We start from the raw sequence: 72,089 nt of genomic DNA, 5'->3' as shown, positions 1-72,089 counted from the left end.
ACCTTTCGGTTAACAGCTGAACGCGCTAACCATTGCGCCGCGGAAGCCCAAAAACTAAATGTTGGTCAGGTATTGTGGAAAAACTTTGACTTTTTACGTCACATCAGAGACCTCACAACACCGCTCCCGGGTGGGTTCGAACCACCAACCTATTGGTTAACAGCCGAACGCGCTAACCATTGAGCCACGGAAACTCAGAAATTAAATGTTTTTCAGGTATTGTGGAAAAGTTATGACTTTTCACGCTACATCTGAGACCCCACAATACCTCTCCCGGGTGGGCTCGAACCACCAACCTATTGGTTAACAGCCGAACGCGCTAACCATTGAGCCACGGAAACTCAGAAATTAAATGTTTTTCAGGTATTGTGGAAAAGTTATGACTTTTCACGCTACATCTGAGACCCCACAACACCTTTCCCGGGTGGGCTCGAACCACCAACCTATTGGTTAACAGACGAACGCGCTAACCATTGAGCCACGGAAACTCAGAAATTAAATGTTTTTCAGGTATTGTGGAAAAGTTATGACTTTTCACGGTAGATCTGAGACCCCACAACACCTATCCCGGGTGGGCTCGAACCACGAACCTTACGGTTAACAGCTGAACGCGCAAACCATTGCGCCACGGAAGCCCAAAAATTATATGGTCGTCAGGTATTGTGGAAAAACTTTGACTTTTTACGTCACATCAGAGACCTCACAACACCGCTCCCGGGTGGGTTCGAACCACCAACCTATTGGTTAACAGCCGAACGCGCTAACCATTGAGCCACGGAAACTCAGAAATTAAATGTTTTTCAGGTATTGTGGAAAAGTTATGACTTTTCACGCTACATCTGAGACCCCACAATACCTCTCCCGGGTGGGCTCGAACCACCAACCTATTGGTTAACAGCCGAACGCGCTAACCATTGAGCCACGGAAACTCAGAAATTAAATGTTTTTCAGGTATTGTGGAAAAGTTATGACTTTTCACGCTACATCTGAGACCCCACAACACCTTTCCCGGGTGGGCTCGAACCACCAACCTATTGGTTAACAGACGAACGCGCTAACCATTGAGCCACGGAAACTCAGAAATTAAATGTTTTTCAGGTATTGTGGAAAAGTTATGACTTTTCACGGTAGATCTGAGACCCCACAACACCTATCCCGGGTGGGCTCGAACCACGAACCTTACGGTTAACAGCTGAACGCGCAAACCATTGCGCCACGGAAGCCCAAAAATTATATGGTCGTCAGGTATTGTGGAAAAACTTTGACTTTTTACGTCACATCAGAGACCTCACAACACCGCTCCCGGGTGGGTTCGAACCACCAACCTTTTGGTTAACAGCCGAACGCGCTAACCATTGAGCCACGGAAACTCAGAAATTAAATGGTTGTCACGTATTGTGTAAATGTTATGACTTTTCACGCTACATCTGAGACCCCACAACACCTCTCCCGGGTGGGCTCGAACCACCAACCTGTTGGTTAAGAGCCGAACGCGCTAACCATTGAGCCACGGAAGCTCAGAAATTAAATGGTTGTCAGTTATTGTGGAAAAGTTATGACTTTTCACGTTACATCAGAGACCTCACAACACCGCTCCCGGATGTGCTCGTACCACCAACCTTTCGGTTAACAGCCGAACGCGCTAACCATTGCGCCACGGAAGCCCAAAAATTAAATGGTCGACAGGTATTGTGGAAAAACTTTGGCTTTTTACGTTACATTTGAGATCCCAAAACACCGCTCCCGGGTGGGCTCGAACCACCAACCTGTTGGTTTACAGCCGAACGCGCTAACCATTGCGCCACGGAAGCTCAGAAATTAAATGGTTGTCAGGTATTTTGGAAAACTTATGACTTTTCACGGTAGATCTGAGACCCCACAACACCTATCCCGGGTGGGCTCGAACCACCAACCTTTCGGTTAACAGCTGAACGCGCTAACCATTGCGCCGCGGAAGCCCAAAAATTAAATGTTGGTCAGGTATTGTGGAAAAACTTTGACTTTTTACGTCACATCAGAGACCTCACAACACCGCTCCCGGGTGGGTTCGAACCACCAACCTATTGGTTAACAGCCGAACGCGCTAACCATTGAGCCACGGAAACTCAGAAATTAAATGTTTTTCAGGTATTGTGGAAAAGTTATGACTTTTCACGCTACATCTGAGACCCCACAATACCTCTCCCGGGTGGGCTCGAACCACCAACCTATTGGTTAACAGCCGAACGCGCTAACCATTGAGCCACGGAAACTCAGAAATTAAATGTTTTTCAGGTATTGTGGAAAAGTTATGACTTTTCACGCTACATCTGAGACCCCACAACACCTTTCCCGGGTGGGCTCGAACCACCAACCTATTGGTTAACAGACGAACGCGCTAACCATTGAGCCACGGAAACTCAGAAATTAAATGTTTTTCAGGTATTGTGGAAAAGTTATGACTTTTCACGGTAGATCTGAGACCCCACAACACCTATCCCGGGTGGGCTCGAACCACGAACCTTACGGTTAACAGCTGAACGCGCAAACCATTGCGCCACGGAAGCCCAAAAATTATATGGTCGTCAGGTATTGTGGAAAAACTTTGACTTTTTACGTCACATCAGAGACCTCACAACACCGCTCCCGGGTGGGTTCGAACCACCAACCTTTTGGTTAACAGCCGAACGCGCTAACCATTGAGCCACGGAAACTCAGAAATTAAATGGTTGTCACGTATTGTGTAAATGTTATGACTTTTCACGCTACATCTGAGACCCCACAACACCTCTCCCGGGTGGGCTCGAACCACCAACCTATTGGTTAACAGCCGAACGCGCTAACCATTGAGCCACGGAAACTCAGAAATTAAATGTTTTTCAGGTATTGTGGAAAAGTTATGACTTTTCACGCTACATCTGAGACCCCACAACACCTTTCCCGGGTGGGCTCGAACCACCAACCTATTGGTTAACAGACGAACGCGCTAACCATTGAGCCACGGAAACTCAGAAATTAAATGTTTTTCAGGTATTGTGGAAAAGTTATGACTTTTCACGGTAGATCTGAGACCCCACAACACCTATCCCGGGTGGGCTCGAACCACGAACCTTACGGTTAACAGCTGAACGCGCAAACCATTGCGCCACGGAAGCCCAAAAATTATATGGTCGTCAGGTATTGTGGAAAAACTTTGACTTTTTACGTCACATCAGAGACCTCACAACACCGCTCCCGGGTGGGTTCGAACCACCAACCTTTTGGTTAACAGCCGAACGCGCTAACCATTGAGCCACGGAAACTCAGAAATTAAATGGTTGTCACGTATTGTGTAAATGTTATGACTTTTCACGCTACATCTGAGACCCCACAACACCTCTCCCGGGTGGGCTCGAACCACCAACCTGTTGGTTAAGAGCCGAACGCGCTAACCATTGAGCCACGGAAGCTCAGAAATTAAATGGTTGTCAGTTATTGTGGAAAAGTTATGACTTTTCACGTTACATCAGAGACCTCACAACACCGCTCCCGGGTGGGTTCGAACCACCAACCTATTGGTTAACAGCCGAACGCGCTAACCATTGAGCCACGGAAACTCAGAAATTAAATGTTTTTCAGGTATTGTGGAAAAGTTATGACTTTTCACGCTACATCTGAGACCCCACAACACCTTTCCCGGGTGGGCTCGAACCACCAACCTATTGGTTAACAGACGAACGCGCTAACCATTGAGCCACGGAAGCTCAGAAATTAAATGGTTGTCAGGTATTTTGGAAAACTTATGACTTTTCACGGTAGATCTGAGACCCCACAACACCTATCCCGGGTGGGCTCGAACCACCAACCTTTCGGTTAACAGCTGAACGCGCTAACCATTGCGCCGCGGAAGCCCAAAAATTAAATGTTGGTCAGGTATTGTGGAAAAACTCAGACTTTTTACGTTACATCTGAGACCTCACAACACCGCTCCCAGGTGTGCTCGAACCACAAACCTATTGGTTAACAGCCGAACGCGCAAACCATTGCGCAACGGAAGCCCAAAAATTAAATGTTCGTCAGGTATTGTGGAAAAACACTGACTTTTTACGTAGCATCTGAGACCCCACAACACCTCTCCCGGGTGGGCTCGAACCACCAACCTTTCGGTTAACAGCTGAACGCGCTAACCATTGCGCCACGGAAGCTCAGAAATTAAATGGTTGTCACGTATTGTGGAAATGTTTTGACTTTTTACGCTACATCTGAGACCCCACAACACCTCTCCCGGATGGGCTCGAACCACCAACCTATTGGTCAACAGCCGAACGCGCCAACCATTGCGCCACGGAAGCTCAGAAATTAAATGGTTGTCACGTATTGTGGAAAAGTTTTGACTTTTCACGCTACATCTGAGACCCCACAACACCTCTCCCGGGTGGGCTCGAACCACCAACCTTTCGGTTAACAGCTGAACGCGCTAACCATTGCGCCACGGAAGCCCAAAAATTAAATGTTCGTCAGGTATTGTGGAAAAACACTGACTTTTTACGTAACATCTGAGACCTCACAGCACCGCTCCCGGGTGTGCTCGAACCACCAACCTTTCTGTTAACTGCCGAACGCGCAAACCATTGCGCAACGGAAGCCCAAAAATTAAGTGGTCTTCAGGTATTGTGGAATAACATTTATATTTTGCGTTACATCTGACAACTCACAACACCGCTCCCGGATGGGCTCGTACTACCAACCTTTCGGTTAACAGCCGAACGCGCTAACCATTGCGCCACGGAAGCCCAAAAATTAAATGTTCGTCAGGTATTGTGGAAAAACACTGACTTTTTACGTAACATCTGAGACCTCACAGCACCGCTCCCGGGAGTGCTCGAACCACCAACCTTTCTGTTAACAGCCGAACGCGCAAACCATTGCGCAACGGAAGCCCAAAAATTAAGTGGTCTTCAGGTATTGTGGAATAACATTTATATTTTGCGTTACATCTGACAACTCACAACACCGCTCCCGGATGGGCTCGTACTACCAACCTTTCTGTTAACAGCCGAACGCGCAAACCATTGCGCAACGGAAGCCCAAAAATTAAGTGGTCTTCAGGTATTGTGGAATAACATTTATATTTTGGGTTACATCTGACACCTCACAACACCGCTCCCGGATGGGCTCGTACCACCAACCTTTCGGTTAACAGCCGAACGCGCTAACCTTTGAGCCACGGAAGCTCAGAAATTAAATGGTTGTCAGTTATTGTAGAAAAATTATGACTTTTCACGCTACATCTGAGACCCCACAACACCTCTCCCGGGTGGGCTCGAACCACCAACCTTTCGGTTAACAGCTGAACGCGCTAACCATTGCGCCGCGGAAGCCCAAAAATTAAATGTTGGTCAGGTATTGTGGAAAAACTCAGACTTTTTACGTTACATCTGAGACCTCACAACACCGCTCCCAGGTGTGCTCGAACCACAAACCTATTGGTTAACAGCCGAACGCGCAAACCATTGCGCAACGGAAGCCCAAAAATTAAATGTTCGTCAGGTATTGTGGAAAACACTGACTTTTTACGTAACATCTGAGACCCCACAACACCTCTCCCGGGTGGGCTCGAACCACCAACCTTTCGGTTAACAGCTGAACGCGCTAACCATTGCGCCACGGAAGCTCAGAAATTAAATGGTTGTCACGTATTGTGGAAATATTTTGACTTTTTACGCTACATCTGAGACCCCACAACACCTCTCCCGGATGGGCTCGAACCACCAACCTATTGGTCAACAGCCGAACGCGCCAACCATTGCGCCACGGAAGCTCAGAAATTAAATGGTTGTCACGTATTGTGGAAAAGTTTTGACTTTTCACGCTACATCTGAGACCCCACAACACCTCTCCCGGGTGGGCTCGAACCACCAACCTTTCGGTTAACAGCTGAACGCGCTAACCATTGCGCCACGGAAGCCCAAAAATTAAATGTTCGACAGGTATTGTGGAAAAACACTGACTTTTTACGTAACATCTGAGACCTCACAGCACCGCTCCCGGGTGTGCTCGAACCACCAACCTTTCTGTTAACAGCCGAACGCGCAATACCATTGCGCAACGGAAGCCCAAAAATTAAGTGGTCTTCAGGTATTGTGGAATAACATTTATATTTTGCGTTATATCTGACAACTCACAGCACCGCTCCCGGATGGGCTCGAACCACCAACCTTTCGGTTAACAGCCGAACGCACTAAGCATTGCGCCACGGAAGCTTAAAATTTAAAATGTTGTCAGGTATTGTGGAAAACTTATGACTTTTTACGCCACATCTGAGACCCCACAACACCTCTCCCGGGTGGGCTGGAACCACCAACCTTTCGATTAACAGCCGAACGCGCTAACCATTGCGCCACGGAAGCCCAAAAATTAAATGGCCGTAAGGTATTGTGGAAAAACTTTGACTTTTTACGTCACATCTGAGAATCCACAACACCGCTCCGGGATGGGCTCGAACCACCAACCTTTTGGTTAACAGATGAACGCGATAACCGTTGCGCAACGGAAGCCCAAAAATTGTATCGTCATCAGGTATTGTGGAAAAACTTTCACTTTTTGCGTCACATCTGAGACCTCACAACACCGCTCCCGGATGGGCTCGAACCTCCAACCTTTCAGTTGACAGCCGAACGCGCTAACCATTGAGCCACGGAAGCTCAGAAATTAAATGGTTGTCAGGTATTGCGGAAAAACTTTGACTTTTTACGTCACATCTGAGACCTCAAAACACCGCTCCCGGATGGGCTCGAACCACCAACCTTTCGGTTAACAGCCGAACACACTAAGCATTGCATCACGGAAAATTAGAATTTAAAATGTTGTCATGTATTGTGGAAAAATTATGACATTGTACGCTACATCTGAGACCCCACAACACCTCTCCCGGGTGGGCTGGAACCACCAATCTTTCGGTTAACAGATGCACGCGATAACCATTGCGCAACGGAAGCCCAAAAATTAAACGTTCGTCAGGTATTGTGGAAAAACTTTGACTTTTTACGTTACATTTGAGATCTCACAACACCGCTCCCGGGTGGGCTCGAACGACCAACCGTTCGGTTAACAGATGAACGCGATAAACATTGCGCAAAGGAAACCCAAAAATTAAATGGTCTTCAGGTATTGTGGAAAAACTTTTATATTCTGGGTTACAGCTGACACCTCACAACACCGCTCCCAGATGGGCTCGAACCACCACCCTTTTGGTTAACAGCCGAACGCACTAAGCATTGCGCCACGGAAGCTTAAAATTTAAAATGTTGTCAGGTATTGTGGAAAACTTATGACTTTTTACGCCACATCTGAGACCCCACAACACCTCTCCCGGGTGGGCTGGAACCACCAACCTTTCAGTTAACAGCCGAACGCACTAAGCATTGCGCCACGGAAGCTTAAAATTTAAAATGTTGTCAGGTATTGTGGAAAACTTATGACTTTTTACGCCACATCTGAGACCCCACAACACCTCTCCCGGGTGGGCTGGAACCACCAACCTTTCGATTAACAGCCGAACGCGCTAACCATTGCGCCACGGAAGCCCAAAAATTAAATGGCCGTAAGGTATTGTGGAAAAACACTGACTTTTTACGTAACATCTGAGACCTCACAGCACCGCTCCCGGGAGTGCTCGAACCACCAACCTTTCTGTTAACAGCCGAACGCGCAAACCATTGCGCAACGGAAGCCCAAAAATTAAGTGGTCTTCAGGTATTGTGGAATAACATTTATATTTTGCGTTACATCTGACAACTCACAACACCGCTCCCGGATGGGCTCGTACTACCAACCTTTCTGTTAACAGCCGAACGCGCAAACCATTGCGCAACGGAAGCCCAAAAATTAAGTGGTCTTCAGGTATTGTGGAATAACATTTATATTTTGGGTTACATCTGACACCTCACAACACCGCTCCCGGATGGGCTCGTACCACCAACCTTTCGGTTAACAGCCGAACGCGCTAACCTTTGAGCCACGGAAGCTCAGAAATTAAATGGTTGTCAGTTATTGTAGAAAAATTATGACTTTTCACGCTACATCTGAGACCCCACAACACCTCTCCCGGGTGGGCTCGAACCACCAACCTTTCGGTTAACAGCTGAACGCGCTAACCATTGCGCCGCGGAAGCCCAAAAATTAAATGTTGGTCAGGTATTGTGGAAAAACTCAGACTTTTTACGTTACATCTGAGACCTCACAACACCGCTCCCAGGTGTGCTCGAACCACAAACCTATTGGTTAACAGCCGAACGCGCAAACCATTGCGCAACGGAAGCCCAAAAATTAAATGTTCGTCAGGTATTGTGGAAAACACTGACTTTTTACGTAACATCTGAGACCCCACAACACCTCTCCCGGGTGGGCTCGAACCACCAACCTTTCGGTTAACAGCTGAACGCGCTAACCATTGCGCCACGGAAGCTCAGAAATTAAATGGTTGTCACGTATTGTGGAAATATTTTGACTTTTTACGCTACATCTGAGACCCCACAACACCTCTCCCGGATGGGCTCGAACCACCAACCTATTGGTCAACAGCCGAACGCGCCAACCATTGCGCCACGGAAGCTCAGAAATTAAATGGTTGTCACGTATTGTGGAAAAGTTTTGACTTTTCACGCTACATCTGAGACCCCACAACACCTCTCCCGGGTGGGCTCGAACCACCAACCTTTCGGTTAACAGCTGAACGCGCTAACCATTGCGCCACGGAAGCCCAAAAATTAAATGTTCGACAGGTATTGTGGAAAAACACTGACTTTTTACGTAACATCTGAGACCTCACAGCACCGCTCCCGGGTGTGCTCGAACCACCAACCTTTCTGTTAACAGCCGAACGCGCAATACCATTGCGCAACGGAAGCCCAAAAATTAAGTGGTCTTCAGGTATTGTGGAATAACATTTATATTTTGCGTTACATCTGACAACTCACAGCACCGCTCCCGGATGGGCTCGAACCACCAACCTTTCGGTTAACAGCCGAACGCACTAAGCATTGCGCCACGGAAGCTTAAAATTTAAAATGTTGTCAGGTATTGTGGAAAACTTATGACTTTTTACGCCACATCTGAGACCCCACAACACCTCTCCCGGGTGGGCTGGAACCACCAACCTTTCGATTAACAGCCGAACGCGCTAACCATTGCGCCACGGAAGCCCAAAAATTAAATGGCCGTAAGGTATTGTGGAAAAACTTTGACTTTTTACGTCACATCTGAGAATCCACAACACCGCTCCGGGATGGGCTCGAACCACCAACCTTTTGGTTAACAGATGAACGCGATAACCGTTGCGCAACGGAAGCCCAAAAATTGTATCGTCATCAGGTATTGTGGAAAAACTTTCACTTTTTGCGTCACATCTGAGACCTCACAACACCGCTCCCGGATGGGCTCGAACCTCCAACCTTTCAGTTGACAGCCGAACGCGCTAACCATTGAGCCACGGAAGCTCAGAAATTAAATGGTTGTCAGGTATTGCGGAAAAACTTTGACTTTTTACGTCACATCTGAGACCTCAAAACACCGCTCCCGGATGGGCTCGAACCACCAACCTTTCGGTTAACAGCCGAACACACTAAGCATTGCATCACGGAAAATTAGAATTTAAAATGTTGTCATGTATTGTGGAAAAATTATGACATTGTACGCTACATCTGAGACCCCACAACACCTCTCCCGGGTGGGCTGGAACCACCAATCTTTCGGTTAACAGATGCACGCGATAACCATTGCGCAACGGAAGCCCAAAAATTAAACGTTCGTCAGGTATTGTGGAAAAACTTTGACTTTTTACGTTACATTTGAGATCTCACAACACCGCTCCCGGGTGGGCTCGAACGACCAACCGTTCGGTTAACAGATGAACGCGATAAACATTGCGCAAAGGAAACCCAAAAATTAAATGGTCTTCAGGTATTGTGGAAAAACTTTTATATTCTGGGTTACAGCTGACACCTCACAACACCGCTCCCAGATGGGCTCGAACCACCACCCTTTTGGTTAACAGCCGAACGCACTAAGCATTGCGCCACGGAAGCTTAAAATTTAAAATGTTGTCAGGTATTGTGGAAAACTTATGACTTTTTACGCCACATCTGAGACCCCACAACACCTCTCCCGGGTGGGCTGGAACCACCAACCTTTCAGTTAACAGCCGAACGCACTAAGCATTGCGCCACGGAAGCTTAAAATTTAAAATGTTGTCAGGTATTGTGGAAAACTTATGACTTTTTACGCCACATCTGAGACCCCACAACACCTCTTACGGGTGGGCTGGAACCACCAACCTTTCGATTAACAGCCGAACGCGCTAACCATTGCGCCACGGAAGCCCAAAAATTAAATGGCCGTAAGGTATTGTGGAAAAACTTTGACTTTTTACGTCACATCTGAGAATCCACAACACCCCTCCGGGATGGGCTCGAACCACCAACCTTTTGGTTAACAGATGAACGCGATAACCGTTGCGCAACGGAAGCCCAAAAATTATATCGTCATCAGGTATTGTGGAAAAATTTTCACTTTTTGCGTCACATCTGAGACCTCACAACACCGCTCCCGGATGGGCTCGAACCTCCAACCTTTCAGTTAACAGCCGAACGCGCTAACCATTGAGCCACGGAAGCTCAGAAATTAAATGGTTGTCAGGTATTGCGGAAAAACTTTGACTTTTTACGTCACATCTGAGACCTCAAAACACCGCTCCCGGATGGGCTCGAACCACCAACCTTTCGGTTAACAGCCGAACTCACTAAGCATTGCATCACGGAAAATTAGAATTTAAAATGTTGTCATGTATTGTGGAAAAATTATGACATTGTACGCTACATCTGAGACCCCACAACACCTCTCCCGGGTGGGCTGGAACCACCAATCTTTCGGTTAACAGATGCACGCGATAACCATTGCGCAACGGAAGCCCAAAAATTAAACGTTCGTCAGGTATTGTGGAAAAACTTTGACTTTTTACGTTACATTTGAGATCTCACAACACCGCTCCCAGGTGGGCTCGAACGACCAACCGTTCGGTTAACAGATGAACGCGATAAACATTGCGCAAAGGAAACCCAAAAATTATATGGTCTTCAGGTATTGTGGAAAAACTTTTATATTCTGGGTTACAGCTGACACCTCACAACACCGCTCCCAGATGGGCTCGAACCACCACCCTTTTGGTTAACAGCCGAACGCACTAAGCATTGCGCCACGGAAGCTTAAAATTTAAAATGTTGTCAGGTATTGTGGAAAACTTATGACTTTTTACGCCACATCTGAGACCCCACAACACCTCTCCCGGGTGGGCTGGAACCACCAACCTTTCAGTTAACAGCCGAACGCACTAAGCATTGCGCCACGGAAGCTTAAAATTTAAAATGTTGTCAGGTATTGTGGAAAACTTATGACTTTTTACGCCACATCTGAGACCCCACAACACCTCTCCCGGGTGGGCTGGAACCACCAACCTTTCGATTAACAGCCGAACGCGCTAACCATTGCGCCACGGAAGCCCAAAAATTAAATGGCCGTAAGGTATTGTGGAAAAACTTTGACTTTTTACGTCACATCTGAGAATCCACAACACCGCTCCGGGATGGGCTCGAACCACCAACCTTTTGGTTAACAGATGAACGCGATAACCGTTGCGCAACGGAAGCCCAAAAATTATATCGTCATCAGGTATTGTGGAAAAACTTTGACTTTTTGCGTCACATCTGAGACCTCACAACACCGCTCCCGGATGGGTTCGAACCTCCAACCTTTCAGTTAACAGCCGAACGCACTAAGCATTGCGCCACGGAAGCTTAAAATTTAAAATGTTGTCAGGTATTGTGGAAAACTTATGACTTTTTACGCCACATCTGAGACCCCACAACACCTCTCCCGGGTGGGCTGGAACCACCAACCTTTCGGTTAACAGCCGAACGCGCTAACCATTGCGCCACGGGAAGCCCAAAAATTAAATGGCCGTCAGGTATTGTGGAAAAACTTTGACTTTTTACGTCACATCTGAGACTCCACAACACCGCTCCGGGATGGGCTCGATCCACCAACCTTTCGGTTAACAGCCGAATGCGCTAACCATTGCGCCACGGAAGCCCAAAAAATAAATGTTCGTCAGGTATTGTGGGAAAACTTTGACTTTTTACGTCACATCTGAGGGCTCACAACACCGCTCCCGGGTGGGCTCGAACCACCGACCTTTCGGTTAACAGCCGAACGCACTAAGCATTGCGCCATGGAAGCTTAGAATTTAAAATGTTGTCAGGTATTGTGGAAAAACTTTGGCTTTTTACGTTCCTTCTGAGATCTCAAAACACCGCTCCCGGGTGGCCCGAACCACCAACCTTTCGGTTAACAGATGAACGCGATAACCGTTGCGCAACGGAAGCCCAAAAATTATATCGTCATCAGGTATTGTGGAAAAACTTTGACTTTTTGCGTCACATCTGAGACCTCACAACACCGCTCCCGGATGGGCTCGAACCTTCAACCTTTCAGTTAACAGCCGAACGCGCTAACCATTGAGCCACGGAAGCTCAGAAATTCAATGGTTGTCAGGTATTGTGGAAAAACTTTGACTTTTTACGTCACATCTGAGACCTCACAACACCGCTCCCGGATGGGCTCGAACCACCAACCTTTCGGTTAACAGCCGAACGCGCTAACCATTGCGCCACGGGAAGCCCAAAAATTAAATGGCCGTGAGGTATTGTGGAAAAACTTTGACTTTTTACGTCACATCTGAGACTCCACAACACCGCTCCCGGATGGGCTCGAACCACCACCCTTTCGGTTAACAGCCGAACGCACTAAGAATTGCGCCACGGAAGCTTAAAATTTAAAATGTTGTCAGGTATTGTGGAAAAATTATGACTTATTACGCCACATCTGAGACCCCACAACACCTCTCCCGGGTGGGCTGGAACCACCAACCTTTCAGTTAACAGCCGAACGCGCTAACCATTGAGCCACGGAAGCTCTGAAATTCAATGGTTGACAGGTATTGTGGAAAAACTTTGACTTTTTACGTCACATCTGAGACTCCACAACACCGCTCCCGGATGGGCTCGAACCACCAACCTTTCGGTTAACAGCCGAACGCACTAAGCATTGCGCCACGGAAGCTTAAAATTTAAAATGTTGTCAGGTATTGTGGAAAACTTATGACTTTTTACGCCACATCTGAGACCCCACAACACCTCTCCCGGGTGGGCTGGAACCACCAACCTTTCGATTAACAGCCGAACGCGCTAACCATTGCGCCACGGAAGCCCAAAAATTACATGGCCGTCAGGTATTGTGGAAAAACTTTGACTTTTTACGTCACATCTGAGAATCCACAACACCGCTCCCGGATGGGCTCGAACCACCAACCTTTCAGTTAACAGCCGAACGCGCTAACCATTGAGCCACGGAAGCTCAGAAATTCAATGGTTGTCAGGTATTGTGGAAAAACTTTGACTGTTTACGTCACATCTGAGACCTCACAACAGCGCTCCCGTATGGGCTCGAACCACCAACCTTTCGGTTAACAGCCGAACGCGCTAACCATTGCGCCACGGAAGCCCAAAAATTAAATGGCCGTCAGGTATTGTGGAAAAACTTTGAAATTTTACGTCACATCTGAGACTCCACAACACCGCTCCGGGATGGGCTCGAACCACCAACCTTTCGGTTAACAGCCGAATGCGCTAACCATTGCGCCACGGAAGCCGAAAAAATAAATGTTCGTCAGGTATTGTGGGAAAACTTTGACTTTTTACGTCACATCTGAGGCCTCACAACACCGCTCCCGGGTGGGCTCGAACCACCGACCTTTCGGTTAACAGCCGAACGCACTAAGCATTGCGCCATGGAAGCTTAGAATTTAAAATGTTGTCAGGTATTGTGGAAAAACTTTGGCTTTTTACGTTCCTTCTGAGATCTCACAACACCGCTCCCGGGTGGCCCGAACCACCAACCTTTCGGTTAACAGATGAACGCGATAACCGTTGCGCAACGGAATCCCAAAAATTATATCGTCGTCAGGTATTGTGGAAAAACTTTGACTTTTTACGTCACATCTGAGACCTCACAACACCGCTCCCGGATGGGCTCGAACCCCCAACCCTTCAGTTAACAGCCGAACGCGCTAACCATTGAGCCACGGAAGCTCAGAAATTCAATGGTTGTCAGGTATTGTGGAAAAACTTTGACTTTTACGTCACATCTGAGACCTCACAACACCGCTCCCGGATGGGCTCGAACCACCAACCTTTCGGTTAACAGCCGAACGCGCTAAACATTGCGCCACGGGAAGCCCAAAAATTAAATGGCCGTCAGGTATTGTGGAAAAACTTTGACTTTTTACGTCACATCTGAGACTCCACAACACCGCTCCCGGATGGGCTCGAACCACCAACCTTTCGGTTAACAGCCGAACGCACTAAGCATTGCGCCACGGAAGCTTAAAATTTAAAATGTTGTCATGTATTGTGGAAAACTTATGACTTTTTACGCCACATCTGAGACCCCACAACACCTCTCCCGGGTGGGCTGGAACCACCAACCTTTCGATTAACAGCCGAACGCGCTAACCATTGCGCCACGGAAGCCCAAAAATTAAATGGCCGTCAGGTATTGTGGAAAAACTTTGACTTTTTACGTCACATCTGAGACTCCACAACACCGCTCCCGGATGTGCTCGAACCACCAACCTTTCGGTTAACAGCCGAACGCACTAAGCATTGCGCCATGGAAGCTTAGAATTTAAAAAGTTGTCAGGTATTGTGGAAAAACTTTGGCTTTTTACGTTCCTTCTGAGATCTCACAACACCGCTCCCGGGTGGCCCGAACCACCAACCTTTCGGTTAACAGATGAACGCGATAACCGTTGCGCAACGGAATCCCAAAAATTATATCGTCGTCAGGTATTGTGGAAAAACTTTGACTTTTTACGTCACATCTGAGACCTCACAACACCGCTCCCGGATGGGCTCGAACCTCCAACCCTTCAGTTAACAGCCGAACGCGCTAACCATTGAGCCACGGAAGCTCAGAAATTCAATGGTTGTCAAGTATTGTGGAAAAACTTTGACTTTTACGTCACATCTGAGACCTCACAACACCGCTCCCGGATGGGCTCGAACCACCAACCTTTCGGTTAACAGCCGAACGCGCTAACCATTGCGCCACGGGAAGACCAAAAATTAAATGGCCGTCAGGTATTGTGGAAAAACTTTGACTTTTTACGTCACATCTGAGACTCCACAACACCGCTCCCGGATGGGCTCGAACCACCAACCTTTCGGTTAACAGCCGAACGCACTAAGCATTGCGCCACGGAAGCTTAAAATTTAAAACGTTGTCATGTATTGTGGAAAACTTATGACTTTTTACGCCACATCTGAGACCCCACAACACCTCTCCCGGGTGGGCTGGAACCACCAACCTTTCGGTTAACAGCCGAACGCACTAAGCATTGCGCCATGGAAGCTTAGAATTTAAAATGTTGTCAGGTATTGTGGAAAAACTTTGGCTTTTTACGTTACTTTTGAGATCTCACAACACCGCTTCCGGGTGGGCCCGAACCACCAACCTTTCGGTTAACAGATGAACGCGATAACCATTGCGCAACGGAAGCCCTAAAATTATATCGTCGTCAGGTATTGTGGAAAAACTTTGACTTTTTACGTCACATCTGAGACCTCACAACACCGCTCCCGGATGGGCTCGAACCCCCAACCCTTCAGTTAACAGCCGAACGCGCTAACCATTGAGCCACGGAAGCTCAGAAATTCAATGGTTGTCAGGTATTGTGGAAAAACTTTGACTTTTACGTCACATCTGAGACCTCACAACACCGCTCCCGGATGGGCTCGAACCACCAACCTTTCGGTTAACAGCCGAACGCGCTAAACATTGCGCCACGGGAAGCCCAAAAATTAAATGGCCGTCAGGTATTGTGGAAAAACTTTGACTTTTTACGTCACATCTGAGACCTCACAACACCGCTCCCGGATGGGCTCGAACCACCAACCTTTCGGTTAACAGCCGAACGCGCTAACCATTGCGCCACGGGAAGCCCAAAAATTAAATGGCCGTCAGGTATTGTGGAAAAACTTTGACTTTTTACGTCACATCTGAGACTCCACAACACCGCTCCCGGATGTGCTCGAACCACCAACCTTTCGGTTAACAGCCGAACGCACTAAGCATTGCGCCATGGAAGCTTAGAATTTAAAAAGTTGTCAGGTATTGTGGAAAAACTTTGGCTTTTTACGTTCCTTCTGAGATCTCACAACACCGCTCCCGGGTGGCCCGAACCACCAACCTTTCGGTTAACAGATGAACGCGATAACCGTTGCGCAACGGAATCCCAAAAATTATATCGTCGTCAGGTATTGTGGAAAAACTTTGACTTTTTACGTCACATCTGAGACCTCACAACACCGCTCCCGGATGGGCTCGAACCTCCAACCCTTCAGTTAACAGCCGAACGCGCTAACCATTGAGCCACGGAAGCTCAGAAATTCAATGGTTGTCAAGTATTGTGGAAAAACTTTGACTTTTACGTCACATCTGAGACCTCACAACACCGCTCCCGGATGGGCTCGAACCACCAACCTTTCGGTTAACAGCCGAACGCGCTAACCATTGCGCCACGGGAAGCCCAAAAATTAAATGGCCGTCAGGTATTGTGGAAAAACTTTGACTTTTTACGTCACATCTGAGACTCCACAACACCGCTCCCGGATGGGCTCGAACCACCAACCTTTCGGTTAACAGCCGAACGCACTAAGCATTGCGCCACGGAAGCTTAAAATTTAAAACGTTGTCATGTATTGTGGAAAACTTATGACTTTTTACGCCACATCTGAGACCCCACAACACCTCTCCCGGGTGGGCTGGAACCACCAACCTTTCGGTTAACAGCCGAACGCACTAAGCATTGCGCCATGGAAGCTTAGAATTTAAAATGTTGTCAGGTATTGTGGAAAAACTTTGGCTTTTTACGTTACTTTTGAGATCTCACAACACCGCTTCCGGGTGGGCCCGAACCACCAACCTTTCGGTTAACAGATGAACGCGATAACCATTGCGCAACGGAAGCCCTAAAATTATATCGTCGTCAGGTATTGTGGAAAAACTTTGACTTTTTACGTCACATCTGAGACCTCACAACACCGCTCCCGGATGGGTTCGAACCACCAACCTTTCAGTTAACAGCCGAATGCGCTAACCATTGCGCCACGGAAGCCCAAAAAGTAAATGTTCGTCAGGTATTGTGGGAAAACTTTGACTTTTTACGTCACATCTGAGGCCTCAAAACACCGCTCCCGGTAGGGCTCGAACCACCGACCTTTCGGTTAACAGCCGAACGCACTAAGCATTGCGCCACGGAAGCTTAAAATTTAAAATGTTGTCATGTATTGTGGAAAACTTATGACTTTTTACGCCACATATGAGACCCCACAACACCTCTCCCGGGTGGGCTGGAACCACCAACCTTTCGATTAACAGCCGAACGCGCTAACCATTGCGCCACGGAAGCCCAAAAATTAAATGGCCGTCAGGTATTGTGGAAAAACTTTGACTTTTTACGTCACATCTGAGACCTCACAACACCGCTCCCGGATGGGCTCGAACCACCAACCTTTCGGTTAACAGCCGAACGCGCTAACCATTGCGCCACGGGAAGCCCAAAAATTAAATGGCCGTCAGGTATTGTGGAAAAACTTTGACTTTTTACGTCACATCTGAGACCTCACAACACCGCTCCCGGATGGGCTCGAACCACCAACCTTTCGGTTAACAGCCGAACGCACTAAGCATTGCGCCATGGAAGCTTAGAATTTAAAAAGTTGTCAGGTATTGTGGAAAAACTTTGGCTTTTTACGTTCCTTCTGAGATCTCACAACACCGCTCCCGGGTGGCCCGAACCACCAACCTTTCGGTTAACAGATGAACGCGATAACCGTTGCGCAACGGAATCCCAAAAATTAAATGGCCGTCAGGTATTGTGGAAAAACTTTGACTTTTTACGTCACATCTGAGACTCCACAACACCGCTCCCGGATGGGCTCGAACCACCAACCTTTCGGTTAACAGCCGAACGCACTAAGCATTGCGCCACGGAAGCTTAAAATTTAAAATGTTGTCAGGTATTGTGGAAAACTTATGACTTTTTACGCCACATCTGAGACCCCACAACACCTCTCCCGGGTGGGCTGGAACCACCAACCTTTCGATTAACAGCCGAACGCGCTAACCATTGCGCCACGGAAGCCCAAAAATTAAATGGCCGTAAGGTATTGTGGAAAAACTTTGACTTTTTACGTCACATCTGAGAATCCACAACACTGCTCCGGGATGGGCTCGAACCACCAACCTTTCGGTTAACAGCCGAACGCGCTAACCATTGCGCCACGGGAAGCCCAAAAATTAAATGGCCGTCAGGTATTGTGGAAAAACTTTGACTTTTTACGTCACATCTGAGACTCCACAACACCGCTCCCGGATGGGCTCGAACCACCAACCTTTCGGTTAACAGCCGAACGCACTAAGCATTGCGCCATGGAAGCTTAGAATTTAAAAAGTTGTCAGGTATTGTGGAAAAACTTTGGCTTTTTACGTCACATCCGAGACCTCACAACACCGCTCCCGGGTGGCCCGAACCACCAACCTTTCGGTTAACAGATGAACGCGATAACCGTTGCGCAACGGAATCCCAAAAATTATATCGTCGTCAGGTATTGTGGAAAAACTTTGACTTTTTACGTCACATCTGAGACCTCACAACACCGCTCCCGGGTGGTCCGAACCTCCAACCCTTCAGTTAACAGCCGAACGCGCTAACCATTGCGCCACGGAAGCCCAAAAAATAAATGTTCGTCAGGTATTGTGGGAAAACTTTGACTTTTTACGTCACATCTGAGGCCTCAAAACACCGCTCCCGGTAGGGCTCGAACCACCGACCTTTCGGTTAACAGCCGAACGCACTAAGCATTGCGCCATGGAAGCTTAGAATTTAAAATGTTGTCAGGTATTGTGGAAAAACTTTGGCTTTTTACGTTCCTTCTGAGATCTCACATTACCGCTCCCGGGTGGTCCGAACCTCCAACCTTTCAGTTAACAGCCGAACGCGCTAACTATTGAGCCACGGAAGCTCAGAAATTCAATAGTTGTCAGGTATTGTGGAAAAACTTTGACTTTTTACGTCACATCTGAGACTTCACAACACCGCTCCCGGATGGGCTCGAACCACCAACCTTTCGGTTAACAGCCGAACGCACTAAGCATTGCGCCACGGAAGCTTAAAATTTATAATGTTGTCAGGTATTGTGGAAAACTTATGACTTTTTACGCCACATCTTAGACCCCACAACACCTCTCCCGGGTGGGCTGGAACCACCAACCTTTCGATTAACAGCCGAACGCGCTAACCATTGCGCCACGGAAGCCCAAAAATTAAATGGCCGTAAGGTATTGTGGAAAAACTTTGACTTTTTACGTCACATCTGAGACTCCACAAAACCGCTCCGGGATGGGCTCGAACCACCAACCTTTCGGTTAACAGCCGAATGCGCTAACCATTGCGCCATGGAAGCTTAGAATTTAAAATGTTGTCAGGTATTGTGGAAAAACTTTGGCTTTTTACGTTACTTTTGAGATCTCACAACACCGCTCCCGGGTGGGCCCGAACCACCAACCTTTCGGTTAACAGATGAACGCGATAACCATTGCGCAACGGAAGCCCTAAAATTATATCGTCGTCAGGTATTGTGGAAAAACTTTGACTTTTTACGTCACATCTGAGACTCCACAACACCGCTCCGGGATGGGCTCGATCCACCAACCTTTCGGTTAACAGCCAAATGCGCTAACCATTGCGCCACGGAAGCCCAAAAAATAAATGTTCGTCAGGTATTGTGGGAAAACTTTGACTTTTTACGTCACATCTGAGGCTACAAAACACCGCTCCCGGTAGGGCTCGAACCACCGACCTTTCGGTTAACAGCCGAACGCACTAAGCATTGCGCCATGGAAGCTTAGAATTTAAAATGTTGTCAGGTATTGTGGAAAAACTTTGGCTTTTTACGTTCCTTCTGAGATCTCACAACACCGCTCCCGGGTGGTCCGAACCACCAACCTTTCGGTTAACAGATGAACGCGATAACCGTTGCGCAACGGAAGCCCAAATATTATATCGTCATCAGGTATTGTGGAAAAACTTTGACTTTTTGCGTCACATCTGAGACCTCACAACACCGCTCCCGGATGGGCTCGAACCTCCAACCTTTCAGTTAAAAGCCGAACGCGCTAACTATTGAGCCACGGAAGCTCAGAAATTCAATGGTTGTCAGGTATTGTGGAAAAACTTTGACTTTTTACGTCACATCTGAGACCTCACAACACCGCTCCCGGATGGGCTCGAACCACCAACCTTTCGGTTAACAGCCGAACGCGCTAACCATTGCGCCACGGGAAGCCCAAAAATTAAATGGCCGTCAGGTATTGTGGTAGAACTTTGACTTTTTATGTCACATCTGAGACTCCACAACACCGCTCCCGGATGGGCTCGAACCACCAACCTTTCGGTTAACAGCCGAACGCACTAAGCAATGCGCCACGGAAGCTTAAAATTTAAAATGTTGTCAGGTATTGTGGAAAACTTATGACTTTTTACGCCACATCTGAGACCCCACAACACCTCTCCCGGGTGGGCTGGAACCACCAACCTTTCGATTAACAGCCGAACGCGCTAACCATTGCGCCACGGAAGCCCAAAAATTAAATGGCCGTAAGGTATTGTGGAAAAACTTTGACTTTTTACGTCACATCTGAGACTCCACAAAACCGCTCCGGGATGGGCTCGAACCACCAACCTTTCGGTTAACAGCCGAATGCGCTAACCATTGCGCCATGGAAGCTTAGAATTTAAAATGTTGTCAGGTATTGTGGAAAAACTTTGGCTTTTTACGTTACTTTTGAGATCTCACAACACCGCTCCCGGGTGCGCCCGAACCACCAACCTTTCGGTTAACAGCCGAATGCGCTAACCATTGCGCCACGGAAGCCCAAAAAATAAATGTTCGTCAGGTATTGTGGGAAAACTTTGACTTTTTACGTCACATCTGAGGCCTCAAAACACCGCTCCCGGTAGGGCTCGAACCACCGACCTTTCGGTTAACAGCCGAACGCACTAATCATTGCGCCATGGAAGCTTAGAATTTATAATGTTGTCAGGTATTGTGGAAAAACTTTGGCTTTTTACGTTCCTTCTGAGATCTCACAACACCGCTCCCGGGTGGTCCGAACAACCAACCTTTCGGTTAACAGATGAACGCGATAACCGTTGCGCAACGGAAGCCCAAAAATTATATCGTCATCAGGTATTGTGGAAAAACTTTGACTTTTTACGTCACGTCTGAGACCTCACAACACCGCTCCCGGATGGGCTCGAACCACCAACCTTTCGGTTAACAGCCGAACGCACTAAGCATTGCGCCACGGAAGCGGGTGGTACTAGTTTACCTAATTTTTTTTGCTACTGATTTTTTGCTAACCCGGCATAACTCTCAGAATTTCTCAGAAAATTAAACGGCGTCTGCTTATATTATATTAAGCCTTTGACAAATCTGAATGAATATGAATTAACGTAAATGAATATAAATTAAGCGTTAGTTGTTAATTAAAATAAAAGATGCAGAGAAAATAATAGAAAGGCGACTTCCCACAATATATTAAAGTAATTTTAAAGTAAAACTGCGACTAAATAACTGTATTTAAACCTATTAATTTATTTATAGAAATACATAACTCTTTAGTACACAAAATTAGGATGGTATTACCAAAAAAACACTTCATGAAACTACTTTTCGCAAAGAAAATACCGGGAAACATTAGAAAATACGTTTTTAATTGATACTTAATTGTTCCCAAGCGATTTTACTCCTTTGCTCGTTAAATTAAGAGGTGGCATAATGATTTTCTACTTGATAACCTTTTTTCTTTGAGTGCTTGAAGGGGAAGTGTACGGGTATGGGAACTATTGGGGAAGGGGAGGTATCCTAATTCAAAATGAAATAGTTCATAAAATTAGTTTTTCCAGAGATTCATTACTGTTATTTAATTGTTCCCAAGGGTTTTTCTCGTTTGCTCGACATACACTTATGACAGTAGTAACATTTTCTAATTTATCAACGCTTTTTCCAGTAGAAACACCAGAACACTTTAGAAACATAATTATTTATTGATATATAATGATTTCCAAGCGTTTTTACCTGTTTGCTCGCTTAATTACGGGCTGGAATAACGATTTAATTTTTGCTAACCATTCTTGTTGCTTAAAGGAAAAGCGTTCTTGCAGGGGAACTATAGGGGTAGGGGAGGTATTACAAACCAAAATTAAAATATTGAATAAAATTGGTTTTTCCCAACAATTTCTCAAGAAACTTGAATACATAATTAATAATTCATATTTAATCGTTCCCAATCGTTTTTATAAGTTTGCTCGTCAAAATTACACCCGGCATAACGTTTTAGTTTTTGCTAACCGTTCAGAGATGGCTATAGCTCTGCAGTGGGATGAAGGCTCGCCACAGTTCGAGGCAGCTAATGGCATAAGCGTCTAATGTACGTCCGTAATGACAGTAGTGACATTTTAAAATTTATCAACGCTTTTTCCCAGTACAAACACCAGAAAACTTTAGAAACATAATTATTGATTAATATTTAATGGTTTCCAAGCGTTTTTACCTGTTTGCTCGCTTAATTACGGGCTGGAATAACGATTTTATTTTTGCTAACCATTCTTGCGTGCTTAAAGGAAAAGCGAACTCGTAGGGGAACTATAGGGGGAGGGGAGGTATTACAAACCAAAAATTAAAATATTGAATAAAATTGGTTTTTCCCAACAATTTCTCAAGAAACTTCGAATATATAATTTATAACTCATATTTAATCGATTCCAAGTGTTTTTATTAGTTTGCTCGCCAAAATGACACCCGGCATAACGTTTTAGTTTTTGCTAACCCTTCATAGATGGCTATAGCTCCGCACAGGGATGAAGGCTAGCCCAAGTTCGAGGCAGCTAATGGCATAAACGTCTGATGTACGTCCGTAATGACAGTAGTAATATTTTCTAATTTATCAACGCTTTTTCCCAGTACAAACACCAGAAAACTTTATAAACATAATTATTGATTAATATTTAATGATTTCCAAGCGTTTTTACCTGTTTGCTCGCTTAATTACGGGCCGGAATAACGATTTTATTTTTGCTAACCATTCTTGCGTGCTTAAAGGAAAAGCGTTCTTGCAGGGGAACTATAGGGGGAGGGGAGGTATTACAAACCAAAATTAAAACATTGAATAAAATTGGTTTTCCCCAACACTTTCTCAAAAAACATCATATTTAAAATTTATAACTGATATTTAATCGTTCCCAAGTGTTTTTATTAGTTTGCTCGTCAAAATGACACCCGGCATAACGCTTTTTTTTGCTAACCCTTCATAGATGGCTATAGCTCCGCCGAGGAATGAAGGCTCGCCAAAGTTCGAGGCAGCTAATGGCATAAGCGTCTAATGTACGTCCGTAATGACAGTAGCAATATTTTCTATTTAATCTACGCTTTTTCCCAGTACAAACACCAGAAAACTTTAGAAACATAATTATTCATTAATATTTAATCATTTCCAAGCGTTTTTACCAGTTTCCTCGCTTAATTACGGGCTGGAATAACGATTTTATTTTTGCTAACCATTTTTTCGTCTGCTTAAAGGAAAAGCGAACTCGTAGGGGAACTATAGGGGGAGGGGAGGTATTACAAACCAAAATCAAAACATTGAATAAAATTGGTTTTTCCCAACACTTTCTCAAAAAACTTTAAATATATAATTTATAACTCATATTTAATCGTTTCCAAGCGTTTTTATTAGTTTGCTCGCCAAAATTACACCCGGCATAACGTTTTAGTTTTTGCTAACCCTTCATAGATGGCTGTAGCTCCGCGTCATCCAATCAGAGGGACGAAGGCTCGCCAAAGTTCGAGGCAGCTAATGGCATAAGCGTCTGATGTACGTCCGTAATGACTCTGGCAATATTTTGTATTTTATCAACGCTTTTTCCCAGTACAAACACCAGAAAACTTCAGAAACATAATTATTCATTAATATTTAATCATTTCCAAGCGTTTTTACCAGTTTGCACGCTATATTACGAGCTGGAATAACGATTTTAATTTTGCTAACCATTTTTTCGTCTGCTTAAAGGAAAAGGGTTCTTGTAGGGGAACTATAGGGGGACGGGAGGTATTACAAACCAAAATTAAAATATTCAATAAAATTGGTTTTTCCCAACAATTTCTCAAGAAACTTCGAATACATAATTAATAACTGACATTTAATCGTTCCCAAGTGTTTTTATTAGTTTGCTCGTCAAAATTACACCCGGCATAACGTTTAATTTTTTGATAACCCTTCATATATTATGTTTTCCGCTAGGAAAGGGAAACCAGGAAAAAACGGTTAAAATTTACAAAATACATCAAGTTAAAAATAGAAAATATATGATTACCTAGATTCTTTCTAATATTTATCGTTGAATTGTACATTTTTTAAATGCAAAAGTAACACCGCACAGTTAAAAACCTTTTTACAATTATAATAATAATGTTAAACTACGGTTAATTATAGCTGGATATCCTTTAAACAATTTTAAAGGCAATGTTGATGATTATATGATTATATGCGCTAATTTTAAACTTTTCATGTAAAGCTATGGAATTGAATGAAATCCATAAAAATTACATATGAAACCCCATAGTTAATAATAAACGTCTCCCAAAAGGGGAAAATGACTCTCTGGTTTCGTAAATTTTTTCGATTCGGTATTTGATATGGAAAATTTTTTAGTATTCGATAACCGGTTCGATACCCAAAAAGTGGTATTCGCACACCCCTAATAAAACTAGGGTTGATGTAGAACACCTTCCCATTAAGTCTGTGAACATCCTACGATTCCAGACCCTTACAATTTGAGCTTTAATGTTGACCCCGTTATTTAGCATATTTTTATTAGATTTAGTCCCATTTCCCCCAAAATAGTTCTCCCAAACGCTACTTATCACAATCCCAGTTACTTATCCCAATGGCGTACTTCAAACATTTGTTATTATTTTAAATTTTACATCCAAAACGGGTATAAATGGGGCATTTCGAAACAAACAGGTAAAATCAAGGACGATTATGACTCTACTTCAAATTCAAGTTTGTAACTCATACAAACAACTCCCATTTAAGAACACCTATTGTGATAAATGTCAGAAATAAATTACATCCAACGACGATTAAACATTTGGCAGCCTTAGAATCTGTATCTATGATGTAAATAGCCATGAATGAATGAACATTTTTTTTATTGCGATGTGTACCGGTAAGTACAAGAAAGTAATCTAAATTCAGACATATTTAGATAAAACAGAAATTGGAAGTCATAAATTACAAATATAATGTATTATGTCAAAGTAACATATCAATATATAAACAAACTATGTGTCATATTATAAGTTGATTTCTCTATTACTTTATAGACAATCCATTAAATGTACCTTTACACTACATTTTCACTATTGAATATGGAAATCGATATATGTATAAAGGCTTAATTAAAGTGAATGAATATTTCACTATTTAGCAATACTCTCTACATAATATGCCTTTAAATTAATGAAGTAAATTAGGGTTACATATGCACAACATGATGCCGCGAATCCATTTCCAAATTATGCAAATCGGTTAATATATAAAAAATCTTGAAATTTCAACAAAATAGTAAAAAAATTATTCCGAAGTTATGAATGTAAAATTTCGCTAAATAATATTAAGTATGCTTCCATGAACTGCACAAACCGACCAATTTCTTAGTTGATTTTAATTATCGGTTCACGGTCTTCATTGTAATTCACCATCATGTTTCGGGTAGTATATTATAAATTTGAAGAAAATGAATTTATAATTCACATTATAACGGAAGTTACCTCAAAGAATTTAGGAAAAAAGTATTGTGGAGTCGGCGATTGCACTTATGTTCTTCTTGTATAAGATAATCGTTAAAATGTTCTTTTTTTCATTTCAATAATTGCATTACTTCCAAAATGTACTTTCCAACAATCATAAACTTTTGTTGTTAAATTCCAACTTGAACTTAGTGCAGGTGTACCCTGAAGGTGTCGCGATAGTGAATATTCGGTATGTAAGGGACTTCACAATTTGTTGAGACCCTATAAAAAGCCACGACATTCAATCCTTGAAAAACCGCCCATCAATTAGCGTGGTGCACTTTCTTTTAGAAGATAATATATCAATCACAATTAAGGTTCATTTAAGGTTCATTTGGTTTGTAATACGAAATAAATAGGACTATTTCATTTTGATTTCACAATATCAAAATAACGGAAGGCATAGATAATGGACTAGTGGCATGTAGCACTCCAGTGAAACCCTCTTTCACTTACGTTGCGCGCAATATTTTCCTTAACAACGCTTGGCATAGAACCATTCATATACATCAATACATATTTCTAGATAAATTCTAACGTATATCAATTTCCTTATTCATTTTCCTTTGAAGTATTTTTAATTTTCATATTTCGATATTTAAATTTCGAATACTTATATAAAAGATTTATACTTATATTACTTAAAATTTCTAATTTTGTTTTCTTAAACATTTAAAGTTAATATTAACAAAAGTAACCAAAACAAATATAAAACATCACATGTTAATTAAAAGCGATAACAAGTATACTAAATAGATAATTGTAAATAAAGTGTAATGGGTAATTTTGGTATTTTTTATATTTTACCAATGATATAGTACATTGTATATTATATATAATATATATTGCATTATATATAATATAATGTAATATATTATTATATATTATATAATGTAATATATTATTATATATTATATAATGTAATATATAATTATGTATTATATAATGTAATATATTATTATATATTATTATATATTATATAATGTAATATATTATTATATATTATATAATGTAATTTATTATTATATATTAGATAAAGTAATATATTATTATATAATATAATTTTTACAATGCATTACTTTATTATATTACAATGCATAATATTAGACATTGCTCATATATATATATATATATTCGAGGAATTATGCGTGATAATTCATAAACGTTTCAAACATTAAATTTAGTTATTATTTTCGTTTACAAAAATGGTGTTTATTTTTGAAAAGAGCTATTTTTCGGGTTTCAGTGCCCAAATTTGCATACCTGCATTTGGAAGCCCCATTTTAATACCCCAAAACCCTTTCTTTAAAAAAGAACTGTTGGAAACCAGGATCGTGATCATACTTGTTGGTACATTAGGCCGAGAAAACCCACCTATACCCCCCCCTTTGTAGAGTTCGAATAACATCCTTGAAAGAACGAAACCTATGGGGTCGTTTCACATTCTTATTCCTAACTCACGGGTTAATAATTTGGATCGCGAGTTAACAATACAAACGCCATTGCCGTAGCAATTAACTTTCTGCTCTTTTTAATAATTTTCCTTTTTTGTTCTTTTTTAAAATAAATTTTGTGTTTTTTCCCGTCTGCCCGAACAGACGATTATTTTTTATCGGTATAATTAATGACCCGGTTCTGAATCCAAATTACTCCCGCTCTCCGACACATACTGACGTTATTCATGTTATTGCAGTAAGTGTTACTGGTAATTCTGAGATAGCGGTAGCTCTCTCAGATAAGACTTGATACTGCCTTTAATGTATAACATTTTAGCACTGCTAAACGTAGCTCGTTTTTCCTGTTTGTGTCGCACAATTACAGTTGTAATAGAAGTAAATTCGTTGAAGAAAGCGTAGCGCATTGAGAGGTTAATTGCCAAAATTATAGCTCAAGTAAATTCTTTTTGGTAAAATAAAATATTGTTTAATTTACCGCTTATCTTCAACAGGACAGTGTACCTAATCATAGCTGGATTACAGGAACGATGTGGCTTTAATAATGGTCTTGAGCATCTGGTTTCCATTTCTGACCACTATCTTTCAAGGTGGCTGCGGTTGCCAAAAAATAATTCTAAACCCAAATGAGTATTGTTTTACGTTTCCACGAAGGTAGAAGGTACAGCTATTATTCTCACTATGCTTTAGAGCTGTTTTGGATATTTAATTTAATGTGTGCTCTAAAGACCTATTTAAAGTTTCTAGGTTTTTAACTTTATTGAATTAATTTTCATTAAGGATTTAGGACACATTATTTTATTGTATGTCAGATAAATCTAGAATTTTACGGAAATGCACTGCTGACATTCGTAATACGTTTGGTTAGAGTAATTAGGGTTATTTTCACACGCATCATGGTACCAATTGCGGCACATGACGCACATGACACAATGCATTGTACTATCAAATCCAGGGCAAATAAATGCACCACATTTAGTGTCGTTGGGGTTGATATACTTTTTTAGCCATGTACTAATTTCACCTTCCGTTTGTCCGAATTTTAGAGGCATACTTCTCCAGAGTCTTAAGGCAATCGATTCACTCTTTGGTATTGAAATGTCTGTTTCGTTTATTGCATATTTAGGCCGAATTTCTTTGTACATTTTCGACGGTAAGATTAATGAATTTACATAAAATGCCCACTTCCTACCGTGTAAACTCAGTTTTGGTAGGATAGTCCTTACACCTTTCAAAAATGAGAAGAAGTAGTACAATACAAAAAGACCACAGTCGTTGGAAGTTAAAGATTGGGTAGGACAGTCGTTACTGACTTGTAAGGACCACTTTTCTCGTTCGAAAGGCAAGTTAATAGTGTGGTAAGTAAGAATAACAAAAGCAATGAGCGTTTTTACGTGTTTTGAGATATGAGATGGGTTTGTGTGCATTCCATCTAAAACGCAAATCATTTTTCTTTCAAAATTTACTAGCCCCAAAAACCAATGTTTACCAGATCTGTTCATTACATCTAACGGAAATAAAATGGCCAAAACATCTTTATTTGCGGCTTCATTTCTGTCTAGATATTTGAATGCTGTTTCATAGTAGCGTTTGACGAGGTTAAGTTCGTCATCATCGTCGTCAATATTAAGCAGCCCATTAAGAGATTTGTGCAAATTAACAAACATTCCGCTTTCTATTACTAAGACGTGTTTCTCGGCATTACACGCTTTTACCAAATTTTGCATGCAGTTTTCAATAACGAAACTGCTAACTTCTTTATTCAACATAAGGCTTTGCGTTTGTATTGTTTGCTGTATGTCTTTGTAATGAACTAGTCCCTGTACATAATCATATTCCAAGTTTAGCTGGTCACTTGAACTTTCAGATGAAGTGCCAGACAATATGTTTTCATTTAGGGGTTGAGATATAAGTGACTTTTCAAGTTTATCAATTATAAAATCAAGTCGTGAATTTTGTAACTTTCCCATATCGTCTTTCATTTATTCGGACTTCTTCAAAGTTGTTGGATTTTCAGGAAACATTTCGTTTCCTACTTGTCCGTCAGTATAAATTTGAATATTGTTTTCCTGCTTTACCAAAAGAGGCATTTCACGAACGAAGTACGTTTCATTTAGCCCAGGCATTACAGATTCTCCATGTTTTTCTAGCGATTTCATTTCTTCGTCGTGATTAATTGTGTTATGGTTTTCCAGCTCTTCCAAATCAGGTATTTCACGAACAATGTACGTTTCGTTTGTCTCAGGAATTACCGATTCCCCGTGCTTTTCCAGTGTTGGAGGATTTTCCTGCTCTTCCAAACTAGGCATTTCACGAACAAAGTACGTTTCATTTAGCCCAGGCATTACAGATTCTCCATGTTCTTCTAGCGATTTCATTTCTTCATCGTAATTAATAGTGTTATAGTTTTTAAGCTCTTCCAAATCAGGCATTTCACGAACAATGTACGTTTCGTTTTTCGCAGAAACTACGGATTCCCCGTGTTTTTCCAGTGTTGGAGGATTTTCGGAAACCTGTTCATATTCCATTCCTTCGTAATAATTAATTATGTTATTTTTTTCATGGTCTTCCAAATCAGCCATAACATAAACGTCGTATGTTTCATTTGGGTCAGGCATTACCAATTCTCCGTGGCTTTCCAGTATAGTACTATTTTCAATAAATATATCATCATTGTATTGATATTGTACGGGGTCCTCTGCTGTACTTGTACAATCACCCTGTTCTTGACATGTCTCTTTCCCGATTTTGGATGGTGTAAAAACCCCTTCTTTCTTTTGGTTGACTTTACAACTGTCCACATTTCTGACTTCGTGTCTTTTCGCTTCTAATTCAGTTCTACGCTCAACATTGTCAAGATCCTCGATATCTTGAAACTCACTGTCCATTTCATCGTTCTCACTGCTTATTATAGAAACGTCTATGGTTTTACAAAAAGATTCATCATTGTCAGTGTCTCTCTCGCAATAAATTGAGTCTGGAGCAGCTGTGAACGAATAGTCATAATCGTCAATTCTGGGTTTCTTTCGCCCACTGCGAACCTTTGGTTTTAACAAAACAGTTGCAGTGGTGATTGGACTCTTAGTGTCACCAAGTAAACGCCTAACGGCGTATAAATTGAAACAACCCTTCAATCCGCAAGTGCACGCGTTCTTTAGAGGTTCGACAGCATGATAAACTTGATCTATTGGATTTCTCACAATGTGACACTGGCTTTTAGCATCGTATGATATCCAATGATTTTCAAGGCAAATAGAAGTAAGAGCCTCAAAAGAACTATTTGAAGAATATTTGGCTTTTGCACTGTTAGTAGGATCCTTGATTTTATCGATGATATCCTTGTTTGACCAATTGTATACATTTGGCAATATCTGCAAATCTGGATTCTGAATACCTTTAAAATTTGGGTCCTTTAAATGGCTTTTCAAATGATAAGAACCTAGATTAACGTAAGCCCGATTGGCCTCTCTCAGTTTCATCAACTGGAAGTTAATGATAGCTATTACAGCGTCATTCACTTTCAATTCCTTGCCAATATATTTTTTGAAGTCTGCGTGAATGCTTTCACTATTGTTATTGGTGGGTACACAGTTTTTGAAAGCAGCAAACCTTTTAGTCACAGCATTGATACACCCTTTACGTAAAGCAAACTTGAGGTTTTTGTCAGCGTACAAGACAAATTCACGAGCCCATGTGATCCTAAAAGTTTCATATATTTCGTCAAACTTTTCAACACTCTCGCAATTCATCAAATCCTTAACAAACTCTTTGTAAGCCTGTGTTTGTTCAGGAGTTGCGTCCGTAGTCTTAAGCCAGTCAGTAACACTTCGGTTTACGTGATTATGGCAATAGCAAATGTTAGTTCTTCTAACTTCAGAACTCTTTGAAATTGCGATTATCAAGCCAGGTTCGCGGTCGCACATAATTGGAACATTTTTTCCATAGACATCAAGCATCAATTGAGGAGCAACAAAATCTTTCCAGAAATGAAGATGTGTTCCTTTCAATTTACGGTTATGCGTCATGGCAAAAATAGGAAATATCGGCTGTTCAACAAGCTCAGTATTTTTCATTGTAACAAAGGAAACATAAAAATTTCCCACTTCAAAAGTTGTGTCATAAGATATTAGTTGTTCCAAGTCAGAATCTTCGGACGACGCTTTTAACAAACGAAGACCAAGGTTCAAAACATCTGATGACTTATTATTACTGAGAAATTTTGCAAATATGAAACTTCAAAAATTGAATCTTTTAGTGGTCCTTTTGAAAGTTGCATTAAATTGAAATAGGGATCGTTTGAAATCATATTTTCATGGTCCATCCTGTACTTAAAATTTTGAGTCTGTTTAAGGTCTCGGGCTCCAATGTCTTCTACTTCATGGTGAGACACCTTGATTTCAGGTTCAACAAATGTTTTCGATTTGAAAACGACTTCACTTTTATCTAAAATGCTATTGTAAGCGTTTCTAGGAGTCATACCTTTGCCAAGATTTTCTTTAATATTTTTTCGTACAGTTTTCATAGTTGAAGTAAAAACTCGTTGATTTTTTGTGGAATTACCATGGCAACGACGTTCTGCCAAACTTGAGTCGCCCCAGTACTGAATTAAAATAGCGACATGTTTTCTATTTTTATTATTTCGGAGTTTGAAAACAATTCTGGAGAAACCAGAATTCATTTTAAGGCTCGTTCCAGGTCTAACATAATAATATTGTCGAATAACAGGCTTTATAGGTGGCGAAATTCCAGTTGTTCTGGATAATTTCCAAAAAATTCGGTCAGAGCATATAACATCCGTTTCTTCCTCAACGGGAACTAGAAAAGCTATTATTTGTCCTCCTTTTGGAGTGAAAGTGTTAGGCAGAACAGTTCTGTAGATGGGACCACTTTGCTTTCCTTTCAAAATAGATTTCAATATCTGTTCAGCTTCTACAATCCCTAATTTATGGGAGCAATTGCTGCGGAAAACACCGAATGTCTCAACATTCATTTCAGGTATAGGATCATTATTAGTAATATATTCATCTTCACTTGATTCAGTATCAGAGAAAGGTTTATCCAGATGGTCAGTATGTGAAGTTTCCTTATGAATCACATGATTATTTCGATGGACCGTACCCATATTTTCTATGGGTCGGACAGTTGTCGGGTCTGTGGTCGTTTGTTCCGTACCACGCCCATTACCAGTCTTTACGACTGTTGGCTTCACCATTCCTTCGTAGTTCTGATGAACCATACCCAATTTTCTATGGGTTGGACATTTGTCGGGTCTGTGGTCGGTTGCTCCGTTCCAAGCCCATTGCCAGTGTTTTTGACGGTTGGCTTGACCATTCCGTCGTAGTCCTGTTGAACCATACCCACATTTTCTATGGGTTGGACATTTGTCGGGTCCGTGGTCGATTGTTCCGAACCACGCCCATTTGCAGTGTTTTTGACGGTTGGCTTGACCATTCCGTCGTAATTTTGATGAACCATACCCATATTTTCTGTGGGTTGGACGTTTGTGGGATAAGTGATCGGTTGTTCCGTACCACTCCCATTTTTAAAGTTGAAGACGGTTGGCTTCGCCATTCCGTCATAGTTTTGGTCCTCCATTTTTTTTTAGATAAAATAGCGGAAAACCTGTTTGAAAAATACAAAATATCAGAAGGGAATAATAGAAGAAGGATGCCACTCTGTATCCTCTTAATGCTTTAGTTATGTAACGTCATTCTTCCCAGGCTCACCCTTTTAGTTTGCTTTCCCGCTCATCAAACTACAAATAGGCATCGCACCGTAAGGTGGATTCTATAATTGTTTGGCACTAAGGGAACTATTTATCGCGTATGTGATTCGTTTTAGTAACCTTGCTCTAAATGTTCCGATGTTGGGAAGAGTGACGTTACACTTACCCCGCTTTGTGGTACACTTCTCTCGAAGAGAAGTATTATATACTTCTGAAAATATTTAAATATCGAAGTACTAATTCAATATAAAAACATTTCCCCTATTTCGCTCAATTTTCAATAATATAGGCAAAACCTTAAACTTGACTGAAAACAAAAAAAAATGCGAGGGAGCGGGAGTTAAATGGGGCCTAGATGGTCAAATTATAACAATGAACTAAATATTTCGGAGGGTTTCGGGTATTGCAATAAACTTTTAGACCTTTAATTTACATGCTATCATAACCTAGTGTAAACATTCTTGTAGAATACTTCATTTATTACTGTTTAGGCCTACATCAAAGTTATGAGGTAGTCTTATAGAGAGGTCAAAATCGGTTATTAAAATTTTGAAAAAGAATACAATAATTACCAAAACAATTTATTCCTGCTGGAAATATCACTGACCTTGCTTCGGGATTAACCTTAACGGCAAAATCTACAGCAAGAAGATAATTAAAGCGAGCGAGAACAAAAGAGAAAACCAAGCATCAACGTGGAAGGCGTTGCAGAGTAAAACTCCACCAGTTGCCCGGGAAGTAAAAACCAACACGAAGAAAAACAGCTACAGACGCTCAAAGAGCATACTAAATAAAACAAATATTTTTAAAATTAATTTATTTCATTCACTAAAATTGACACTGATTGATTAGCAAGTTGTTAAAATTAATAAACATTTTATTAAATGAAATTACAAAAAAAAAAAATTATATTTTCCGGGTGCATTTTCATAAAGTATTTATTAAATATTGTCTTTTGTACAGCCCTGGTTGCCACATTTAATACTACAAGCAGAAGGGAATAAGAGAGAAGGGACACACTTTATATCTCCATAATGCTTTACACTCGTAACAACAGTCTTACTAACCTCAAATCAACAACCCTTCACTGATTGGCTATCTAACTTCTGTCTTAGCTGTGACGTCACACAAGAGGGTGACGTCTCGGTTGACGCATAAAAAGTAGTTTTGTTTACAAGTTTACATTGAAGGAGATAAAAATGGCCGAATTTCATGTTGATGAGCGAAATCAAGCTGTGCAATTAATTTAGATCCACGTTAATTGAAAACATACCAAAATCAGATAATTTGAAGATAATAAATAGATGAAAACTAATTATTCTGAATTAATATTGAAAAATTAGTTTCAATAAATTACATACTTGAGGTTATAATTACACAAGAACGAAACATGGACTGCCCTAAGCCTTTGGAGAATGAAAATCTAGCAGACAAATAGGCCGCCTGATACCGCGGAGAACTTAAAGAACTATGTTTGCAGTAAATTGGTTCAAAGCTGTGTACTTGCGCAAAGTTTTCGCGGTTTTCTTGAGGTTGGTCGGACTCTCGTTACCAAAGCAGGCTCTAATGTCTCCCTTCTCTCTTATTCCCTTCTGCTACAAGTAATCAAAAATATCTGTGGGCTCACTAATCTAGCAGAGTAGTAAATGTTTTCCGATACATTAATTATTGCAACCCCCTAGAATAATTAACCAATTAAAATATTGTGATAATGTGGGCCCACGTGGGAAAAAAGGCGGTGGCACAGGGGAAATGACCAGTTTCACAATTATCTTCTCTAGTTTAAGAAATAAATGTGAATTTTCTCAGTGGTTCTTGTAAACACACTGAAAATTCAAGGGTGATGAGAGTCCAGAGATGAACTGAAATCTTTTTATTATGCAATTCTCTAGTTTAGCGTACGCCTTGCCCTGGTCAAGGACCATTTTATTTATTTGAGGCCAAGGGCTCTCGGTCAATTACCTAATGTCCTGTTTAAAAAAATATCCTTATTTCCCACCCTGAATGGGACTCTGTTCCCCACTAATACACCCTTTCGACGGGAAAAGGGGGGTTGGCATTGGCAACCCTTAGTATCGGGAGATACAGTGAGCACAAAAATAGTGCTCCCTGTAGTGTCACGTGTGTAGTGTGAGCCTCTAACCGTATTTTCGTGTTTACCCTTTTTGAATTTCCTTCTCAAAGGATCACGTGACCTCTTATTCCTCGGCTGTGCCCGGAGGTAGGTGCTCTTGAGAGCCATGGTGCCCGGCCCTTATAGCTTGCCTTCCCCCTTCTATCTTTGACACTCCTGAGTCTCCTCCCTTGATATCTCCCTGGGAGATAAGACGGGGGTTGCTCCCGTGCCGTGTTTGCGCACTCTCAGCTCCAAAACGTGTACAGCGCAGGCGCTAAAATGCGAGATGGAAGGCAGAGTTTTACCCCCGCGACTTTCCCTCTTAGACTGGTAGAAAGGGTGTATGAATATCCTTATTTACAGCTTTGGTTTTTAAACTACTGTTTAAACCCCGTAGAGCCATTCTCTTGCTCAGCGGCTCAACTTCATGATTGCGATTTTATTCTTTCTTTGTTCTTCTTGCCTCCGATGCCTCGTGTCACCCGTGTGTGAATGGATGTCAACGGCTTCGCTCTCTAATACGCTCGTTTTCTTTTTAAAAATTGGTAAATTGATAGTTATTAAAAAAACGTAAAAATATGGATTCGAGGTACAGAAAGAGGAGCAGAGAAAATTCTAAAGAATACAGGCGTGACGCTTCTAACGAATACAATAGTGAGTTAAATCTTAAATTTGTAAATTTCGTTGGGCCTTTGCATGTACACGCGTGCGGCGTGTTGGCTTGGCCACTGTTGGGCTGCTTCTGTGAAATGAAGCTTATTTATTCTAAAGTAATGTTTCTAAGGACCTAATTCTCATTAATTGATACAGATTTAATTAAAATAATATCTCTATGTGAATACAGATCTCTGGGATATAATGCCACTTATATTCTCTAACAATAATCTATGAAAGCAGTAGTATTTCTTTGCTCGTTTAAAGCCATTACAATTTTGTTTTTTAAAATTTAAATATAATTTCGAGTAGTTACATTGGATATATTTTTGAATAGATGGTTTACTCACATGGAGTATTCATATGATTTGCACCGTGAAGCCTGGCTAACTAGAGGACAAAAGCCGGTCTGCTATTGTCCTCCAGGGAGCCGGACCTTCACGTGTAAATTGTTAGAATCCTTCATGTGGGCAAACGACCTATACTAATAAATTAATTTCTATGAATTATCGTAGGACGAAGTAAGAGTAATAACACCAGAGAAAATGAAATGGAAAGACGAAGTAATAATAATAACACCGAAGAAAATGAAAGGGAAAGCCAAAGTAAAAATAAGAACACCGAAGAAAATGAAATGGAAAACCCAAGTAAGATGATCGTCTCTTTTTCATAATGCATGCATAAAATTTAAAATAAGGAAACGTAATTTGCCTTTGCAAGCTTCTTAGTTTGACGGGTGCATGAAAGCACATGTTATGAGTATTAAAATTTCTGGTTTTGAGTAGGTATTTGAGATGTTAGAGGCATGGGTTTTACGTACAGGTTCTAAAAGAAATGTCCTGTTGTCATTGAATCTAATTTGTAGTCTTTAGAGAAGCGGGGCTGATACCGGTGACTTAATTTTGACTTAAAAGTAAAACAGCCGCACCCCAACCTTGATATTTAGTAAATAGCTGCGTGTGTGAAAGAAAATAGTCTTTACAAACAATTTTTATGCGTTACCATGACAGGGTTCATACAAACCTGTAAAAATCACGGAAATAAATAGCTGAAAAAACCTCAGGGAAATTTCGAATTTTTAGGGAAATTTAAAATTTTTATGGAAATTTGTGTCAAACAGGGGCCGAGTAATTAAGCGAAATGTTCGTGAACATACCCGCCATAGGATTAATATTACACTATACTTTGGAGGCTCGTAACTCAGGTTATATTAGAGATGCGGGGATGTCCTTTGATTATGTATTAGTCCTATTTGCCCCCTCCTTCATTAGCATTTGCTCCATAGGATACTCCATATACGGGAATAACCTGGAAAATTCTGGTAAATTTGTTTTCCAAAAGTTGTATGAACCCTGCATGAAATGTTAAGAAACAAGATAAATTTTACATATTTCAGCAATTAAGGGCTAAACAATGACTGACTTGCTTGCATTATTTTTTGATTATGTAGGTGACATTCCTAATTTCCTGGGGTTTGTTGGTGTTGGAGATTTTGTCGCCCTAGAGTTGCTGAAGTGCATGGGCTATGAAGAAAGTAAATAGTTTTGAGTAGAAAACCATTTCTTTATTTCAAAATGCATGAGTAATCTGCAGTTAATGGGAGTAATACCGTAAAAATCGTCTATTAGCATTATGGGGGAAAAAAATAATTTTAGATAATGTAAGGCTTCTAATTGGTTCGTGTCATTCGCAAGATAAATTTTCTGTGTAGATAATTAACCAGCATGTTAAGGGCTAATAAGAAGCTGCGCTACTTTCTATCATTGTAAATTTAAAGTTGGAAATTTAGAATAATTTAACTAACAAGTTTTAAAGGTTTTTATGGAAAATTTTAATTTTAAATATAATTTTTATTCATGAAGGTATTCAGTGGGACCGTAATAATTACAGGCATCGGGTAATAGGTTTTGCAAGGTATAGTTCAAGATTGGAAGATCTTACGAGAGTAATAGGGAAAATTCCCGGAAATAAAATAATTTTGTCTACAGGGAACATGGAATTAAAAAAAGATGGCATTTATTCAATTTTTACTAATGAAACTTAAATATTTATACAATGTGGAAATTTTTACAGTACGCAAGAACGAAACAATCTAATATTTTGAGCAACCTGAAAATTAATACCATTAGACTACTTGCCAAAATTAAAAATAAAGAACTGAAAGAACTAATTTTAATTACACCATTGCCATCTCCAGGCCGAAATGAATTTCTCAGTTTCATTAAGCAGAATGTGGAGGGTTTTTCCTGTAAGTATCAAGCGCTTCGATAATAATCCCATTTATAGGTGCTTGGTAAAGACTAAAAAGTTACATTTGTGTGTGCTTGGTTGCAGTAAACTAATAGGATTGATTGGTTCTTATTTTAATTTTAGCTTTTCACTTGATTTCGCTAGATGAAATTCTTAAGTAAGTAACAAGGGTAAGGCTTATTCGTCTGCCCATTAAAGAGAGATGAATGAATATATACGGGATATCGAACCTACCATTCCCAGAGATGAAAAATTATAATAGAGGGCAGTCGAGGGCGCCTTTCCCATTGAACATCAAACACTACAATTAACTTAACTTCAACCATGTTATATTAACAATTCAAAACATTTTTTAGAAACGGTGACCCAGAATATGACAAACTTCCAAAACACATAACATCATTCTTATCGAGTAACATGCAGCCCACAGTTAAAATAAACGAATACGCGCCAAAAAAAAGTAATGAGAAAAAAATAATTAGCGTCGATCAGCTGAAGTCAGGGTTAAACAAAATGAACTTGGATAACAACGAAGAAGGTAATTCAAGAGATAATTTTTTAAGCAAAGAAATACTTTGAGAGTATAGTTGAAAATTTGGCAGCATATTTCCGAAAAATTAAGTATCATTTGTAAAGGCAGAAGTTCTTATTTAACGTTTCATTGATAAAACTGATGAACTACTTCGTGATGAACCTAGTGGTGTCTCAAAAAAAAATATTGAAAACAATGCTTCAAAAGAACCTATAATGAATGAAATAACAACTTCCACACAGTCAAGTTGCAAGGAAACCGATGCTGATGAACCTTTGCCTCCAAAAGGAGAACAAAATAGTAACTGGCTAAGGAGAGTAGTATTAAATTTAAACCCTCGGTTCATTGAAGAAGACTATCCCAGAATGGTAGACAAAGTAAGATTATTATTATTATTAATATTTTGAGGATTTCGTGTCTAGATTCCAAACTTAATTTCTTAGGAAAGAACATCAATGGATGTGAGATTCAGTCAATATAGAAAAAAAAAATTCTAACGGAACCTAAAAACAAAAAATAATAATTATCTTAGTTTCATTCGTTTAATTTTAACAGAAGAAAAATTCATTGAAATTTAAAGATATTGTAATTTTAAAATTTATTTCGATACAAATTTATTGGAAATTTAAAAAAAAAAATTGAACGAATTCTAAAAAAATTCTTTCAATTTTTAAATTTAAAAAAAATTATTGAAATTACTTAATTAGAAAAAATCATTGGAATTACTATAGTTTAAAAAAAATTATTTGAATATTATTTTAAAAAAATTATTTGAATTTCATTTTTAAAAAAAAATTCAATTTGATTTAATAACAATTCTTTGAATTTCATTTAAAAAAAATTTACTTTGATTTAAAAACAATTCTTTGAATTTCATTTAAAAAATTTATTCAAATTAATTAAAATTAATTTATTAAATGTCATTAAAATTAACTTAAAAAAATTATGTGAATATGTAACTGAAAATTGATTAATTTTAATTTAAAAAAAATTAATTAAATTAAAAAAAATGACTGAGTAAAATATAAAAAGAAGTTGGCTTTATCTTGACGTAAGTAAATATGAATATTTTTAAAATAAGTTGTAAAAATACTTAACTTCAATTTCTTATTTTGTACCGCAGTGTTAGTTGTTCACAAACCTAAAAAACAAGTAATGGGTAAATATACTAAATAAGTTAGATTCAACTAAAGTTAATGTTGGTGTCTTACCATATGGTTAATTATTGGTGCAGTGAAAATATTCAAAATCACGGTGGAGGCATCGAAGATCATCAGGCGATCAAAAAAGTAACTTTATTTATTTATTGTTGAAATTCCTATTTAATTATTATTAATTTAATTTTCATTAGCATCTTCGCGAATTTCTAACGGAACTTGTTCAAAAGTTGACCTTGAAGTTTATCCAAATAACCTCAATTTTGGAGGTCGGTTTAATTTAATATACAAAGTTTTATTCAATAATTAAATGATGTAAATAATTAATTATTTTAATTTATTTACATCATGTAATTACAAATGTAATAATTAATAATTATTAATTTCAGATTTATATTATTTCTTATTCGCTCCCACATTGTGTTACGAATTAAATTTCCCGCATTCAACGCGAATTCGTAAACGTTTTTTGATAAAAAGAATTGTAGAAATGCTCTTTTTATTGCAATTAATTTTGGCCTTGGTTCAACAATGGATGGTTCCTGCCATTAACAATTCCCTGAAACCCTTACAGGACATTGATTTATCCAGAATGCTGGAGAGACTACTAAAATTATCGGTAATTAAAATTAAAAACTTCAGTCTACCTTATTCCCGAGGAGTGTACAAAGGCTTAACGGTTGATTTTTAACTAAAAAATCTGGATGGGTAAAAAATGAGTCGTCTACTTATGAGTCGAAATGTTCCAATATTTTCGACTTTTAAGCACACGACGTATCATTTAAATGATCTCGCGTTAAGCCTTAACACACTTATGGGGAATAAGGTTGACTTTGAGTACTACTGTAATCGAAGAGCCAATCAGATGTGTCTAAATAAAATCTTTTACAGGTTCCTAACCATTTCATTTGGTTAATATTTTTCTACTGGTTTTTTCATTCATCAAAGATTGGTGGTAAGTATTAATTAATTAATTAATTATAATGATCAACTAATTAATTAAATTTCTATGATAACTTAGAAACGGTGAATTATTTCTGGGCCAATTGGAACATTCCCGTTCACAGGTGGTGTTTAAGGCACCTGTACAAACCGCTCCTTGGTTTTGGAGTTTCAAAACAGATGGCGTATATTGCCGTCTTTTTCGTTTCCGCATTTTTTCACGAGTATCTTGTTAGGGTCCCTCTTAAAATGTTCAGAGTCTGGGCGTTTTCTGGCATGTTATTACAGGTAATCTATAATCACATCCCCATTTACTAATTAACTACAATTAATTTAACTAAGCTTTATAAATAATTAATTTTCAGGTTCCATTTGCGTATTTTGTTAAAGCCTTTCTCCATGATCAATACGGCAGCATGGCCGTTTGGTTATCCCTTATTATTGGTCAACCACTTTGTATCTTGATGTATTACCATGATTACTACGTAATTAATTTAGCCCGAGCTAATTAATTTGACCTTTTTAAGCCCCTAAACAAAAAAATAATTAAATCTAAAAAAGGGGTACAAATTAAAAATATTAATTAATTTTAATAACAAAGAAATGGTGACAATTGTATAGATATTTACAATTAGTGAGACTCCATTTTATAATTTAATTAAACTACCACTAATTAACAATTATATTAATCATCACCTAATTAATTACAATTTTAACTCCTCCCCGTTAATTCTGTTTTGTATTTTTTTAACTAAGTGCCAAAGAAACGTTCCTTGAGATTTATAGAAAGATAAATATTGATTTTCATTGAGATTAGTTGTCCCCTGATTGCACACATTCACAAACACACGTAAGTTCTTGCCAATTATAAACCTAGTCGGTTGCAAATGGTGAACATGTTTTGTCTCTTAGTTTTTCTCCCAGTGATTGTTAAAATTTAATTAAGTCTCGTAGTTATCTTTTTTTCTACAACAATTTGTAAGCAAAGTGTTTTTTGCCATAAAAACGGAAATGATCAAAATGACATTTTTTTTACTGAAATAAATTTTTATATACCAATCTAGTTATGTTCAATTTTTTTTAATCCATCTTATTCCCGATGCATGTGCCAAGGCTTAAAACGCGATTTGAACTGCAAATCATCTTGGCCAAATGGACGCGTCGTCTGCTACAATTAGATAGTTCACACACAACATCACATGGAGGATTCATACCATTGTTTTTTTTTATTTGAGGTTTCTATGCAAATTGGGTCAGAGGACCGCGGCAAGGATGCGATTAATCAGGTTTCAGTATGTGTTTATGCAGGGAAGGAAATGGGTTTACTTTGGAGTTGCACCTATAGGGTAGGATCGCCGACATGTGTCTTATTCCCTCAAACTTTAACGCCCAGAAGCTTGGCTTACAGGAGTGCGCCACACTCCAGGCGATTCATACCATTTACACCAGAAGGTCGGGCTACCTGGAGGACAAAAGCAGACGGGTTTCTGAACTACAGGCAGCCCGGCATAACATTGTACAATATACCATTCGAAAGAAGGCACATTTCTTTTTGTATCACTAACTTTCAAGGGTAATGGGTATTATAAACCTAGCCCCTTGGAGTATTCTGTGACGACCCGACCAACTGCCCCATTGACATTTTAAATGCTGAAAATCAAAATTCCGGCTGTATTTTTGACGAGCAAACTAGTAAAAACGCTTGGAATCGATTAAATATGAGTTATAAATCATATATTCGAAGTTTCTTGAGAAATTGTTGGGAAAAACCAATTTTATTCAATGTTTTAATTTTGGTTTGTAATACCTCCCCTCCCCCTATAGTTCCCCTGCAAGAACGCTTTTCCTTTAAGCACGCAAGAATGGTAAGCAAAAATAAAATCGTTATTCCAGCTCGTAATTAAGCGTGCAAACTGAAGAAACGCTTGGAAATCATTAAATATTAATCAATAATTATGTTTATAAAGTTTTCTGGTGTTTGTACTGGGAAAAAGCGTTGATAAAATTGAAAATATTACTACTGTCATTACGGACGTACATTAAAGGCTTATACCATTAGCTGCCTCGAACTTTGGCGAGCCAACCATCCCTCTGTAGAGCTATAGCCATCTATGAACGGTTAGCAAAAACTAAAACGTTATGCCGGGTGTAATATTGACGAGCAAACTAATAAAAACGCTTGGAAACGATTAAATATGAGTTATTAATTATGTATTCGAAGTTTCCTGAGAAATTGTTGGGAAAAACCAATTTTATTCAATGTTTTGATTTTGGTTTGTAATACCTCCCCTCCCCCTACGAGTTCGCTTTTCCTTTAAGCAGACCAAAAAATGGTTAGCAAAAATAAAATCGTTATTCCAGTTCGTAATATAGGGTGCAAACTGTTAGAAACGCTTGGAAATGATTAAATATTAATAAATAATTATGTTTCTAAAGTTTTCTGGTGTTTGTACTGGGAAAAAGCGTAGATTAAATAGAAAATATTGCTACTGTCATTACGGACGTACATCAGACGCTTATGCCATTAGCTGCCTCGAACTTTGGCGAGCCTTCATCCCTGTGATTGGTTGACACGGAGCTACAGCCATATATGAAGGGTTAGCAAAAAATTAAACGTTATGCCGGGTGTAATTTTGACGAGCAAACTAATAAAAACACTTGGGAACGATTAAATGTCAGTTATTAATTATGTATTCGAAGTTTCTTGAGAAATTGTTGGGAAAAACCAATTTTATTGAATATTTTAATTTTGGTTTGTAATACCTCCCCTCCCCCTATAGTTCCCCTACAAGAACGCTTTTCCTTTAAGCAGACGAAAAAATGGTTAGCAAAATTAAAATCGTTATTCCAGCTCGTAATATAGCGTGCAAACTGGTAAAAACGCTTGGAAATGATTAAATATTAATGAATAATTATGTTTCTGAAGTTTTCTGGTGTTTGTACTGGGAAAAAGCGTTGATAAAATACAAAATATTGCCAGAGTCATTACGGAGGTACATCAGACGCTTATGACATTAGCTGCCTCGAACTTTGGCGAGCCTTCATTCCTCGGCGGAGCTATAGCCATCTATGAAGGGTTAGCAAAAAAAAAAGCGTTATGCCGGGTGTAATTTTGGCGAACAAACTAATAAAAACGCTTGGAAACGATTAAATATGAGTTTTAAATTATATATTTAAAGTTTTTTGAGAAAGTGTTGGGAAAAGCCAATTTTATTCAATGTTTTGATTTTGGTTTGTAATACCTCCCCTCCCCCTATAGTTCCCCTACGAGTTCGCTTTTCCTTTAAGCAGACGAAAAAATGGTTAGCAAAAATAAAATCGTTATTCCAGCCCGTAATTAAGCGAGGAAACTGGTAAAAACGCTTGGAAATGATTAAATATTAATGAATAATTATGTTTCTAAAGTTTTCTGGTGTTTGTACTGGGAAAAATCGTAGATTAAATAGAAAATATTGCTACTGTCATTACGGACGTACATTAGACGCTTATGCCATTAGCTGCCTCGAACTTTGGCGAGCCTTCATTCCTCGGCGGAGCTATAGCCATCTATGAAGGGTTAGCAAAAAAAAAGCGTTATGCCGGGTGTAATTTTGACGAGCAAACTAATAAAAACACTTGGGAACGATTAAATATCAGTTATAAATTTTAAATATGAAGTTTTTTGAGAAAGTGTTGGGGAAAACCAATTTTATTCAATGTTTTAATTTTGGTTTGTAATACCTCCCCTCCCCCTATAGTTCCCCTGCAAGAACGCTTTTCCTTTAAGCACGCAAGAATGGTTAGCAAAAATAAAATCGTTATTCCAGCCCGTAATTAAGCGAGCAAACAGGTAAAAACGCTTGGAAATCATTAAATATTAATCAATAATTATGTTTATAAAGTTTTCTGGTGTTTGTACTCGGAAAAAGCGTTGATAAATTAGAAAATATTACTACTGTCATAAGTGTATGTCGAGCAAACGAGAAAAACCCTAGGGAACAATTAAATAACAGTAATGAATCTCTGTAAAAACTAATTTTATGAACTATTTCATTTTGAATTAGTATACCTCCCCTTCCACAATAGTTCCCATACCCGTACACTTCCCCTTCAAGCACTCAAAGAAAAAAGGTTATCAAGTAGAAAATCTATGCCACCTCTTAATTTAACGAGCAAAGGGGTAAAATCGCTTGGGAACAATTAAGTATCAATTAAAAACGTATTTTCTAATGTTTCCCGGTATTTTCTTTGCGAAAAGTAGTTTCATGAAGTGTTTTTTTGGTAATACCATCATAATTTTGTGTACTAAAGAGTTATGAATTTCTATAAATAAATTAATAGGTTTAAATACAGTTATTTAGTCGCAGTTTTACTTTAAATTTACTTTAATATATTGTGGGAAGTCGCTTTTCTATTATTTTCTCTACATCTTTTATTTTAATTAACAACTAACGCTTAATTTATATTCATTTAGGTTAATTCATTTTCATTCAGGTTTGTCAAAGGCATACTACAGTATAAGCAGACGCATAAGCAGACGCCGTTTAATTTTCTGAGAAATTCTGAGAGTTATGCCGGGTTAGCAAAAATCCGTAGCAAAAAAAAAATTAGGTAAACTAGTATCACCCACGGAAGCTTAAAATTTAAAATGTTGTCAGGTATTGTGGAAAACTTATGACTTTTTACGCCACATCCGAGACCTCACAACACCGCTCCCGGATGGGTTCGAACCACCGACCTTTCAGTTAACAGCCGAACGCGCTAACCATTGCGCCACGGGAAGCCCAAAAATTAAATGGCCGTCAGGTATTGTGGAAAAACTTTGACTTTTTACGTCACATCTGAGACTCCACAACACCGCTCCCGGATGGGCTCGAACCACCAACCTTTCGGTTAACAGCCGAACGCACTAAGCATTGCGCCACGGAAGCTTAAAATTTAAAATGTTGTCAGGTATTGTGGAAAACTTATGACTTTTTACGCCACATCTGAGACCCCACAACACCTCTCCCGGGTGGGCTGGAACCACCAACCTTTCGATTAACAGCCGAACGCGCTAACCATTGCGCCACGGAAGCCGAAAAATTAAATGGCCGTAAGGTATTGTGGAAAAACTTTGACTTTTTACGTCACATCTGAGACTCCACAAAACCGCTCCGAGATGGGCTCGAACCACCAACCTTTCGGTTAACAGCCGAATGCGCTAACCATTGCGCCATGGAAGCTTAGAATTTAAAATGTTGTCAGGTATTGTGGAAAAACTTTGGCTTTTTACGTTACTTTTGAGATCTCACAACACCGCTCCCGGGTGGGCCCGAACCACCAACCTTTCGGTTAACAGATGAACGCGATAACCATTGCGCAACGGAAGCCCTAAAATTATATCGTCGTCAGGTATTGTGGAAAAACTTTGACTTTTTACGTCACATCTGAGACCTCACAACACCGCTCCCGGATGGGTTCGAACCACCGACCTTTCAGTTAACAGCCGAACGCGCTAACCATTGAGCCACGGGAAGCCCAAAAATTAAATGGCCGTCAGGTATTGTGGAAAAACTTTGACTTTTTACGTCACATCTGAGACTCCACAACACCGCTCCGGGATGGGCTCGATCCACCAACCTTTCGGTTAGCAGCCGAATGCGCTAACCATTGCGCCACGGAAGCCCAAAAAATAAATGTTCGTCAGGTATTGTGGGAAAACTTTGACTTTTTACGTCACATCTGAGGCCTCAAAACACCGCTCCCGGTAGGGCTCGAACCACCGACCTTTCGGTTAACAGCCGAACGCACTAAGCATTGCGCCATGGAAGCTTAGAATTTAAAATGTTGTCAGGTATTGTGGAAAAACTTTGGCTTTTTACGTTCCTTCTGAGATCTCACAACACCGCTCCCGGGTGGTCCGAACCACCAACCTTTCGGTTAACAGATGAACGCGATAACCGTTGCGCAACGGAAGCCCAAAAATTATATCGTCATCAGGTATTGTGGAAAAACTTTGACTTTTTGCGTCACATCTGAGACCTCACAACACCGCTCCCGGATGGGCTCGAACCTCCAACCTTTCAGTTAACAGCCGAACGCGCTAACTATTGAGCCACGGAAGCTCAGAAATTCAATGGTTGTCAGGTATTGTGGAAAAACTTTGACTTTTTACGTCACATCTGAGACCTCACAACACCGCTCCCGGATGGGCTCGAACCACCAACCTTTCGGTTAACAGCCGAACGCGCTAACCATTGCGCCACGGGAAGCCAAAAAATTAAATGGCCGTCAGGTATTGTGGAAGAACTTTGACTTTTTATGTCACATCTGAGACTCCACAACACCGCTCCCGGATGGGATCGAACCACCAACCTTTCGGTTAACAGCCGAACGCACTAAGCATTGCGCCACGGAAGCTTAAAATTTAAAATGTTGTCAGGTATTGTGGAAAACTTATGACTTTTTACGCCACATCTGAGACCCCACAACACCTCTCCCGGGTGGGCTGGAACCACCAACCTTTCGATTAACAGCCGAACGCGCTAACCATTGCGCCACGGAAGCCCAAAAATTAAATGGCCGTAAGGTATTGTGGAAAAACTTTGACTTTTTACGTCACATCTGAGACTCCACAAAACCGCTCCGGGATGGGCTCGAACCACCAACCTTTCGGTTAACAGCCGAATGTGCTAACCATTGCGCCATGGAAGCTTAGAATTTAAAATGTTGTCAGGTATTGTGGAAAAACTTTGGCTTTTTACGTTACTTTTGAGATCACACAACACCGCTCCCGGGTGGGCCCGAACCACCAACCTTTCGGTTAACAGATGAACGCGATAACCATTGCGCAACGGAAGCCCTAAAATTATATCGTCGTCAGGTATTGTGGAAAAACTTTGACTTTTTACGTCACATCTGAGACCTCACAGCACCGCTCCCGGATGGGTTCGAACCACCGACCTTTCAGTTAACAGCCGAACGCGCTAACCATTGAGCCACGGGAAGCCCAAAAATTAAATGGCCGTCAGGTATTGTGGAACAACTTTGGCTTTTTACGTTACTTTTGAGATCTCACAACACCGCTCCCGGGTGGGCCCGAACCACCAACCTTTCGGTTAACAGATGAACGCGATAACCATTGCGCAACGGAAGCCCTAAAATTATATCGTCGTCAGGTATTGTGGAAAAACTTTGACTTTTTACGTCACATCTGAGACTCCACAAAACCGCTCCGGGATGGGCTCGAACCACCAACCTTTCGGTTAACAGCCGAATGTGCTAACCATTGCGCCATGGAAGCTTAGAATTTAAAATGTTGTCAGGTATTGTGGAAAAACTTTGGCTTTTTACGTTACTTTTGAGATCACACAACACCGCTCCCGGGTGGGCCCGAACCACCAACCTTTCGGTTAACAGATGAACGCGATAACCATTGCGCAACGGAAGCCCTAAAATTATATCGTCGTCAGGTATTGTGGAAAAACTTTGACTTTTTACGTCACATCTGAGACCTCACAGCACCGCTCCCGGATGGGTTCGAACCACCGACCTTTCAGTTAACAGCCGAACGCGCTAACCATTGAGCCACGGGAAGCCCAAAAATTAAATGGCCGTCAGGTATTGTGGAACAACTTTGGCTTTTTACGTTACTTTTGAGATCTCACAACACCGCTCCCGGGTGGGCCCGAACCACCAACCTTTCGGTTAACAGATGAACGCGATAACCATTGCGCAACGGAAGCCCAAAAATTAAATGGCCGTCAGGTATTGTGGAAAAACTTTGACTTTTTACGTCACATCTGAGACTCCACAACACCGCTCCCGGATGGGCTCGAACCACCAACCTTTCGGTTAACAGCCGAACGCACTAAGCATTGCGCCACGGAAGCTTAAAATTTAAAATGTTGTCAGGTATTGTGGAAAACTTATGACTTTTTACGCCACATCTGAGACCCCACAACACCTCTCCCGGGTGGGCTGGAACCACCAACCTTTCGATTAACAGCCGAACGCGCTAACCATTGCGCCACGGAAGCCCAAAAATTAAATGGCCGTAAGGTATTGTGGAAAAACTTTGACTTTTTACGTCACATCTGAGACTCCACAAAACCGCTCCGGGATGGGCTCGAACCACCAACCTTTCGGTTAACAGCCGAATGTGCTAACCATTGCGCCATGGAAGCTTAGAATTTAAAATGTTGTCAGGTATTGTGGAAAAACTTTGGCTTTTTACGTTACTTTTGAGATCACACAACAACGCTCCCGGGTGGGCCCGAACCACCAACCTTTCGGTTAACAGATGAACGCGATAACCATTGCGCAACGGAAGCCCTAAAATTATATCGTCGTCAGGTATTGTGGAAAAACTTTGACTTTTTACGTCACATCTGAGACCTCACAGCACCGCTCCCGGATGAGTTCGAACCACCGACCTTTCAGTTAACAGCCGAACGCGCTAACCATTGAGCCACGGGAAGCCCAAAAATTAAATGGCCGTCAGGTATTGTGGAACAACTTTGGCTTTTTACGTTACTTTTGAGATCTCACAACACCGCTCCCGGGTGGGCCCGAACCACCAACCTTTCGGTTAACAGATGAACGCGATAACCATTGCGCAACGGAAGCCCTAAAATTATATCGTCGTCAGGTATTGTGGAAAAACTTTGACTTTTTACGTCACATCCGAGACCTCACAACACCGCTCCCGGATGGGTTCGAACCACCGACCTTTCAGTTAACAGCCGAACGCGCTAACCATTGCGCCACGGGAAGCCCAAAAATTAAATGGCCGTCAGGTATTGTGGAAAAATTTTGACTTTTTACGCCACATCTGAGACTCCACAACACCGCTCCCGGTAGGGCTCGAACCACCGACCTTTCGGTTAACAGCCGAACGCACTAAGCATTGCGCCATGGAAGCTTAGAATTTAAAATGTTGTCAGGTATTGTGGAAAAACTTTGGCTTTTTACGTTCCTTCTGAGATCTCACATTACCGCTCCCGGGTGGTCCGAACCACCAACCTTTCGGCTAACAGATGAACGCGATAACCGTTGCGCAACGGAAGCCCAAAAATTATATCGTCATCAGGTATTGTGGAAAAACTTTGACTTTTTGCGTCACATCTGAGACCTCACAACACCGCTCCCGGATGGGCTCGAACCTCCAACCTTTCAGTTAACAGCCGAACGCGCTAACTATTGAGCCACGGAAGCTCAGAAATTCAATGGTTGTCAGGAATTGTGGAAAAACTTTGACTTTTTACGTCACATCTGAGACCTCACAACACCGCTCCCGGATGGGCTCGAACCACCAACCTTTCGGTTAACAGCCGAACGCACTAAGCATTGCGCCACGGAAGCTTAAAATTTAAAATGTTGTCAGGTATTGTGGAAAACTTATGACTTTTTACGCCACATCTGAGACCCCACAACACCTCTCCCGGGTGGGCTGGAACCACCAACCTTTCGATTAACAGCCGAACGCGCTAACCATTGCGCCACGGAAGCCCAAAAATTAAATGGCCGTAAGGTATTGTGGAAAAACTTTGACTTTTTACGTCACATCTGAGACTCCACAAAACCGCTCCGGGATGGGCTCGAACCACCAACCTTTCGGTTAACAGCCGAATGCGCTAACCATTGCGCCATGGAAGCTTAGAATTTAAAATGTTGTCAGGTATTGTGGAACAACTTTGGCTTTTTACGTTACTTTCGAGATCTCACAACACCGCTCCCGGGTGGGCCCGAACCACCAACCTTTCGGTTAACAGATGAACGCGATAACCATTGCGCAACGGAAGCCCTAAAATTATATCGTCGTCAGGTATTGTGGAAAAACTTTGACTTTTTACGTCACATCCGAGACCTCACAACACCGCTCCCGGATGGGTTCGAACCACCGACCTTTCAGTTAACAGCCGAACGCGCTAACCATTGCGCCACGGGAAGCCCAAAAATTAAATGGCCGTCAGGTATTGTGGAAAAACTTTGACTTTTTACGTCACATCTGAGACTCCACAACACCGCTCCCGGATGGGCTCGAACCACCAACCTTTCGGTTAACAGCCGAACGCACTAAGCATTGCGCCACGGAAGCTTAAAATTTAAAATGTTGTCAGGTATTGTGGAAAACTTATGACTTTTTACGCCACATCTGAGACCCCACAACACCTCTCCCGGGTGGGCTGGAACCACCAACCTTTCGATTAACAGCTGAACGCGCTAACCATTGCGCCACGGAAGCCCAAAAATTAAATGGCCGTAAGGTATTGTGGAAAAACTTTGACTTTTTACGTCACATCTGAGACTCCACAAAACCGCTCCGGGATGGGCTCGAACCACCAACCTTTCGGTTAACAGCCGAATGTGCTAACCATTGCGCCATGGAAGCTTAGAACTTAAAATGTTGTCAGGTATTGTGGAAAAACTTTGGCTTTTTACGTTACTTTTGAGATCACACAACACCGCTCCCGGGTGGGCCCGAACCACCAACCTTTCGGTTAACAGATGAACGCGATAACCATTGCGCAACGGAAGCCCTAAAATTATATCGTCGTCAGGTATTGTGGAAAAACTTTGACTTTTTACGTCACATCTGAGACCTCACAGCACCGCTCCCGGATGGGTTCGAACCACCGACCTTTCAGTTAACAGCCGAACGCGCTAACCATTGAGCCACGGGAAGCCCAAAAATTAAATGGCCGTCAGGTATTGTGGAACAACTTTGGCTTTTTACGTTACTTTTGAGATCTCACAACACCGCTCCCGGGTGGGCCCGAACCACCAACCTTTCGGTTAACAGATGAACGCGATAACCATTGCGCAACGGAAGCCCTAAAATTATATCGTCGTCAGGTATTGTTAGGGTTGTAAGTCGGAAAATTTCCCGCGGAAAATTTTCCGCTCGGAAAATTTTCCGGAAAATGACCGAGCTATATTTTTCCGGAAAATTTTCCGTATTTTTCCGCTACCGGTTTTTCAATTAAAAAGTTAAAACTTTAAAATTTTTCAATTGCCTTTCTTTTCAAAACATTCATTATTTTGTTTTAGGTGAATTCGGAGGGGTAAAAAATTGTCCAAGGGCACAGAGTCTAGTGACCCCTATTTTCTATAGGAAAAGCTCACTCATTTGCTATCGCTTGCATGCATAGGGTTACTGTTTGCTCTTATGACGGTATAAGGCGTTAGAGAGTCGAGACCTAACCGTTAAGAGACCCAAGTGAAACTAAAATTATCAGGCATAAAGGATAGTGATAGTCTGCGTCATTGTAAGGGAAACGAGGTGTTATGTTGTTAATATTATTAAGTTTGTTAACCCTGTTTAAAGTCACATAATATGGGAAAATCAACCACTAATATTTGGTGTTACTTTAATAGATCTACTAAATATGGCAAAATAACTGGAGAATGTTTTAAATCTTTAAAAGTTAGATAAATTGATTCAAAGCTCACAAAATTGCTAGTTTTATAATTTTCCGATTAGCGGAAAATTTTCCGCTAAGAGGAAAATTTTCCGGAAAAGTTTCCGGAAAATTTTCCGCGTTTTATTTTTCCGGAAAATTTACAACCCTAGGTATTGTGGAAAAACTTTGACTTTTTACGTCACATCCGAGACCTCACAACACCGCTCCCGGATGGGTTCGAACCACCGACCTTTCAGTTAACAGCCGAACGCTCTAACCATTGCGCCACGGGAAGCCCAAAAATTAAATGGCCGTCAGGTATTGTGGAAAAACTTTGACTTTTTACGTCACATCTGAGACTCCACAACACCGCTCCGGGATGGGCTCGATCCACCAACCTTTCGGTCAACAGCCGAATGCGCTAACCATTGCGCCACGGAAGCCCAAAAAATAAATGTTCGTCAGGTATTGTGGGAAAACTTTGACTTTTTACGTCACATCTGAGGCCTCAAAACACCGCTCCCGGTAGGGCTCGAACCACCGACCTTTCGGTTAACAGCCGAACGCACTAAGCATTGCGCCATGGAAGCTTAGAATTTAAAATGTTGTCAGGTATTGTGGAAAAACTTTGGCTTTTTACGTTCCTTCTGAGATCTCACAACACCGCTCCCGGGTGGTCCGAACCACCAACCTTTCGGTTAACAGATGAACGCGATAACCATTGCGCAACGGAAGCCCTAAAATTATATCGTCGTCAGGTATTGTGGAAAAACTTTGACTTTTTACGTCACATCTGAGACCTCACAGCACCGCTCCCGGATGGGTTCGAACCACCGACCTTTCAGTTAACAGCCGAACGCGCTAACCATTGAGCCACGGGAAGCCAAAAAATTAAATGGCCGTCAGGTATTGTGGAACAACTTTGGCTTTTTACGTTACTTTTGAGATCTCACAACACCGCTCCCGGGTGGGCCCGAACCACCAACCTTTCGGTTAACAGATGAACGCGATAACCATTGCGCAACGGAAGCCCAAAAATTATATCGTCGTCAGGTATTGTGGAAATACTTTGACTTTTTACGTCACATCCGAGACCTCACAACACCGCTCCCGGATGGGTTCGAACCACCGACCTTTCAGTTAACAGCCGAACGCGCTAACCATAGCGCCACGGGAAGCCCAAAAATTAAATGGCCGTCAGGTATTGTGGAAAAACTTTGACTTTTTACGTCACATCTGAGACTCCACAACACCGCTCCCGGATGGGCTCGAACCACCAACCTTTCGGTTAACAGCCGAACGCACTAAGCATTGCGCCACGGAAGCTTAAAATTTAAAATGTTGTCAGGTATTGTGGAAAACTTATGACTTTTTACGCCACATCTGAGACCCCACAACACCTCTCCCGGGTGGGCTGGAACCACCAACCTTTCGATTAACAGCCGAACGCGCTAACCATTGCGCCACGGAAGCCCAAAAATTAAATGGCCGTAAGGTATTGTGGAAAAACTTTGACTTTTTACGTCACATCTGAGAATCCACAACACTGCTCCGGGATGGGCTCGAACCACCAACCTTTAGGTTAACAGATGAACGCGATAACCGTAGCGCAACGGAAGCCCAAAAATTATATCGTCATCAGGTATTGTGGAAAAACTTTCACTTTTTGCGTCACATCTGAGACCTCACAACACCGCTCCCGGATGGGCTCGAACCTCCAACCTTTCAGTTAACAGCCGAACGCGCTAACCATTGAGCCACGGAAGCTCAGAAATTAAATGGTTGTCAGGTATTGCGGAAAAACTTTGACTTTTTACGTCACATCTGAGACCTCAAAACACCGCTCCCGGATGGGCTCGAACCACCAACCTTTCGGTTAACAGCCGAACACACTAAGCCTTGCATCACAGAAAATTAGAATTTAAAATGTTGTCATGTATTGTGGAAAAATTATGACATTGTACGCTACATCTGAGACCCCACAACACCTCTCCCGGGTGGGCTGGAACCACCAATCTTTCGGTTAACAGATGCACGCGATAACCATTGCGCAACAGAAGCCCAAAAATTAAACGTTCGTCAGGTATTGTGGAAAAACTTTGACTTTTTACGTTACATTTGAGATCTCACAACACCGCTCCCGGGTGGGCTCGAACGACCAACCGTTCGGTTAACAGATGAACGCGATAAACATTGCGCAAAGGAAACCCAAAAATTAAATGGTCTTCAGGTATTGTGGAAAAACTTTTATATTCTGGGTTACAGCTGACACCTCACAACACCGCTCCCAGATGGGCTCGAACCACCACCCTTTTGGTTAACAGCCGAACGCACTAAGCATTGCGCCACGGAAGCTTAAAATTTAAAATGTTGTCAGGTATTGTGGAAAACTTATGACTTTTTACGCCACATCTGAGACCCCACAACACCTCTCCCGGGTGGGCTGAAACCACCAACCTTTCAGTTAACAGCCGAACGCACTAAGCATTGCGCCACGGAAGCTTAAAATTTAAAATGTTGTCAGGTATTGTGGAAAACATATGACTTTTTACGCCACATCTGAGACCCCATAACACCTCTCCCGGGTGGGCTGGAACCACCAACCTTTCGATTTACAGCCGAACGCGCTAACCATTGCGCCACGGAAGCCCAAAAATTAAATGGCCGTCAGGTATTGTGGAAAAACTTTGACTTTTTACGTCACATCTGAGACTCCACAACACCGCTCCGGGATGGGCTCGATCCACCAACCTTTTGGTTAACAGATGAACGCGATAACCGTTGCGCAACGGAAGCCCAAAAATTATATCGTCATCAGGTATTGTGGAAAAACTTTGACTTTTTGCGTCACATCTGAGACCTCACAACACCGCTCCCGGATGGGTTCGAACCTCCAACCTTTCAGTTAACAGCCGAACGCGCTAACCATTGAGCCACGGAAGCTCAGAAATTAAATGGTTGTCAGGTATTGCGGAAAAACTTTGACTTTTTACGCCACATCTGAGACCCCACAACACCTCTCCCGGGTGGGCTTGAACCACCAACCTTTCGATTAACAGCCGAACGCGCTAACCATTGCGCCACGGAAGCCCAAAAATTAAATTGCCGTAAGGTATTGTGGAAAAACTTTGACTTTTTACGTCACATCTGAGAATCCACAACACCGCTCCGGGATGGGCTCGAACCACCAACCTTTTGGTTAACAGATGAACCGTTGCGCAACGGAAGCCCAAAAATTATATCGTCATCAGGTATTGTGGAAAAACTTTGACTTTTTGCGTCACATCTGAGACCTCACAACACCGCTCCTGGATGGGCTCGAACCTTCAACCTTTCAGTTAACAGCCGAACGCGCTAACCATTGAGCCACGGAAGCTCAGAAATTCAATGGTTGTCAGGTATTGTGGAAAAACTTTGACTTTTTACGTCATATCTGAGACCTTACAACACCGCTCCCGGATGGGCTCGAACCACCAACCTTTCGGTTAACAGCCGAACGCGCTAACCATTGCGCCACGGGAAGCCCAAAAATTAAATGGCCGTCAGGTATTGTGGAAAAACTTTGACTTTTTACGTCACATCTGCGACTCCACAACACCGCACCCGGATGGGCTCGAACCACCACCCTTTCGGTTAACAGCCGAACGCACTAAGCATTGCACCACGGAAGCTTAAAATTTAAAATGTTGTCAGGTATTGTGGAAAAACTTTGGCTTTTTACGTTCCTTCTGAGATCTCAAAACACCGCTCCCGGGTGGCCCGAACCACCAACCTTTCGGTTAACAGATGAACGCGATAACCGTTGCGCAACGGAAGCCCAAAAATTATATCGTCATCAGGTATTGTGGAAAAACTTTGACTTTTTGCGTCACATCTGAGACCTCACAACACCGCTCCTGGATGGGCTCGAACCTTCAACCTTTCAGTTAACAGCCGAACGCGCTAACCATTGAGCCACGGAAGCTCAGAAATTCAATGGTTGTCAGGTATTGTGGAAAAACTTTGACTTTTTACGTCACATCTGAGACCTCACAACACCGCTCCCGGATGGGCTCGAACCACCAACCTTTCGGTTAACAGCCGAACGCGCTAACCATTGCGCCACGGGAAGCCCAAAAATTAAATGGCCGTCAGGTATTGTGGAAAAACTTTGACTTTTTACGTCACATCTGCGACTCCACAACACCGCACCCGGATGGGCTCGAACCACCACCCTTTCGGGTAACAGCCGAACGCACTAAGCATTGCACCACGGAAGCTTAAAATTTAAAATGTTGTCAGGTATTGTGGAAAACATATGACTTTTTACGCCACATCTGAGAACCCACAACACCTCTCCCGGGTGGGCTGGAACCACCAACCTTTCAGTTAACAGCCGAACGCGCTAAGCATTGCGCCACGGGAAGCCCAAAAATTAAATGGCCGTCAGGTATTGTGGAAAAACTTTGACTTTTTACGACACATCTGAGACTCCACAACACCGCTCCGGGATGGGCTCGATCCACCAACCTTTCGGTTAACAGCCGAATGCAATAACCATTGCGCCACGGAAGCCCAAAAAATAAATGTTCGTCAGGTATTGTGGGAAAACTTTGACTTTTTACGTCACATCTGAGGCCTCACAACACCGCTCCCGGGTGGGCTCGAACCACCGACCTTTCGGTTAACAGCCGAACGCACTAAACATTGCGCCATGGAAGCTTAGAATTTAAAATGTTGTCAGGTATTGTGGAAAAACTTTGGCTTTTTACGTTCCTTCTGAGATCTCAAAACACCGCTCCCGGAAGGCCCGAACCACCAACCTTTCGGTTAACAGATGAACGCGATAACCGTTGCGCAACGGAAGCCCAAAAATTATATCGTCATCAGGTATTGTGGAAAAACTTTGACTTTTTGCGTCACATCTGAGACCTCACAACACCGCTCCTGGATGGGCTCGAACCTTCAACCTTTCAGTTAACAGCCGAACGCGCTAACCATTGAGCCACGGAAGCTCAGAAATTCAATGGTTGTCAGGTATTGTGGAAAAACTTTGACTTTTTACGTCACATCTGAGACCTCACAACACCGCTCCCGGATGGGCTCGAACCACCAACCTTTCGGTTAACAGCCGAACGCGCTAACCATTGCGCCACGGGAAGCCCAAAAATTAAATGGCCGTCAGGTATTGTGGAAAAACTTTGACTTTTTACGTCACATCTGAGACTCCACAACACCGCTCCCGGATGGGCTCGAACCACCACCCTTTCGGTTAACAGCCGAACGCACTAAGCATTGCGCCACGGAAGCTTAAAATTTAAAATGTTGTCAGGTATTGTGGAAAACTTATGACTTTTTACGCCACATCTGAGAACCCACAACACCTCTCCCGGGTGGGCTGGAACCACCAACCTTTCAGCTAACAGCCGAACGCGCTAACCATTGAGCCACGGAAGCTCTGAAATTCAATGGTTGACAGGTATTGTGGAAAAACTTTGACTTTATACGTCACATCTGAGACCTCACAACACCGCTCCCGGATGGGCTCGAACCACCAACCTTTCGGTTAACAGCCGAACGCGCTAACCATTGCGCCACGGGAAGCCCAAAAATTATATGGCCGTCAGGTATTGTGGAAAAACTTTGACTTTTTACGTCACATCTGAGACTCCACAACACCGCTCCCGGATGGGCTCGAACCACCACCCTTTCGGTTAACAGCCGAACGCACTAAGCATTGCGCCACGGAAGCTTAAAATTTAAAATGTTGTCAGGTATTGTGGAAAACTTATGACTTTTTACGCCACATCTGCGAACCCACAACACCTCTCCCGGGTGGGCTGGAACCACCAACCTTTCAGTTAACAGCCGAACGCGCTAACCATTGAGCCACGGAAGCTCTGAAATTCAATGGTTGACAGGTATTGTGGAAAAACTTTGACTTTTTACGTCACATCTGAGACTCCACAACACCGCTCCCGGATGGGCTCGAACCACCAACCTTTCGGTTAACAGCCGAACGCACTAAGCATTGCGCCACGGAAGCTTAAAATTTAAAATGTTGTCAGGTATTGTGGAAAACTTATGACTTTTTACGCCACATCTGAGACCCCACAACACCTCTCCCGGGTGGGCTGGAACCACCAACCTTTCGGTTAACAGATGCACGCGATAACCATTGCGCAACGGAAGCCCAAAAATTAAACGTTCGTCAGGTATTGTGGAAAAACTTTGACTTTTTACGTTACTTTTGAGATCTCACAACACCGCTCCCGGGTGGGCTCGAACGACCAACCGTTCGGTTAACAGATGAACGCGATAAACATTGCGCAAAGGAAACCCAAAAATTAAATGGTCTTCAGGTATTGTGGAAAAACTTTTATATTCTGGGTTACAGCTGACACCTCACAACACCGCTCCCAGATGGGCTCGAACCACCACCCTTTTGGTTAACAGCCGAACGCACTAAGCATTGCGCCACGGAAGCTTAAAATTTAAAATGTTGTCAGGTATTGTGGAAAACTTATGACTTTTTACGCCACATCTGAGACCCCACAACACCTCTCCCGGGTGGGCTGGAACCACCAACCTTTCGGTTAACAGCCGAACGCGCTAACCATTGCGCCACGGGAAGCCCAAAAATTAAATGGCCGTCAGGTATTGTGGAAAAACTTTGACTTTTTACGTCACATCTGAGACTCCACAACACCGCTCCGGGATGGGCTCGATCCACCAACCTTTCGGTTAACAGCCGAATGCGCTAACCATTGCGCCACGGAAGCCCAAAAAATAAATGTTCGTCAGGTATTGTGGGAAAACTTTGACTTTTTACGTCACATCTGAGGCCTCACAACACCGCTCCCGGGTGGCGATCGAACCACCGACCTTTCGGTTAACAGCCGAACGCACTAAGCATTGCGCCATGGAAGCTTAGAATTTAAAATGTTGTCAGGTATTGTGGAAAAACTTTGGCTTTTTACGTTCCTTCTGAGATCTCAAAACACCGCTCCCGGGTGGCCCGAACCACCAACCTTTCGGTTAACAGATGAACGCGATAACCGTTGCGCAACGGAAGCCCAAAAATTATATCGTCATCAGGTATTGTGGAAAAACTTTGACTTTTTGCGTCACATCTGAGACCTCACAACACCGCTCCTGGATGGGCTCGAACCTTCAACCTTTCAGTTAACAGCCGAACGCGCTAACCATTGAGCCACGGAAGCTCAGAAATTCAATGGCCGTCAGGTATTGTGGAAAAACTTTGACTTTTTACGTCACATCTGAGACTCCACAACACCGCTCCCGGATGGGCTCGAACCACCAACCTTTCGGTTAACAGCCGAACGCACTAAGCATTGCGCCACGGAAGCTTAAAATTTAAAATGTTGTCAGGTATTGTGGAAAACTTATGACTTTTTACGCCACATCTGAGACCCCACAACACCTCTCCCGGGTGGGCTGGAACCACCAACCTTTCGGTTAACAGATGCACGCGATAACCATTGCGCAACGGAAGCCCAAAAATTAAACGTTCGTCAGGTATTGTGGAAAAATTTTGACTTTTTACGTTACTTTTGAGATCTCACAACACCGCTCCCGGGTGGGCTCGAACGACCAACCGTTCGGTTAACAGATGAACGCGATAAACATTGCGCAAAGGAAACCCAAAAATTAAATGGTCTTCAGGTATTGTGGAAAAACTTTTATATTCTGGGTTACAGCTGACACCTCACAACACCGCTCCCAGATGGGCTCGAACCACCACCCTTTTGGTTAACAGCCGAACGCACTAAGCATTGCGCCACGGAAGCTTAAAATTTAAAATGTTGTCAGGTATTGTGGAAAACTTATGACTTTTTACGCCACATCTGAGACCCCACAACACCTCTCCCGGGTGGGCTGGAACCACCAACCTTTCGGTTAACAGCCGAACGCGCTAACCATTGCGCCACGGGAAGCCCAAAAATTAAATGGCCGTCAGGTATTGTGGAAAAACTTTGACTTTTTACGTCACATCTGAGACTCCACAACACCGCTCCGGGATGGGCTCGATCCACCAACCTTTCGGTTAACAGCCGAATGCGCTAACCATTGCGCCACGGAAGCCCAAAAAATAAATGTTCGTCAGGTATTGTGGGAAAACTTTGACTTTTTACGTCACATCTGAGGCCTCACAACACCGCTCCCGGGTGGCGATCGAACCACCGACCTTTCGGTTAACAGCCGAACGCACTAAGCATTGCGCCATGGAAGCTTAGAATTTAAAATGTTGTCAGGTATTGTGGAAAAACTTTGGCTTTTTACGTTCCTTCTGAGATCTCAAAACACCGCTCCCGGGTGGCCCGAACCACCAACCTTTCGGTTAACAGATGAACGCGATAACCGTTGCGCAACGGAAGCCCAAAAATTATATCGTCATCAGGTATTGTGGAAAAACTTTGACTTTTTGCGTCACATCTGAGACCTCACAACACCGCTCCTGGATGGGCTCGAACCTTCAACCTTTCAGTTAACAGCCGAACGCGCTAACCATTGAGCCACGGAAGCTCAGAAATTCAATGGCCGTCAGGTATTGTGGAAAAACTTTGACTTTTTACGTCACATCTGAGACTCCACAACACCGCTCCCGGATGGGCTCGAACCACCAACCTTTCGGTTAACAGCCGAACGCACTAAGCATTGCGCCACGGAAGCTTAAAATTTAAAATGTTGTCAGGTATTGTGGAAAACTTATGACTTTTTACGCCACATCTGAGACCCCACAACACCTCTCCCGGGTGGGCTGGAACCACCAACCTTTCGGTTAACAGATGCACGCGATAACCATTGCGCAACGGAAGCCCAAAAATTAAACGTTCGTCAGGTATTGTGGAAAAACTTTGACTTTTTACGTTACTTTTGAGATCTCACAACACCGCTCCCGGGTGGGCTCGAACGACCAACCGTTCGGTTAACAGATGAACGCGATAAACATTGCGCAAAGGAAACCCAAAAATTAAATGGTCTTCAGGTATTGTGGAAAAACTTTTATATTCTGGGTTACAGCTGACACCTCACAACACCGCTCCCAGATGGGCTCGAACCTTCAACCTTTCAGTTAACAGCCGAACGCGCTAACCATTGAGCCACGGAAGCTCAGAAATTCAATGGCCGTCAGGTATTGTGGAAAAACTTTGACTTTTTACGTCACATCTGAGACTCCACAACACCGCTCCCGGATGGGCTCGAACCACCACCCTTTCGGTTAACAGCCGAACGCACTAAGCATTGCGCCACGGAAGCTTAAAATTTAAAATGTTGTCAGGTATTGTGGAAAACATATGACTTTTTACGCCACATCTGAGAACCCACAACACCTCTCCCGGGTGGGCTGGAACCACCAACCTTTCAGTTAACAGCCGAACGCGCTAACCATTGCGCCACGGGAAGCCCAAAAATGAAATGGCCGTCAGGTATTGTGGAAAAACTTTGACTTTTTACGACACATCTGAGACTCCACAACACCGCTCCGGGATGGGCTCGATCCACCAACCTTTCGGTTAACAGCCGAATGCGCTAACCATTGCGCCACGGAAGCCCAAAAAATAAATGTTCGTCAGGTATTGTGGGAAAACTTTGACTTTTTACGTCACATCTGAGGCCTCACAACACCGCTCCCGGGTGGCTCTCGAACCACCGACCTTTCGGTTAACAGCCGAACGCACTAAGCATTGCGCCATGGAAGCTTAGAATTTAAAATGTTGTCAGGTATTGTGGAAAAACTTTGGCTTTTTACGTTCCTTCTGAGATCTCAAAACACCGCTCCCGGGTGGCCCAAACCACCAACCTTTCGGTTAACAGATGAACGCGATAACCGTTGCGCAACGGAAGCCCAAAAATTATATCGTCATCAGGTATTGTGGAAAAACTTTGACTTTTTGCGTCACATCTGAGACCTCACAACACCGCTCCTGGATGGGCTCGAACCTTCAACCTTTCAGTTAACAGCCGAACGCGCTAACCATTGAGCCACGGAAGCTCAGAAATTCAATGGTTGTCAGGTATTGTGGAAAAACTTTGACTTTTTACGTCACATCTGAGACCTCACAATACCGCTCCCGGATGGGCTCGAACCACCAACCTTTCGGTTAACAGCCGAACGCGCTAACCATTGCGCCACGGGAAGCCCAAAAATTAAATGGCCGTCAGGTATTATGGAAAAACTTTGACTTTTTACGTCACATCTGAGACCTCACAACACCGCTCCTGGATGGGCTCGAACCTTCAACCTTTCAGTTAACAGCCGAACGCGCTAACCATTGAGCCACGGAAGCTCAGAAATCCAATGGTTGTCAGGTATTGTGGAAAAACTTTGACTTTTTACGTCACATCTGAGGCCTCACAACACCGCTCCCGGGTGGCGATCGAACCACTGACCTTTCGGTTAACAGCCGAACGCACTAAGCATTGCGCCATGGAAGCTTAGAATTTAAAATGTTGTCAGGTATTGTGGAAAAACTTTGGCTTTTTACGTTCCTTCTGAGATCTCAAAACACCGCTCCCGGGTGGCCCGAACCACCAACCTTTCGGTTAACAGATGAACGCGATAACCGTTGCGCAACGGAAGCCCAAAAATTATATCGTCATCAGGTATTGTGGAAAAACTTTGACTTTTTGCGTCACATCTGAGACCTCACAACACCGCTCCTGGATGGGCTCGAACCTTCAACCTTTCAGTTAACAGCCGAACGCGCTAACCATTGAGCCACGGAAGCTCAGAAATTCAATGGTTGTCAGGTATTGTGGAAAAACTTTGACTTTTTACGTCACATCTGAGACCTCACAATACCGCTCCCGGATGGGCTCGAACCACCAACCTTTCGGTTAACAGCCGAACGCGCTAACCATTGCGCCACGGGAAGCCCAAAAATTAAATGGCCGTCAGGTATTGTGGAAAAACTTTGACTTTTTACGTCACATCTGAGACTCCACAACACCGCTCCCGGATGGGCTCGAACCACCACCCTTTCGGTTAACAGCCGAACGCACTAAGCATTGCGCCACGGAAGCTTAAAATTTAAAATGTTGTCAGGTATTGTGGAAAACATATGACTTTTTACGCCACATCTGAGAACCCACAACACCTCTCCCGGGTGGGCTGGAACCACCAACCTTTCAGTTAACAGCCGAACGCGCTAACCATTGCGCCACGGGAAGCCCAAAAATTAAATGGCCGTCAGGTATTGTGGAAAAACTCTGACTTTTTACGTCACATCTGAGACTCCACAACACCGCTCCCGGATGGGCTCGAACCACCACCCTTTCGGTTAACAGCCGAACGCACTAAGCATTGCGCCACGGAAGCTTAAAATTTAAAATGTTGTCAGGTATTGTGGAAAACATATGACTTTTTACGCCACATCTGAGAACCCACAACACCTCTCCCGGGTGGGCTGGAACCACCAACCTTTCAGTAAACAGCCGAACGCGCTAACCATTGCGCCACGGGAAGCCCAAAAATGAAATGGCCGTCAGGTATTGTGGAAAAACTTTGACTTTTTACGACACATCTGAGACTCCACAACACCGCTCCGGGATGGGCTCGATCCACCAACCTTTCGGTTAACAGCCGAATGCGCTAACCATTGCGCCACGGAAGCCCAAAAAATAAATGTTCGTCAGGTATTGTGGGAAAACTTTGACTTTTTACGTCACATCTGAGGCCTCACAACACCGCTCCCGGGTGGGCTCGAACCACCGACCTTTCGGTTAACAGCCGAACGCACTAAGCATTGCGCCATGGAAGCTTAGAAATTCAATGGTTGTCAGGTATTGTGGAAAAACTTTGACTTTTCACGTCACATCTGAGACCTCACAACACCGCTCCCGGATGGGCTCGAACCACCAACCTTTCGGTTAACAGCCGAACGCGCTAACCATTGCGCCACGGGAAGCCCAAAAATTAAATGGCCGTCAGGTATTGTGGAAAAACTTTGACTTTTTACGTCACATCTGAGACTCCACAACACCGCTCCCGGATGGGCTCGAACCACCACCCTTTCGGTTAACAGCCGAACGCACTAAGCATTGCGCCACGGAAGCTTAAAATTTAAAATGTTGTCAGGTATTGTGGAAAACATATGACTTTTTACGCCACATCTGAGAACCCACAACACCTCTCCCGGGTGGGCTGGAACCACCAACCTTTCAGTTAACAGCCGAACGCGCTAACCATTGCGCCACGGGAAGCCCAAAAATGAAATGGCCGTCAGGTATTGTGGAAAAACTTTGACTTTTTACGACACATCTGAGACTCCACAACACCGCTCCGGGATGGGCTCGATCCACCAACCTTTCGGTTAACAGCCGAATGCGCTAACCATTGCGCCACGGAAGCCCAAAAAATAAATGTTCGTCAGGTATTGTGGGAAAACTTTGACTTTTTACGTCACATCTGAGGCCTCACAACACCGCTCCCGGGTGGGCTCGAACCACCGACCTTTCGGTTAACAGCCGAACGCACTAAGCATTGCGCCATGGAAGCTTAGAATTTAAAATGTTGTCAGGTATTGTGGAAAAACTTTGGCTTTTTACGTTCCTTCTGAGATCTCAAAACACCGCTCCCGGAAGGCCCGAACCACCAACCTTTCGGTTAACAGATGAACGCGATAACCGTTGCGCAACGGAAGCCCAAAAATTATATCGTCATCAGGTATTGTGGAAAAACTTTGACTTTTTGCGTCACATCTGAGACCTCACAACACCGCTCCTGGATGGGCTCGAACCTTCAACCTTTCAGTTAACAGCCGAACGCGCTAACCATTGAGCCACGGAAGCTCAGAAATCCAATGGTTGTCAGGTATTGTGGAAAAACTTTGACTTTTTACGTCACATCTGAGACCTCACAACACCGCTCCCGGATGGGCTCGAACCACCAACCTTTCGGTTAACAGCCGAACGCGCTAACCATTGCGCCACGGGAAGCCCAAAAATTAAATGGCCGTCAGGTATTGTGGAAAAACTTTGACTTTTTACGTCACATCTGAGACTCCACAACACCGCTCCCGGATGGGCTCGAACCACCACCCTTTCGGTTAACAGCCGAACGCACTAAGCATTGCGCCACGGAAGCTTAAAATTTAAAATGTTGTCAGGTATTGTGGAAAACTTATGACTTTTTACGCCACATCTGAGACCCCACAACACCTCTCCCGGGTGGGCTGGAACCACCAACCTTTCAGTTAACAGCCGAACGCACTAAGCATTGCGCCACGGAAGCTTAAAATTTAAAATGTTGTCAGGTATTGTGGAAAACTTATGACTTTTTACGCCACATCTGAGACCCCATAACACCTCTCCCGGGTGGGCTGGAACCACCAACCTTTTGGTTAACAGCCGAACGCGCTAACCATTGCGCCACGGAAGCCCAAAAATTAAATGGCCGTAAGGTATTGTGGAAAAACTTTGACTTTTTACGTCACATCTGAGAATCCACAACACCGCTCCGGGATGGGCTCGAACCACCAACCTTTTGGTTAACAGATGAACGCGATAACCGTTGCGCAACGGAAGCCCAAAAATTATATCGTCATCAGGTATTGTGGAGAAACTTTGACTTTTTGCGTCACATCTGAGACCTCACAACACCGCTCCCGGATGGGCTCGAACCTCCAACCTTTCAGTTAACAGCCGAACGCGCTAACCATTGAGCCACGGAAGCTCAGAAATTAAATGGTTGTCAGGTATTGCGGAAAAACTTTGACTTTTTACGTCACATCTGAGACCTCAAAACACCGCTCCTGGATGGGCTCGAACCACCAACCTTTCGGTTAACAGCCGAACACACTAAGCATTGCATCACGGAAAATTAGAATTTAAAATGTTGTCATGTATTGTGGAAAAATTATGACATTGTACGCTACATCTGAGACCCCACAACACCTCTCCCGGGTGGGCTGGAACCACCAATCTTTCGGTTAACAGATGCACGCGATAACCATTGCGCAACGGAAGCCCAAAAATTAAACGTTCGTCAGGTATTGTGGAAAAACTTTGACTTTTTACGTTACATTTGAGATCTCACAACACCGCTTCCGGGTGGGCTCGAACGACCAACCGTTCGGTTAACAGATGAACGCGATAAACATTGCGCAAAGGAAACCCAAAAATTAAATGGTCTTCAGGTATTGTAGAAAAACTTTTATATTCTGGGTTACAGCTGACACCTCACAACACCGCTCCCAGATGGGCTCGAACCACCACCCTTTTGGTTAACAGCCGAACGCACTAAGCATTGCGCCACGGAAGCTTAAAATTTAAAATGTTGTCAGGTATTGTGGAAAACTTATGACTTTTTACGCCACATCTGAGACCCCACAACACCTCTCCCGGGTGGGCTGGAACCACCAACCTATCGGTTAACAGCCGAACGCACTAAGCATTGCGCACGGAAGCTTAAAATTTAAAATGTTGTCAGGTATTGTGGAAAACGTATGACTTTTTACGCCACATCTGAGACCCCATAACACCTCTCCCGGGTGGGCTGGAACCACCAACCTTTCGGTTAACAGATGCACGCGATAACCATTGCGCAACGGAAGCCCAAAAATTATACGTTCGTCAGGTATTGTGGAAAAACTTTGACTTTTTACGTTACTTTTGAGATCTCACAACACCGCTCCCGGGTGGGCTCGAACGACCAACCGTTCGGTTAACAGATGAACGCGATAAACATTGCGCAAAGGAAACCCAAAAATTAAATGGTCTTCAGGTATTGTGGAAAAACTTTTATATTCTGGGTTACAGCTGACACCTCACAACACCGCTCCCAGATGGGCTCGAACCACCACCCTTTTGGTTAACAGCTGAACGCACTAAGCATTGCGCCACGGAAGCTTAAAATTTAAAATGTTGTCAGGTATTGTGGAAAACTCATGACTTTTTACGCCACATCTGAGACCCCACAACACCTCTCCCGGGTGGGCTGGAACCACCAACCTTTCAGTTAACAGCCGAACGCGCTAACCATTTAGCCACGGAAGCTCTGAAATTCAATGGTTGACAGGTATTGTGGAAAAACTTTGACTTTTTACGTCACATCTGAGACCTCACAACACCGCTCCCGGATGGGCTTGAACCACCAACCTTTCGGTTAACAGCCGAACGCACTAAGCATTGCGCCACGGAAGCTTAAAATTTAAAATGTTGTCAGGTATTGTGGAAAACTTATGACTTTTTACGCCACATCTGAGACCCCACAACACCTCTCCCGGGTGGGCTGGAACCACCAACCTTTAAGTTAACAGCCGAACGCACTAAGCATTGCGCCACGGAAGCTTAAAATTTAAAATGTTGTCAGGTATTGTGGAAAACTTATGACTTTTTACGCCACATCTGAGACCCCATAACACCTCTCCGGGGTGGGCTGGAACCACCAACCTTTTGGTTAACAGATGAACGCGATAACCGTTGCGCAACGGAAGCCCAAAAATTATATCGTCATCAGGTATTGTGGAAAAACTTTGACTTTTTGCGTCACATCTGAGACCTCACAACACCGCTCCCGGATGGGTTCGATCCTCCAACCTTTCAGTTAACAGCCGAACGCGCTAACCATTGAGCCACGGAAGCTCAGAAATTAAATGGTTGTCAGGTATTGCGGAAAAACTTTGACTTTTTACGCGACATCTGAGACCCCACAACACCTCTCCGGGGTGGGCTGGAACCACCAACCTTTCGATTAACAGCCGAACGCGCTAACCATTGCGCCACGGAAGCCCAAAAATTAAATGGCCGTAAGGTATTGTGGAAAAACTTTGACTTTTTACGTCACATCTGAGAATCCACAACACCGCTCCGGGATGGGCTCGAACCACCAACCTTTTGGTTAACAGATGAACGCGATAACCGTTGCGCAACGGAAGCCCAAAAATTATATCGTCATCAGGTATTGTGGAAAAACTTTGACTTTTTGCGTCACATCTGAGACCTCACAACACCGCTCCCGGATGGGCTCGAACCTCCAACCTTTCAGTTAAAAGCCGAACGCGCTAACCATTGAGCCACGGAAGCTCAGAAATTAAATGGTTGTCAGGTATTGCGAAAAAACTTTGACTTTTTACGTCACATCTGAGACCTCAAAACACCGCTCCTGGATGGGCTCGAACCACCAACCTTTCGGTTAACAGCCGAACACACTAAGCATTGCATCACGGAAAATTAGAATTTAAAATGTTGTCATGTATTGTGGAAAAATTATGACATTGTACGCTACATCTGAGACCCCACATCACCTCTCCCGGGTGGGCTGGAACCACCAATCTTTCGGTTAACAGATGCACGCGATAACCATTGCGCAACGGAAGCCCAAAAATTAAACGTTCGTCAGGTATTGTGGAAAAACTTTGACTTTTTACGTTACATTTGAGATCTCACAACACCGCTTCCGGGTGGGCTCGAACGACCAACCGTTCGGTTAACAGATGAACACGATAAACATTGCGCAAAGGAAACCCAAAAATTAAATGGTCTTCAGGTATTGTGGAAAAACTTTTATATTCTGGGTTACAGCTGACACCTCACAACACCGCTCCCAGATGGGCTCGAACCACCACCCTTTTGGTTAACAGCCGAACGCACTAAGCATTGCGCCACGGAAGCTTAAAATTTAAAATGTTGTCAGGTATTGTGGAAAACTTATGACTTTTTACGCCACATCTGAGACCCCACAACACCTCTCCCGGGTGCGCTGGAACCACCAACCTATCGGTTAACAGCCGAACGCGCTAACCATTGCGCCACGGGAAGCCCAAAAATTAAATGGCCGTCACGTATTGTGGAAAAACTTTGACTTTTTACGTCACATCTGAGACTCCACAACACCGCTCCGGGATGGGCTCGATCCACCAACCTTTCGGTTAACAGCCGAATGCGCTAACCATTGCGCCACGGAAGCCCAAAAAATAAATGTTCGTCAGGTATTGTGGGAAAACTTTGACTTTTTACGTCACATCTGAGGCCTCACAACACCGCTCCCGGGTGGGCTCGAACCACCGACCTTTCGGTTAACAGCCGAACGCACTAAGCATTGCGCCATGGAAGCTTAGAATTTAAAATGTTGTCAGGTATTGTGGAAAAACTTTGGCTTTTTACGTTCCTTCTGAGATCTCAAAACACCGCTCCCGGGTGGCCCGAACCACCAACCTTTCGGTTAACATATAAACGCGATAACCGTTGCGCAACGGAAGCCCAAAAATTATATCGTCATCAGGTATTGTGGAAAAACTTTGACTTTTTGCGTCACATCTGAGACCTCACAACACCGCTCCCGGATGGGCTCGAACCTTCAACCTTTCAGTTAACAGCCGAACGCGCTAACCATTGAGCCACGGAAGCTCAGAAATTCAATGGTTGTCAGGTATTGTGGAAAAACTTTGACTTTTTACGTCACATCTGAGACCTCACAACACCGCTCCCGGATGGGCTCGAACCACCAACCTTTCGGTTAACAGCCGAACGCGCTAACCATTGCGCCACGGGAAGCCCAAAAATTAAATGGCCGTCAGGTGTTGTGGAAAAACTTTGACTTTTTACGTCACATCTGAGACTCCACAACACCGCTCCCGGATGGGCTCGAACCACCACCCTTTCGGTTAACAGCCGAACGCACTAAGCATTGCGCCACGGAAGCTTAAAATTTAAAGTGTTGTCAAGTATTGTGGAAAACTTATGACTTTTTACGCCACATCTGAGAACCCACAACACCTCTCCCGGGTGGGCTGGAACCACCAACCTTTCAGTTAACAGCCGAACGCGCTAACCATTGAGCCACGGAAGCTCTGAAATTCAATGGTTGACAGGTAATGTGGAAAAACTTTGACTTTTTACGTCACATCTGAGACATCACAACACCGCTCCCGGATGGGCTCGAACCACCAACCTTTCGGTTAACAGCCGAACGCGCTAACCATTGCGCCACGGGAAGCCCAAAAGTTAAATGGCCGTCAGGTATTGTGGAAAAACTTTGACTTTTTACGTCACATCTGAGACTCCACAACACCGCTCCCGGATGGGCTCGAACCACCAACCTTTCGGTTAACAGCCGAACGCACTAAGCATTGCGCCACGGAAGCTTAAAATTTAAAATGTTGTCAGGTATTGTGGAAAACTTATGACTTTTTACGCCACATCTGAGACCCCACAACACCTCTCCCGGGTGGGCTGGAACCACCAACCTTTCGGTTAACAGATGCACGCGATAACCATTGCGCAACGGAAGCCCAAAAATTATACGTTCGTCAGGTATTGTGGAAAAACTTTGACTTTTTACGTTACATTTGAGATCTCACAACACCGCTCCCGGGTGGGCTCGAACGACCAACCGTTCGGTTAACAGATGAACACGATAAACATTGCGCAAAGGAAACCCAAAAATTAAATGGTCTTCAGGTATTGTGGAAAAACTTTTATATTCTGGGTTACAGCTGACACCTCACAACACCGCTCCCAGATGGGCTCGAACCACCACCCTATTGGTTAACAGCCGAACGCACTAAGCATTGCGCCACGGAAGCTTAAAATTTAAAATGTTGTCAGGTATTGTGGAAAACTCATGACTTTTTACGCCACATCTGAGACCCCACAACACCTCTCCCGGGTGGGCTGGAACCACCAACCTTTCAGTTAACAGCCGAACGCGCTAACCATTGAGCCACGGAAGCTCTGAAATTCAATGGTTGACAGGTATTGTGGAAAAACTTTGACTTTTTACGTCACATCTGAGACCTCACAACACCGCTCCCGGATGGGCTTGAACCACCAACCTTTCGGTTAACAGCCGAACGCGCTAACCATTGCGCCACGGGAAGCCCAAAAGTTAAATGGCCGTCAGGTATTGTGGAAAAACTTTGACTTTTTACGTCACATCTGAGACTCCACAAAACTCTCCGGGATGGGCTCGATCCACCAACCTTTCGGTTAACAGCCGAATGCGCTAACCATTGCGCCACGGAAGCCCAAAAAATAAATGTTCGTCAGGTATTGTGGGAAAACTTTGACTTTTTGCGTCACATCTGAGACCTCACAACACCGCTCCCGGATGGGCTCGAACCTCCAACCTTTCAGTTAACAGCCGAACGCGCTAACCATTGAGCCACGGAAGCTCAGAAATTAAATGGTTGTCAGGTATTGTGGAAAAACTAGGGTTGTAAGTCGGAAAATTTCCCGCGGAAAATTTTCCGCTCGGAAAATTTTCCGGAAAATGACCGAGCTATATTTTTCCGGAAAATTTTCCGTATTTTTCCGCTACCGGTTTTTCAATTAAAAAGTTAAAACTTTAAAATTTTTCAATTGCCTTTCTTTTCAAAACATTCATTATTTTGTTTTAGGTGAATTCGGAGGGGTAAAAAATTGTCCAAGGGCACAGAGTCTAGTGACCCCTATTTTCTATAGGAAAAGCTCACTCATTTGCTATCGCTTGCATGCATAGGGTTACTGTTTGCTCTTATGACGGTATAAGGCGTTAGAGAGTCGAGACCTAACCGTTAAGAGACCCAAGTGAAACTAAAATTATCAGGCATAAAGGATAGTGATAGTCTGCGTCATTGTAAGGGAAACGAGGTGTTATGTTGTTAATATTATTAAGTTTGTTAACCCTGTTTAAAGTCACATAATATGGGAAAATCAACCACTAATATTTGGTGTTACTTTAATAGATCTACTAAATATGGCAAAATAACTGGAGAATGTTTTAAATCTTTAAAAGTTAGATAAATTGATTCAAAGCTCACAAAATTGCTAGTTTTATAATTTTCCGATTAGCGGAAAATTTTCCGCTAAGAGGAAAATTTTCCGGAAAAGTTTCCGGAAAATTTTCCGCGTTTTATTTTT

The 72,089-nt window shown here is 42.8% G+C and overlaps 3 protein-coding genes, 1 long non-coding RNA gene and 5 other non-coding genes across 10 annotated transcripts; 4 read left to right on the top strand and 5 right to left on the bottom strand.

Annotated features, from left to right (window-relative positions):
- Window positions 1-1,738: 1,738 nt before the first annotated feature.
- On the bottom strand, window positions 1,739-1,811 carry TRNAY-GUA (transfer RNA tyrosine (anticodon GUA)). Its single transcript has one exon. It is a non-coding gene; the product is annotated as a tRNA-Tyr (tRNA).
- A 4,778-nt stretch (window positions 1,812-6,589) lies between these two features.
- Window positions 6,590-6,662, bottom strand: TRNAD-GUC (transfer RNA aspartic acid (anticodon GUC)). Its single transcript has one exon. It is a non-coding gene; the product is annotated as a tRNA-Asp (tRNA).
- A 2,720-nt stretch (window positions 6,663-9,382) lies between these two features.
- On the bottom strand, window positions 9,383-9,455 carry TRNAD-GUC (transfer RNA aspartic acid (anticodon GUC)). Its single transcript has one exon. It is a non-coding gene; the product is annotated as a tRNA-Asp (tRNA).
- A 26,466-nt stretch (window positions 9,456-35,921) lies between these two features.
- On the top strand, window positions 35,922-38,041 carry LOC149631199 (uncharacterized). The gene is made up of 3 exons (XM_089851234.1): window positions 35,922-35,997; window positions 36,513-36,644; window positions 37,860-38,041. Exons 1-3 carry the CDS (start codon window positions 35,922-35,924, stop codon window positions 38,039-38,041), a joined length of 390 nt encoding a protein of 129 aa, XP_089707360.1.
- An 11-nt stretch (window positions 38,042-38,052) lies between these two features.
- Window positions 38,053-38,881, top strand: LOC149631198 (uncharacterized). The gene is made up of 4 exons (XM_089851233.1): window positions 38,053-38,245; window positions 38,371-38,404; window positions 38,604-38,785; window positions 38,850-38,881. Exons 1-4 carry the CDS (start codon window positions 38,053-38,055, stop codon window positions 38,879-38,881), a joined length of 441 nt encoding a protein of 146 aa, XP_089707359.1.
- A 66-nt stretch (window positions 38,882-38,947) lies between these two features.
- LOC149631197 (uncharacterized) lies at window positions 38,948-39,337 on the top strand. Of its 2 annotated transcripts, none has more exons than XR_016374048.1 (2): window positions 38,948-39,156; window positions 39,223-39,337. It is a non-coding gene; the product is annotated as an uncharacterized LOC149631197 (long non-coding RNA). The 2 variants fall into 2 exon arrangements; XR_016374049.1 differs by having other exon boundaries at window positions 39,202-39,337.
- A 690-nt stretch (window positions 39,338-40,027) lies between these two features.
- On the top strand, window positions 40,028-41,425 carry LOC149631196 (diacylglycerol O-acyltransferase 1-like). Its single transcript, XM_089851250.1, has 6 exons — window positions 40,028-40,068; window positions 40,131-40,205; window positions 40,326-40,555; window positions 40,828-40,891; window positions 40,958-41,166; window positions 41,244-41,425. The coding sequence occupies exons 3-6, from the start codon at window positions 40,427-40,429 to the stop codon at window positions 41,388-41,390; spliced, it is 549 nt and encodes a 182-aa protein (XP_089707376.1). The 5' UTR covers window positions 40,028-40,068; window positions 40,131-40,205; window positions 40,326-40,426; the 3' UTR covers window positions 41,391-41,425.
- Window positions 41,426-46,451: 5,026 nt separating this feature from the next.
- On the bottom strand, window positions 46,452-46,524 carry TRNAS-GCU (transfer RNA serine (anticodon GCU)). The gene has a single exon. It is a non-coding gene; the product is annotated as a tRNA-Ser (tRNA).
- An 8,296-nt stretch (window positions 46,525-54,820) lies between these two features.
- On the bottom strand, window positions 54,821-54,893 carry TRNAY-GUA (transfer RNA tyrosine (anticodon GUA)). Its single transcript has one exon. It is a non-coding gene; the product is annotated as a tRNA-Tyr (tRNA).
- Window positions 54,894-72,089: the final 17,196 nt, after the last annotated feature.

Source organism: Phalangium opilio, unplaced genomic scaffold (genome assembly GCF_054372755.1).
Source record: "Phalangium opilio isolate 3A_F unplaced genomic scaffold, DU_Popi_V2 ptg000101l_1, whole genome shotgun sequence".
Classification (NCBI taxonomy): domain Eukaryota; kingdom Metazoa; phylum Arthropoda; class Arachnida; order Opiliones; family Phalangiidae; genus Phalangium; species Phalangium opilio.
The sequence above is the reverse complement of the archived record's forward strand: the minus strand, read 5'-3'. Positions and strand labels throughout refer to the sequence as shown.

Excerpts from the sequence above, each read along its gene's own strand:
- LOC149631199 (XM_089851234.1), top strand. The coding sequence starts at position 35,922 with ATGGATTCGAGGTACAGAAAGAGGAGCAGAGAAAATTCTAAAGAATAC. Across the intron at positions 35,998-36,512 it reads CGCTTCTAACGAATACAATA|GACGAAGTAAGAGTAATAAC; the intron begins GTGAGTTAAATC and ends GAATTATCGTAG. Across the intron at positions 36,645-37,859 it reads AAATGAAATGGAAAACCCAA|GTATTCAGTGGGACCGTAAT; the intron begins GTAAGATGATCG and ends TTATTCATGAAG.
- LOC149631198 (XM_089851233.1), top strand. The coding sequence starts at position 38,053 with ATGTGGAAATTTTTACAGTACGCAAGAACGAAACAATCTAATATTTTG. Across the intron at positions 38,405-38,603 it reads TCGCTAGATGAAATTCTTAA|AAACGGTGACCCAGAATATG; the intron begins GTAAGTAACAAG and ends AACATTTTTTAG. Across the intron at positions 38,786-38,849 it reads CTTGGATAACAACGAAGAAG|CATATTTCCGAAAAATTAAG; the intron begins GTAATTCAAGAG and ends AAAATTTGGCAG.
- LOC149631196 (XM_089851250.1), top strand. The coding sequence starts at position 40,427 with ATGCTCTTTTTATTGCAATTAATTTTGGCCTTGGTTCAACAATGGATG. Across the intron at positions 40,892-40,957 it reads TCATTCATCAAAGATTGGTG|AAACGGTGAATTATTTCTGG; the intron begins GTAAGTATTAAT and ends ATGATAACTTAG. Across the intron at positions 41,167-41,243 it reads TTTCTGGCATGTTATTACAG|GTTCCATTTGCGTATTTTGT; the intron begins GTAATCTATAAT and ends ATTAATTTTCAG.